This window comes from Merops nubicus, unplaced genomic scaffold (genome assembly GCF_000691845.1).
Source record: "Merops nubicus isolate BGI_N331 unplaced genomic scaffold, ASM69184v1 scaffold3296, whole genome shotgun sequence".
Lineage (NCBI taxonomy): Eukaryota > Metazoa > Chordata > Aves > Coraciiformes > Meropidae > Merops > Merops nubicus.
Genome location: NW_008616786.1, coordinates 1 through 56,465, shown reverse-complemented (window position 1 = coordinate 56,465; position 56,465 = coordinate 1). Strand labels below are relative to the sequence as shown.

Here is a 56,465-nt window from a genome sequence, read left to right as displayed (position 1 = left end):
GCAGATCATCCACCTGCTCACACCGGAGCATGTCTGACATGTTTTATGCCTCGCTTCACTTAAAAACTGTCTACTGCAAGACTACTTCTTTCTCCTGGAAGTAAATTTTAAGTACTGAAATGAGTCTACAACAACCTAAAAAAAGGCATGAATTGCATAATGAGAAACTGATCCCTTATTACAAATTGTTCTCACACATAAGTCTGTGTCCTAGAACCATAAATCTTCATTATACTGCTGCTGCTGCAACTAAATGTCAAATATTATGTGGTACATGCTGACAGATAATGCAGTTTTGAGCTACTTAATTAACCACTCAACTCCTGTGAATATCCTATCACAGCAAATGGTAAGCAGCAAGAAAGTACAACACGGATTTCTTCTCATCTGAAGCTTTAAAATAAATTCTTCGTCTGAAAGAAAATTATCTCAGCTCTAGCAAAGTTCCGACCATCTGGAGCCTAATTTATTACTTAAGAAAGTTAATGAGTCAAGCTGGGTCTCCAGGCACTTTCCTGCTCTGGAATTTCTTAGTAAGAAACTTTGTTAATTTTCTTCAATAAGTTATGAACTCATATAAAACTTTATGGGATGCTGCAAAAATTTCAAGGTAGAAGCAGTAGGTGTAATAGCAGGTATTTCAGATGTCAAGAATAATCCATGAAACTTCAGCTTTAGGGAGGTTTATACAGCAGGGAAAAAAAAAACAAAAACAAAAAAAAACCAAACAACCAAACAAACAAACAAAAAAAAAAAACAAAAACAAAAAAACAAAAAGGTGTTCACCTGCTTCCAAGAAAACAAAGTGTGGTGACAAACCACGCTGATGTGACCAGGACAGCAGGATACTCCAGTAACTCACTTTTGGTTCTAAACTGCTGTGGGAACTGCTGCTTCCATGTCAGGCAATCAAAAACTCCCAGCAGCAACGATGAACTGGAAGCAGTTTGAAACACACAGAGCATATGGATGGCACCAGAACTCTGGCATTCAGCCCTTAATGTTTTGCCAATGCTAGCACCTTTTCTGCTTACAAACCTGCATGTTCCCTCAAAACCAAGAATTTGAAGAACATGGAAAAAAAGATCATTTTATAAAAATATTACTTCATATTTTCAAATGGCCAAGTTCTTAGTCACCAAATGAATTTCATTTATAATTGTTTCAGCTTAACACTCTTAAACTGTAACTGTTTCTGGATTCCTCCATGAAAGCGAGAAAAGAGGAATCTGAGGTTCTTGCCAGAAACTTTCTACTTTAGGTAGTTACTCTAGAAACTTCTAGCAATTTCAAGAAAAGAGGCCTGAACTTTTCTTGCCTCAATATTCTGAGAAAGGAGCCATGAATACTAGTTAAAAAGACAGTGTAAACCAAGAGCCATTGGGTTAACCCAGTTTTCTCAGACTGAGAAAATCAAGTTTTATCCCCAAACACTTTTAGGGTACACATTCCCACCTGCATCCTCTTACTTCCTCCCTCATTTCAAGCAAGAGCCTACAGAAGCCAGGGAGCTTATCTGTATAGAGAAAGGCATAATGTAGGAAAAAAAAAAAAAAATTTGCAGAAGTGATGGACCCACACTAATTTCTGTAGTGACTCATTTTTCAAGAAGCCAGTTTCCAGTAAATGCTTTTGCAGCTCCATTATTTTGTAGAGACATCTTCAGATTCATAATCAAGAAAAAAAAAAAACTTAGGTTTCAATTTTCCCACTCAAATAAAATACAATTTCGTTTTCTATACAACTGCTTTCTTCCTAAATATTTTGATATCAGGTCCTTGGCATAACAGCGAAATCACAAATTGTGAAGTTCAGCTACATTAGCACATGATTTTATCTTTTGAAAAACTAATTGAGTCTCATGCCACAACAATCACTGAAAGAACTTCAGAATTAAAATTAGAGTCTCTTGTGAAAAAAGGCATTTCATAAAGACAGGAACAAAACATTTATGAAACATATTAGAAGTTTTAAAGTCTTAACATCTACCTGGAAAACTGATATAAACCAGATCAAAGTAAATGTACCCAAAAATTCAGAGTAATACAATTTCATTTATATATAGTTCTAGAAACAACTTTTAAAAAAAATTTGCCTGAGATATTAATAATAAATCTCAGGGGAGGAGGGAGATGAACATGGAAACACTCAAATATATGTTTCCATAAAATATTTCAAACTGCTTTCTAACAAAACAGGAAAGAAAAACACTTTTATCTAAAATTACTCTGAGCTCCCAACTGCAACTATCTGGGGGTGTCCCTCTGTAGGCATCTGTGAAGCTGACCTTGAGCTGCCAAGTCACAAACTAAGCTCCATAGTGTGTGAAACCAAATCAGGCCCTTAAAAACATCATCATCATGTAGCTTATATATTTTTATTTGTCAGCAATGGAAAGAGAAAGGAAAATAAGGGTAGACACAATTACATACATGGATATTGGACTAGGAAGAATTCCAACACAAGTTACAGAAGACTCAAATTTAAAACACCACCAAATAATCTCATGAAAAATTAGCTTCCTGCTCCTACACTACAGGTTCAGTTGATTCAAGTGATGCACCCCCAGAGGAGAGGCAACACAAGACCTCTTCCCCCCTGGATGCCAGATGCAGGATAAGCCACCTCACCACTAAGAGTTCTGTCCCATAACCCATACTGGGAACAAATTGACTTGATTTCCACCCACGTCAGAAACTCACATCCTAAAATCCAGCACACATTAGCTGATGGGAGGTGGTGAGTGTGCAGCAGCGGCAGCTCCCCCACCTCAGGCCAGCCCTTGCTGAGGAGCTGAGAGCACCGATGGTGCAGCACGTGGAAATGTGCCCTGCCACTGCCTGATACAATCTCACAGGGTATGAATTTCAAAGGACTGTCAATCTGGCACTTCTTGGCAGTGTTCAGTTCAAAGGAAAAAAAATCATAGAGCAATGAAATCTAGCTTGACAATGTCAGAATTACCACAGACACATCAATCCTACTGATACTACATAATCTCTGGATTTCAGAAAAAAAGTTCTCTGTGCCAATTTCTGAGCTCTTCTAAGGCAACACAATACTGCAATTAAAGCATGTGAACTTTAGACTTTCTTATTTCTTTTTAATTAGAAAACTGTTTGTTACACGAATCTTCATGGTTTCAAATTAATGCTAACAGCTTAAGACCTGATTCTGAGAACAGATTCAAGCCAGATTACTTTCATACACTGTTTATTTGTGCAAGTGTTTGCAAGAGTCAGCCCTGAAGTCTACAGATTTTATAACTACATTCCTTGTTTGTGAACACACTCACCTTTGAGCTCAGTAACATATTGTTCTGTCATGTGCCATCATATTCTCTTAAGTTCTGCAAAAACACATCTACACACATCAATCCATAGGCAAGTGAGTACGTCAAGATGAAGAGATGAAGAGTTGTTAGGAACCACAGCATCTATATGGCAACAGAGGAAATGTGCAGGGAAATGGACCACCACATGACCAGACACGGTTATCTTCAAGAGATAAATACAATAAACATTTCAGCTGTTTTCTACAAAATTATGTATTTCAATCAAGACCACTTTACACTTTTTAGCACTTAACACATAAGGATCTAGGAGTGCTTATCAAAGGTGTGTGTGTGAGGGGGAACATCTTCCACGTCAGGTGAGGTCAAGATTTCATCCTAAATAATAAGTCTGGGTGGAGGTGAAGAGGAGATTGCACTACACTTTTTGGAGAAAGTGAACAAGAAAGTGACAGCTGTTTCAAAGCAAATTCTACATGCCACTGAGGACAAAGAAAAGTATGTTGTCCAGGTAGGGCAACAACTGTAGTTTACACAGCCAAAAAGTAGCTTGAGTTCTCCAAGAACACTACAATTAACATTCTTTAAGCTTGTGTCAAGGGACCTGCTTTAAACGCTACCCAAGAAGTAGCAGGGCAAAGACTTTTTCAGTTCAATCCTAGGTGATCACAGGTGAGTACAGAGGCAAAGTCTGTGCATCGGAGTCGTACAAGAAGCACTTCACTACCTTCTGAATGCTTCTCATCAGGTGCTGCTTCTCAAAGAGCCCTTGTTAGCCTCATAAGAAAGCTTAGAAAAGCAGGGGGCACAAGCATATATATATGATTTGGAGACTTCAGCATCTATTAATATCAAACTAAGCAGGGGATTAGTAAAATTCCTAGACACCAAAAAAATGCACAGCTGACAAAAAAGTTGAACTGTTTGTTACATTATGACATACAGAAGTTGTTTGTAAATTCTCAAGAATCAAGAAGCAAACACCTCTTGCTCAGTTTCTGTTAATCACTAAACACAATAAATAGGAAGCATTTTCACTGAAAACATTTGTTTCTGTTTGTGTCCTGTAACTCAAGACAAGCAGGTTGCAATAACATCAGCAGGCCATACATCTGAAATTCATAAAAAGAAATATACTTTTATATCATCAGAAAGTTTGGAATTAACAGCCCCAAGATATTAAAACAGTTATAACAGACTCCCATCAAAGGTAGAAGTAACTGAAAAAACACCAGTATCTGTAGTTAAACTAGCCATATTAAAAACCCACCCACCTTCATCCTTCAGGCATACCCACTGAAAAACTCCCTTCTAATCAAAGGTCTGTTGCTGCTTTTTCCCCAAGACGGTTCCCAGACTAGTACCCATGTGTAGAAACATGGCGTGAGGACAATCAGTGAAGAACAATTTACAGCATACCTGGGATCTCCACTAAAGCACAGGCTGCCTAGACAAGGTTGGAGAGGAGAAAGGCTGCTTCTCACTCATTCACTGTTAATGCCCACAAACAGGCCTTGGGAAATGGCAAGAAAATGCATTTCTTGTGCTCTGCCTTCCTGCTTTGAGCTGTTCGTACACACTCCGGGTTCTTGGCAACAGATGTCATTTCAGGGGACTTCAGTCCTGAAATCCAGCCAGTTGTTTTTGTGAATAAAAAAATTACTAACATCCTCCATGGTATCTTCAGCTTTCATTCACTGGTTTCCATACTTTATGTTCACTGCAGGAAAACAAGTTCAACATGCCTGCATCCTTTCTTTTCATTTTGTTTCCACTCCTCTTTGTGTATAAGGAGACAGCCAGTAAAGAATCACCAGGTCAGCATTTACTACTTCAAAAGACGATTGCTAACAAAAGCCAAAACTCTACTATTTGCACTAAACTATCTTATTCCTTGGAAAGGTTTAGGTAACGTTCTAGGAAAAACTGACCCCACACAACCAGGAAAATACTAGTTCCATCACAGATTTCTATTTTTAAGCAAGCCCTCCTCTGTGATTGCTAGACAACATACGCAGCTTGAAATGAATTCAGAAATGAGAGGAAGGTGTGGGCGAGGAAGGTGTGGGCGAGGAAGGTGTGGGCGAGGAAGGTGTGGGCGAGGACACAGATTTCTATTTTTAAGCAAGCCCTCCTCTGTGATTGCTAGACAACATACGCAGCTTGAAATGAATTCAGAAATGAGAGGAAGGTGTGGGCGAGGAAGGTGTGGGCGAGGGCAGAAGTCGAGTGGCCGAATTTCAGCAGATGCAACTCCCAGCTGAGGCTTCAGTGAAGGCATTCCCCTGCTCTCCCCTCTCAGCACAGCTAAATGGCTGGAACAGCAGCCTGCCATCTCCCCAGCAGCACCTGCAGGCCCACGTGGCAACTATTGCTCTGGGGCCACGGGCCGGGGGAACACCCTCACCGTGCCATGTAAAGGGCCCCTAGCCAGGGGCAAGCGAGTCTGGGGAGCAGAAGAGGACAGCCCCATCAGCATGCCCCCTCCTCCTACCTGCTGGCAGAGGGGGCTCAGAGGGCACTGCTTACCAGCTAGCCCATCAGATAGCCCATCAGACAGCTTTCAGCTGCTGTCCTCCATCTCCAAACAGGACACCAGGGTGCTGCAGAGACGTCTGTGAGAGCCCACAGGCTGCTCCAGTGGGACTCCTCTGCACAGCACAGTGAAGCCCACAGCACCTCAAACCTGCAAACTCCTCAGCTGTTCGCACACAACATCTTGAACTGACTGCAACAGGTAAGAAGCAAAGGTTTGCAAGGGAAGGACTCTGAATCTTCACAAATGGGGCTATATGAAGTTTATTGCTCAAAGCACTTCGTAATCCTTGGATGAAATTGTTATGTGAGTGCAAAGTACTATTGTTAAGTCAAACTAAGATTTTTTTTTTAAAAAAAAAAAACACCTAGGAATATCTCAGCATTTCCTTGTTTACCTAGTTATTTATAAAAATAAATATTGGGAGGACAAAAAGGACAGTTCCTCCTCCACTATTTCAGCTAAAATCTGCAATATCTTTCAAAAAATATCAAAACCCATAAAACAAACTGAGGGTGCCTAAGAGTTGCTTATAACTCATCTAACTTTATTCCCATGACTAGGGTATCACCAAAACTTCTAAATTTCACAAATTTTTCTGAAACGCCATAGTATCAGAAACAGTATTTGGCAAAGACTTGGTGAAGACATTTTGTAATAGTCAGCAATAACCCTTACAATAAATTTAAGAGGAAAAGTTAGGGTTTTTTTTCTCTAATTTAAATCAGGTACCAGCTATGTTTTTTCCCTCCCATTACTATGATATTTCTAGTTTCAGGTATTTAAACCAATGACACTTTCAAAAAGCTGGTGTAGAACATCTTTATATACACTACAAATTCAGATTGCCAGACTATAGTCAGACATTGAATATATAAATAACTTTGCAAACTATTTACAGGTTTTAAACTGATCAGGTTCCAAGCAACCAACACTCTTAAGGCAAATTCATTTGTATGACTTGCTGTCTGGCCTTACAGCATTTCTCTGCCCTTCCCATCCCCACAAAAATAAGCAATAAGCATGAAATTGAACTAACCCTTGTCCCTGTATTGACAGAATTTCTTGTATGGAGAGAGGATTCAACTACTTAAAATCTTTCCTGAAAACAAGGAAAAACGTATAGAAATGCTTTTCTGTGTTTGCGTGTTTGAACATCATTAAAGTGCATACCAAAAAACTGAAGTCCCAATGACTTATGACAACATAGTTTTTGTATGCACTTGACAAATAGATTTGGGAATTTGGGGAAAGCATCAGTTTAAAGCTGCACAACCCTTTTTAGAACTATGCATTTATAAGCTCATGAGATGTAAGATCTGAAGAGCTCACAGGGATTTTCTGGAAGAGGTGACACTGTGCAGTATAAAATACAGCAGAGTGGATTTTCAAAGTGTACATTTAACTACATTAGAATTTTTCTCTTCTACCATATTGCTCTTCAAGGTACTATTCACCATTTAAATGGTTTTTGCACATATTGCCAATCCTTAAATCAGAATAAAAATTGGCCATTTCAAATAGTATCTTTTTGCTACCACGTTGTATTCTTAAGTGCAATCACAGCACAACCCCTTTTGTCAATGCCTGACTGAAGCAACCAAGCATTTTCTGGTGAAGTAGACGGGATTCACATACCAAACGTGCTTAGTGACTTCCTTTAAGTCCCAACCATCACTTTGTTCTGGGTATTTTTCAATGCCCTGATTAGGTCTTTGTTTGGAAATTATTAGTTATTGTGGTTTGAAGGATTTTGGAACAAAGCAAAGACTTTATACTGAATGCAGAGGTCATCTCCAACAGAGACAAAAGGTGGCAAACTATCGATTAGCTTTATATTTAGAAGCATCCCTTGGTTCACTGCTAGGATTGCTCCAGTCATCTGCTTCAGGTGTGGTCTTGTAGTGTCGCCATGCTGACTTATTAAAAACAGGAAGTCTTTCAAATGATTCACTTGAAAGGGCCTATGGAAAAACAAAAGCAATGGTAAGGTACAGGCAGAGATACCAAGAGCAACATGACACTCTGGGGAGTTGTAGTTACAACTTCTGTAGTGAACGAGTGTCTCAATTATCCAAGCATTACATGCCACAACACTATTTTGAAAATACTGGAGCTGTGACTACTCATTCTAGTCACAGTCAAAGTACTAGTCATAGTGAAAGTTAAAAGAAAATAATGTTTTGAAATATTTTCTGCTTTTTCCAGGGAGCGGTGTCTAGAAAGAGAAGAAAAAAAAAAAAAACACAAACAAAAAACCCCACATTTTGGTCAAAAATGTTTTAGACAGATCTGTTGTTGACAGGGACGAGGCAACTACTTTACTTGAACATCTCATTTCTCCAGCAAACTGGGAAGCTGTCAGCACACTGGTCTGTGAGGGCTGATGTAGTTCAGCCCATTAGTATGCCTCTTTCCTCTGGAACAGACCATACTTTTGTCCTACACACGTACACACAAAGGATCAAATCCATCAGAAGCTGAAGTTAGCACAGGACTCCCTCACTACATACAGCAAGTCAGACACCTCCACACCAGCTACACACTGTATTCTTTTAGCCCTGATGAAATGCAAATAGTCTCAATCTTAAGCACCTAAGTAGCCCACAGTCTCCTAAAAAATGATGACAGAATCAACAGTCTGTTGCACAAAGGTCAAGAACTGCACAGAAAAAAAAAAATGTACTAGTCAGAAGTTAATCAATAGTCATGTCAGTTTTGTTGTGGTTAAGAGCTTTAGAATGAAAAAATATTAACCAAAATTATCTCTCATCACACAGTTCTTTGAAAATTCAGCACTTATATTAACAAAATGGAAAGATCTAACACAGGGAAATGGAGGGAAAAAAAAGCAAAGCAAACTAACTAGGATTCGTGCTGAGTTAATAGTTAGAACCTTGTTTTTTAAGATTCTGTGGAACTGATTTAGATAAAATATAAAAAAGATAGCATTACAAATGAGAAAATAAGTTGCAGAGTAAAAAGAAAGTTCACTTATTCAGCTTGCTATAAAGGAAGTGCACTGCATTACTAGCTTATAAAAGGGTCAAATTCATACCTTCAAATAAATTACAGCATCTGAACCAACGCCTTCCATTGAGTAGAGTTTAAGGTCACCTTGAAAGTACCTAGCGTACAGACGAGAAATTGGTAAGCCATAGCCAAACCCAGCCTACAAAAAAAAGAAAACAAAAAGAAAAACATTATGGGAAGTTTAAAGAAAAAAAAAAAGGAAAGAAGATCAGTTCAATTATTTATAAAACAGAAGATACTTAAATACTAGGTTTACATCAAATTACTTTTCAAGCTTTCCTTTATTACTCAGCCTACATTTTAAGCTGGTATTCAGGCTTTTGAGCTGCCTCCTTTTTTTCCTAGGCATAATTTCATAATTTAAGTACAGAAAAGGGAAAAGTATCAGAGTCCTTTGTTAGGACTACCTTGTCCATTTTGCATTTTCTCAAAAAGGCAGGTAGGTGTAACACATAGTAATGCTGCCTCCAATCACTGAAGCAAACCAATACTCTCTACTGCTTTCTCACTATGATTACCATTGGTATAATATTCCACTCTTTCTTTGGTAGAAATCAGATTTTTGGCAATGGTTTTTCTCCTTCAAGTATGGGATTAGGCATCTCAAATGTCTTCACACTTAGGAGACTACACAAGAAAGCCAGAGACAACTTTGTTTACTTCATCTAGGTTGCACTATTAAACAATTGCTGATGCCACACTGCAACAGAGATCAGAAGACTACTGCAGGAGACTACCTAGTAAGCAATTTAAGGCTTTCATGTTTAGCCATCTAACAAAACATCGGGGTTCCACAGCACTGACTGATCTACTGAGGACTGACACCATGCATGGACAACAACTTTCAAAGCGTAACAGACTTGACAGGTACAAATTTTAAATTTACAACGCTAATACTTAAAACGACAGCTGCAACAAGGTCAAGACTTGGCACCTTTTCCAACTCACTCCTGTCAGAAAAAGTTAAGAAAACCCAGCCTCTCTCACTGCAGCCAGGGAGTACTAGGTGCCTGGGTACATGCTGACAATCACCATGGTTGATCATTCACATGAACCCTCCTGGATTTTTCAGGACTACCCAGAGCAAAAAAGGAAGGATTCCAGACACACAAGCATTTGAAAAGAAGGATATACAAGGCACTGGAGCAGTGCAACTTTTCTGTAAGGCTGGATTACAAGAAGTATGAGAAGGCTCAAGTTTTTGAAAACAAATAACTCATTCCACTATGCTATTTCTCACAGGCAACCTGATGGAGAACCATGCCCTGAATCTTAAAAACAAAGCCTGAAAATGATACAATGAAGAGAAGGCTAAGAAGGACTAGTGAGCATTTCACACAGCTAATACATGGTATCACTTCATAGGAAATCCCATGTGGGAGGGGTGAACATTAAAGAGCTTTGTACTACAGTATCCATCACAAATTCTCTTGCTGCCACCTGGCCTCTACAGGTCCCCTTTTGTCCCCTTTGCCTTGTTTTCACAGAAGTCTAAGTTTAGTGATCTTAAATTGGTTAGAGTTGCTTACTCAGCAGCTTCTTCTGAGAAAAATAAGAAACAGAATTGCCAACGATGCCCTTTACTACTCATACCACTTCTTATAGTTGCTAGTGCCCATTTCCACAGTGTCCTGGTTTCAGATGGAATAAAGTTAATTTTCTTCCTAGTAGCTGGTACAGTGCTATGGTTTGGATTTATGAGAATAATGTTGATAACACACCAATGGTCTAGTTGTCGCTTAGCAGTGTTTTTACTAAGTGAAGGCCTTTTCTGTTTCTCATACTGTCCTGACAGCAAGCAGGCTGGAGGTACACAAGAAGTTGAGAGGGACACAGCTGCCCTCAACTGACCAAAGGGATGTTCCATACCATGTGACATCACACTCAGCATATAGAGCCAGGGGAAGAAGGAGGAAGAAGAGGAGGTTTGGAGTGATTGCATTTGCCTTTGTCATGGTTACAGGGGCTGGGACCAATTTATCCTTATGTAAGTAGAACCAAAAACTGTGTATTCTATACCCTCTATGTCAGTGCTCATGGGCTGTTAAGAAAAATCATGGGTAGCAGCTGCCCAGGACAGACCTCACACCCCAGGCTATAACAGATAAGGAAAGAGGTCAGGGAGATGTTAACACCTTTCCCACCCAGCAGGAGGAGTCCTCCCTGTTAATGGGCCCATCCATGCCTCGCCCCATGACTCATACAGAACTCCCCCTAGGAGCTATTTCTGTTTAATGGACCATCAAGGACCCACTGCATGACTCATAGACTGATATCAACCCATTGTGAGATGCTCCACCCAGGGGGAGGAGCCAAGTGCTCCCACCTGGATATAAACTGGGGTTCAGGACAGCACAGGGGGCCTTACCCACTGGATTTCCAGAGGACAAGAGCTACCAGATCTTTTCTACGAGACCACTGTTTCATCTGGACTGCTACCACCACCCTAACTACAGAGTATCAGATTGTATTCTGACTCTGTCTGTGGTTTTCCTTTGTATTATTGCTTTTATTTTATTTCTTCCTATTAAATTGTATTTCTGACTTAGAGTCTCTCACTGGTTTGTTTTCAAACCATTACAGCCTTCCCAAGCCACCATTACACGTGATGGAGCCCAGGAGCCTGGCTTTCTAGGGGATGGCTGAACACCTGCATGACAATGGGAAGTGGAAAATGAATTCCCTCTTTTGCCTTGCTTGCACCTGTGGCTTTTGCTTTACCAGTTAAACTCTATCTTTACTGCAACCCACAAGTTCTCACTTCTACTGTCGTAACAGTTGCCTAGATGCATTTTTCCAACAACAGTATGCTTTAAAAACTAATTGACAAAGACTCCCATTAGAGACGTGTGCATCACTTTCAAACATCTAGTCTCAAAACTAGATGCATTTCTCTCAGCCTCTAACAAAATGGAAATTATGTGACTGTCTTAGAAAGAACTAAAAAAAACCAAATAACTCCAAAAGCTGACTTGCATCTTCTCTGGAGACCGGACAAATATATTACGGAAATTAAAAAGCCCAGCAAATGAAAGATAAGTTGTAGACAGTAGATGGCCCTAAGAACAGCACAAGTAAAGGGCAGTATCAAGCAACCCTGCATTATACTTTTCTCTCTCCAGAATTACACCTCCTTAAAACCCATGCCCAACTCCTGCTTCTTCCAGGAAAATCTTTTTATGCTCTGTGCTAGTCCACACAACATTTCATACTGCTCTCTTCAAAAAATTTCCTATCAGTCTCTCCTCTACATTGCCTTCAGTGTATTTTCCAAAACAGGCAATTTATAAATTATATGAAGACAACCGATCCCAGATGAGTACCTTAAGGCAAAAGACGATTAACAAGAAGAGATTGCTACATAGGTCTGTGCTTGACCTAGAGAACAGAATATAATCAGTGATGGCACATCTGCCTTCAGAAGGGAAAGCTTTCTAGAGCACATTTCTCATGAAATATTACTGTATGCATTATACAAATAGGAAATTATTAAATATGTGTTACTAGTGTCTACAGGTTTAATTAAACCTAATTTAAGGCATGTTTCTCCCACTGTGAACAAATCCTGACAGAGAATCATTACATTCTTTAAGGAAACCTAATCATCATTAAAGATCACTGTGTTTCTAACACATCCACTATGTGTATAGCAGCATAGATGAACACAAGACCTGCTAGAACCTGAATGCTGCCATGGTAACAAGGTTCCTCAGCAGTTTTTAAGCAACATCTGCCATGACGCAGAAAGAATTTTTACCAGTTAACAAAGATCCCACTCTTCCTCTCCCCAGGTCCATGAATGTTCCATAAACTAGACAGGGGATCATATAACAACGGGAAGGAATGTTAGAACAAGAGAAAAAAAGTTTATTTACACTGCACTGCAATTTAGTTTAAAATATTAAGTCAAGAATGACAGAAGCACAGAGCTGCCCACCTTCTGGGGCACCACACTTCTTAACTGGTTTGAGCTAAGCAGTAAAGAAACTCCTTCTCTGTGGATTTCCAAGAGGATTTATGTGGAACCTTTCCATTGAAGGATTTTTGTTTCTAGACTGACAAAGTATAGCATAATTGTTTTTATAACTGGATCTGGGCCATAATGCATTACATGTCAAGCTTCACTGCTATCGCCTTCTCCCACTCATTTGAAAGATATGCCCCATACTCCCAGTTGTAGACACGTTATTTTTTTCCTGGATGCACATATAACAACAGAGCTCATCATTCAGCCAGCATTCAGTCCTGTACAGACTCAAAAAAGCTGCCAGGTTCACAAGAGCATGGGACACTCTGCAGGTCTGACTATAGTGACAGACAGACTGAAAACAGGCCTTAAAATGGGGTACAGTAGAAGAATGCGAAGTATAAATGCCACAGAATCAAAAGAAATGGTCTTGAAGATGAGAAAATAAACAGGAATGCACTGCTAAAGAAGCACAAAAAAAAAAATGGTGTCAATCTTAAGATGAACACATTTTACAATCAGAAAGTCACAAAGGAAGAGGAAAAGACATTTTAATAGTGAATACAACTTGTAATCAAGGTATAAGTTTATAGTGAGAACAAATATCGGGAAATCCTTTTAGGCTGCTAAGAGTAAGTTGCTGATCAAAAGTGAGACAGAACAAAGGCAGATTATGATTCAAGAAAGATTCTACCATTCTTGACATAAAGAAAAAAGTTTATATTTGAATTAAAGCCCATTCCCCATCACATCCCATGCAAGACCTTCTATGAAGAAGCAGAAGTTTGAAACACATTACTGAGATGTGTTGTAGAGGTAGGAGCTGTGAAGGATTATTATCAAGTCAATGCAGAACTAGGATCCACAGTTACCGTGGTGGCATCAATCACTGGTGAAAACACTGCAATAATACACTCTTGTGCCATGGTGTTGTGAACTGTGGACTAAGACGGTCCCATAAAAAACTTTCTGATAAAAATCTAAAAAGAAATTTATTATCTCTGAACCACTCTTAAGTGATTTCACCCTTGGCTCACTGTTAATTATTTTCTATAGGAAATAGTCACATTTTCTCTGTGCAACACTTTACTAGCTGCCTGAAGGCACTTTAAGCACAGAAGTAACAGCATAAAAATGAATTCATTAGTAACTTGAGAACATTCTAGATGAGAGTGTTCCTACATGGGGAAAATAAATTTCTCAAAGAATCAACTTTTTCTCGACATGCTTGAAGATAAAGGGTTGCATCAGAAGCAACAGGGAACAAAGATGAGGAGATGCAAGAATACAATATCAGTATTAACCCACTTATTGAAAGAGTCAGATGGAACAGTAGCTATATTATCACAATGAGCCAATATGCAATTTAATAAAGTAATTTAGAAATAATTTATTTGTAACAATAGTTTTTAAAAATCATGCTTGCTAAAAGAATGTAGACATTCAACACTGAAATAATTCCCTGCTTAGAATAAATTATGGGGAAATTTTGTTTGTTTAGAATCTGATTCTGATACATGTCAGATGGGATGATCTTAAAGGTCTCTTCCAACCTAAAGGATTCTATGACTATGATTTTTAACTGAACAGCAATATACAAAAAAAAAAGTGTTCATATCACATGCAGATTTGGGAATTTGTTTTTTAAAAGTATGTTTTTACAGTCTATAACTTATATAAAGATAATTTTCAAAGTTCAATATTAAGCTTGTGCCTTACCAGCAGATGTTTCTTAAGTGCTGTAATTCTGAACAGCACTAAGTGTGGCTCACCTTTTCAATATATTTATTATAGGAAATATATATAAACAGTAATTTACAGACCAAGCAGGAGCTCATTAGATTATCCACCTCCTCAGTAATACAGCCCTAAAAATCCTGTCCATTAACCTGTGAAAATATTGTGCTTGTTTCCATGAAAATAACATCAAGACAAAAAAAAAAAAAAATTCTATTCCAAAGACTAAGTGATGATAATAGAACCCATTTTCTCCTGTTATCTTCTGCATGCATGGAATTACTAATGATAAACAATTTCTTCAATGAAAAACGAGATACAGTAGATTGCAGTGCAGGGAAATGTACAACCAGAGTAGTGCAGAGGGACAGTTAAATACATATTGCAACCGCTTACCAAAGGCACAGCTCTTGAGGGCTCCAAGCTAGGCCTGGGTGCTGTTGAGTACATGTAGTTAAACAATCTGTCTATTTTTCTTAAGGGTACGCCTCCACCTTGATCACTTATCTAAAGAATGAAAAGTTAAGAGTTTTAAACATCATATTCTGAAAAAAAAACCTGCAAAACTCAAGCAGCATTATCTAAATGACTTGAGAAATATTGAAGGTGCAGCTGAGGACCTTGAGTTTGTCTAGTTTGGAAAAAAACGAGGCTGAGGGGTGGCCTCATTGCTTTCTACAGCTTCCTGAGGAGGAAAAGTGGAGAGGAAGGTGCTGAGCTCTTCTCCGTGGTATCCAGTGATAGGACACATGGGAATGGCTCAAAGCTGTGTCAGGGGAGGTTCAGACTAGACATTAGGAAGCATTTCTTCACGAAGAGGGTGGTCAAACACTGGAACAGGCTTGCTAGAGAGCTGGTCTATGCCCCAAGCCTGTCAGTGTTTAAGAGGTATTTGGACAGTGCCCTTAACAACATGCTTTAACTTGGTCAGCCCCAAAGTGGTCAGGCAGTGGGACTAGATGACTGTTGTAGGTCACTTCCAACTGAAAATACTCTGTTCTAACCAGTATGAAGCAAGTGTCAAAAATGATACAGTAATGAACTTGCCTATTCAAATTACTAGTAATACTATTCTGAACACAGCAGGTTTATAAGCTGCATATTATTTTTAGGCATTTACCTTAATAGATAGATCTTCTTTTCCCAAAGTGACTAAGGTTTTGATAGATGGATAGCTTTCTCTTTTACCTTCATGCAATTCCACTGTAGCTCTCATTGAATTCTGAAGATAAAAGGAAAACCAGTGTCTTTCATACATATAACTTTACCATAAATGCTTTTTCCAACAACTTAGAACTTGCATTTATTTTGTTCAATCTAGATACTTTGTGCCACATTTGTACATGTGACAGAAAAGAGAGCATTTAACACAATTTCAATAAGTGCTTCCAAGTCAATGAATTGTCCAGTTAAATTTTTGCATCAGAACTGTGCTCTACATACTTTTAATCTATTTGATGCAGAGTCAGAAAACAAAGCAAATTTGTTTTTCCCACTTGTGTGAACGTTCACCATTACTTAGAGCTACAACTTACTGGTTTCATACTCTTTCATGAGTTGTACCAAAATGTACCTACAAGCAGTGTACAAATTCTCACCTGTTCTTGCCTAGAATTAAATGTTACAAATGGCAAAATAGGGAATTAAATGAATATACTCAAACATCAGAAATCAACCTCAAAATACTGTTATTTAGGAACAGTTTCTCTCTCAGCAAATGTATTTTTCCCCCTGTATTTCTAGTGTTCAATTGCACCACCTAGAGACCATCTATCTTACTTGAAAGCAGGCAATAGCTCTCACATGTTCCATTTTCACTGCTGTTCCAATTACTCAGAAAATCGAATAAACCAAAAGAAAACATGTTATTTACGCTATTCTAAGATATATGGGCTATTTTCACAATAAACAAAAAGACTCTGATCCTAACCAGTCCTCAAATACACAATGAAGAAGCAAGATTATGAAAACTGTAACATAATTAATATATTGTCAGTGCAAATATGGATTAAGTGTTCTAAGTTAATGAGCTTCAAAAACACAAAAGGAGAAGTGGGAAAACAGAACTTGTTTTTAAGTACATAAAGGCATGAGAGGTCTGTAAGCCTAGCTTTTAACAGTCTCAAACCCTCTTTACTTGTTTCAGAATAAGCTTAAGAAAGAAAACTGAAATAACACTTAAGAGACATAAAAAAATCAGAATCTCAATTTCCACAGTAATGTAAGTACACAAAACTCTTCCAAGTATTAACAAGTGCAACCTACCTTGAATAATTCAAATAGCATATGAAACAAATGAGAAGGTACATAGACTACTTGAATAGGCTTGTTTGGAGCTTTAGCTATAAAAATAAAAATTACAAATTATTTTCTTTTTCCAAGACAGTATTTTGCAGCATTTCTATTTACAGAAATAAAACAAAATTGTAGGCAAAGACAAATACGCAAGCATGTTCTAATTTTCCAAGTGCAAGATTAACTCCGTGAAGTCAAAACATCAATTTCAGTTACATCTATCACCTGAAGTTACACATTTTAGAGATGATTTTCTAAGACATCTATGTCAGTCAACTTTGTTTAGATACTAAGGATAGCATTTAGATACTCACTTTTGGAAAGGGGAAGGTTGGTTCCTTTGGTTTTGGGAGTGGGGCAAGTAGTAATGTAATGCTGTTGACAATGTCACTTTGTGCAGAGAAGCATTTCTACAACCAACATACATTCCCTTATATCAATCTCTCCACTTTGAGTGTTACCCATTTCTGAGACTTTTGCAACTCTTCTGCTGAGGTTTAGAAACACCTTAGTCTTATATTTGGACAGCTGTCCAAAATCTGTGAGAGGGCCACTCAAGACATCAATGTTTTGTCAACAGAAATGATGACAAAAATCAGTCAATACACGGACAAGGACAGTCTCATCAGTTTCATAGCATCCAGCTACCATCTTTGCAATAAACTTTTGACATGAAAATCTGTTTCAAGTTAATGATAGGACTTAAAGCATTAACTATGTAAAAAAAATAAATCTAATTTGCCATCTTACACACAAGAGTTCACCACTGATGCAGATATTGCCACTGGATTTTATAAACGTACTTCACAATGAAACAAATTTCAGCTCTATTAAAAGATTAATTTGAAGGCAGCCATGTTTCCTTCCCAGTTAATGAGGATTCTTCACCACTTTATTTTCCTTAAGGCTATAGCAAATTCAGCAGGTAGCACTCTGCATTCAGCACCAAGAAGTAAACATGCCAGGATGATAAACTATAATTCAGGTGCTCACGTAGACACCTTAGAAGAAAAGTAACTTGGCTACAGGACTGCAGAGTTCAAATTGCAACTTACAATTAATAAACCAAACTAGGAATCACAGATATTAGACATGTTTTTTCTTACATACATCACTTAAATTAATTTCACAATTACCATTGAATTCTTCAACTTCCAGATCAGGTGCCACTGCATAGTACTGTTCACATAACATCTTAGCTGTTTCATAAGCATCTACAAAGCAACAGAACAGAACATTGATTTATCAGATCATCTAGAGACAGTCAGCAAAGTTTATCCTGTATGTGAAACACCTCAAGCAAAACACTCATTTTAGTAACTAGTTTGGAAGCATGGAACTGGTATCCATTCCAATTGCTCCTTCTCTGTATGTTTATAGCTCATTTCTCAAGAAAGGGCAAATTCTATTTAAAGCTCTACAAACAAAAGCAGATTAATAGAGACAAGCTATTTTTCATCTTTGTTCAGGGCTTGAAAACCAGGGGTTTTGTCAAAATAGAGCAGGAAAGTTTAAGTCGTCTTTTGTCTGAAAGATTTCTTTAGTGGTTCTAAATAAAACTGGTACCCCATTTGCAAACATTTTAGAAACAACCAGGAAGTGTTAGCTTAGAGAGAAACTACAAACTCACACATGTTTTAACTACATTGCTTAAGCTACCTTAACAAAAGTGGCTTCCTCCTAGTGAGCATGGGCTAAGAACAAGCACATGAACAGAGGGGCAGTTCTGCAGAGAGAAATTTGCTAAGATAACATAAAAATTCTGTTTGACTTTGCCCTACATCTACCACCTTCTTCCTATCCAAAGTTACACTACAAAAGAAAATAGTCACCACCAAGACCCAGAGCTACGTGACAAGCACAAAAAAAGTAAACTCACTATTACACAGAAAGGGCTGGTTAGCTATAATTGTTCTCCTTCAAGATATCTACAGATATGATCTATAATGGGCCCTGTTATCTGAAAAAAACAAACAAACAAACAAACAAACAAAACAAACCACCAAAAAAAACCCAACCCTCTATCAGTTGTTCTGACACCTGCAAGGCAGATGTTCTGACATCTCCAAGGATGGTCATATCACAAGGCTGACAAATGCTGCTTGAAGTCTAGTAAAATGGAGCTAATCAACACTGGAAATGTTCTTGATCAGGGCTCGGGAACATCTCACAAAATCAGCTATTCAGTAGGAATCTTTTTTTGTCAAGATGGTCAGCTTCGAAGACTTTCTAAAAGGGCACTGTTATTAACAGAACAAAAGGTGTCCTGGTAAAAAGATCAAAATCCCATTTAATATCCAGAGATACAGAGAAACCCCAGCCTGGGATACGCATAACTTTGGAAAAAAGATGCAGGAATACCTACACTTCCATGATATTCTAAGATCATCTCAGAACTTCTCATGGCATTGGGGGTAATCCTGTGCTCTAGGAAAAAAGGGGCATTAAGAAGCACAGCCACAATTGTCACTCAACCATCAAAATCTGAAGATAGCAAGGTAGCTTGTATGACTATAAGGCCATCTACATGGAGCAAGGAATATGTTAGCACATTTCAAAGGGCTTCCATATTGTAGACATGAAAATTAGATATGGATCAAGGGAGCAGGATTTGGATGCTTATTGCAGAGAAAAACTTCAAGGGCTCTAAAAAGCATGTGGAGCAGACAAAGCCACTATGCAAACTTTGAGAAAACAAAGAGGCTCTGAATACATCCATTTAGCCTCTAAGTTTAATATAGAACTCCCATCCACTTTCAAAAAGCAGCCACCTTATCACCTTTGAGATGAACAGGAAGGCACTGTCACCTCATGGCCCAGTAAAATATCCAGCCCCCAAGCAAACATGTGTCAAACAGAGTCCAAGTGCAGCCTTACATCTCCTTTCTAAAAGCCATCTCTTTTGCACACTCCTAAGACTGTAACCGGGAGTGCTAAGTTCAAAGCACACTTCATGGTGTGGCTGGAGGTAAGTGGAAACAAGAATGAAGGATCTACCAATACATCTAAAATCCCAGCTCCAGGAACAAGCCAGGGTGTGCTGTCAGCTCAGAAATATTATTGCAGGACAGTCAGTGAGATACAGAGACCCACGTCAGGCATTTAGACACACAGCAATTGATGGAGGCGCTTGAGTAAGAAGTGGCTGTTTAAATTATTTCCTCAATATTTGAAGGGCATACAGAGCTTGTAGCTGCCACACACAGTGCCAAAATCAACATATTAACTCTGACAAATTGCTCAGAACACTGCCTGTGAGCCAGAACATTTTGGAGCTAGCACAGTACACGGATGTGAATTAACCTCTCCATCAATTCTACAAGGAAATGGCCTCAATCACCTTGACTCTAGACAGGCTCTATCTTTAAGGACATCTTGTTTCTTTGAAAGACAACACTGGATAATGTTCATGATGCCCTTGTTTTGTTAGGGATTTTTTCCTTCAGATATGGAAGATCTATTTCAGCTACTGGCTCAAAAACCGGACTGAGCACCTTCTTATACTGTGCACTCCTCTGTCCAAGGCAGTAACTATGAATTTGATGATCAAAATAGATTCAAAGATTGCTATTAGAAAGAATATCTAAACAACGTGATTGTGACATATACAATGCTGAGGTCAAAGTGGAGTAAGATCAATCAAAACCAAGAAGCCGCCTTCATAATAGTAAAAGAAGCATCTACACTATAAAACAAGCTATCATGCAGGTCAAAGTCTGACAGAAGGTTTCCCTCTTACTTCAAAGGCTGAGAGAAAATGAAGGGAAGAAACACATTCTTCCCTTCTTGCAGCTGCATAAATAGCAGTGAAGGACAGAGGGTGGAATTCACTCCTGCAGCAAGACCTGCACTTGTAAAGATACACCCAGAGCATGAACCTTCAACAAACAAGTTCTTGCAGCAGACAGTGCTGCCTCATGCCTGCTTACTAACATCCTGAAAGCACATGAGTGTTCACAACATCAGGCAAACAGAATCTCTAATGCAACTGTGCCTGATCAGTCAGGTACAACCATCTTACACACGTCTTCAGGCTGTGACATGCTCAGATACACAAAGTAAGGGGGAGTTTCACTGGAACATCCATACACCTGAGGACATTTTACTGAAGGGCCTAACGAAACAAACAGGAAAATCTCAATTTTCTTTAGTACCAGCATTGGATAAAAAAAAGCAGTACATGAGGACGTGCTTCTAAGTATTTTAGGGAAGACCACATCTAAAGTTTAAAAAAATACGTAAATACTTAATCTGATACTTAAAAGTACAGATAGAAGCTATTGTATTTTTTTTTCTTAGTTCTGTTTATGCACCAGCGTTTTCTCCATTCTCAATAATGAAGATATTAGGAAGTCTAGATAAGCTCATGGCTTTATTGTGAGCAATGGCAGAACTTCCATTTCTTCTTTTTTAATTTTTATTAAATGAATTTAAATCCCCTTCAAGTTTCTTGTATCACAATAACATATTTCTACCTGTAAGATGTGGTGTTTTTTTTAAATCAACAAAAATACTAGACTTGTCTTACCTTTAACCACCTCTGCCACATTACAATTAGGATCAATACTTCCAATATGTTTGGGATGAGCAGGATTAATATCTCCGCCAAAAAGGAGTGCTAAAATGAAAAAGAAAGGGCAGTAAATCATCTCTCACACTTGAGGCAGCCCAGAATGTTTAAATCTAATAGTATGTGAAACTTAGTGAATAGTGCATCATTTTTTAAAAAGATACTCTAGCAAATGATCAGAATCCTTGTTTAGGAAGAGTACTTGCCTCCCCCCTTGTTTTTAAATTTAATTTTTTCCCCTTTTTCATTTTTTGTAGCTAAGACTAGTTAAAACAGAAATAGCGGCGTGGGAGGGTTAAGGTAAAAACCCACATTTCAAAGTGGCCTATCAAAAATCAGATCAAACTAAATTGTGAAATGCTTCATTCCTACCTCATTATGTCAGAACAGAAGCACTCACAACAATGAAAGCATTATAGTAAAAAGGAGTGAGGAACTCTAAGACAGCATTAAAAGCCTCTTACACTCACCTAAGCTGCAATTTCACAACTGGCACAGAGGTCTCTCTCACTCAACTTTATCCCTGACTCCCAGCAGCATTTTCCCCACTCCCTCCTTTGCACAAGTGTCTGACACTCACCAGATCCTTCACCAAGAGTTTAGCTCTCAGAGAAGTAGAAAGGTTTCACACTTTTTTTCAGAAGTGATTTTCTGCTATTTGAGCAAGTTCGTCAGCTCTGATATTGAACAGATGCAGTATGAGGTGAGTAAAAAACCAAGATCTGAAAGCTTTTCCTATCCCTGCCATGGTGAGCTATTACACTGGCACACTGCACCTTGCAGAACTGCACTGTAAGAAGCAGTCTGCAAATAATGTACAAAACAGAAGTGTAAAGCTACATAAAAACCTGTTTCTGCATTCTTTTTTCTAATTGTCTTTTTCATCAGTGCTTCAAGATTAACACTTGCCATCACAGAGGGATCACTAACATTGCTTAACATAGAAAAGTTGTACAAGGTTAAGTAATCTTCAAGTGTCTTAGAAGTGGTTTTAAGTTTCAACCAGTTAAATAATAATGTCCATAGGAAAAGCCATTTTGGTTCAATGAAATAAGTTTAATATTTTAGAACTACCACAAACGATGCTAGCACTTGACCCAAGCATTCTATTAGGCCAAACTTTTTACTTATTACTAGAACTCTATGAGAGTCTTTTAACTTAACTTGATTTTATGTCTGTCATTTGTCTCCCCAGGTAAGAATAAGCTGCACATTTATCTCACTTTGTACACTTTGCCACATTAAAGTTATTTGTATGCACACAGCAAGGGATTTGTTAGTCACATAAAAGGTTACTGGAAAGATACACAATTTCTAGTAAAATACCTTACACTACAGTACTCGAGTATCCACATTATCTATTACACTAGATAATGTAGATGTAGTGTACTACAGTTTCTAAGAGCTCATAAAAGCAGATTACTGGGCAGAGAATGAAGCTCTAGAGCTAAAAGGCACAAGCTACACTAAAGTCACAAGACCATCCTTAGCTTGAAAGAAATTACTTTTTGCATGGTTGCATACACTGGTTAATAGGAGCTGTGCAAGTAACTCCTTTAACTCTGTAACATGAATATAAAAAGTAAATTTATTAGTAACAACAAATGAAACATAACCTAAAGACAAAAGATGACTATTTCTGGCATTTACTCATAAACAGGGAATAGAAATTAGAGAGAGTCAAGGGATACAATTTAAAACTTAAGTTAGAAATCCTCAACCTCATTAGAAGGCAAGAAAGTCTAGATAAATCCCTGAAGAAAAAAAAAAAATTATAGTGCATAATCCATTCAAAACCTATGGCATCCTTGAATTTCATTACAAAGTAAATATCAGCTCTACAAACCACACTGAGAGATTTGTGAGCAAAAAGCAGCTACTCTGCTACTATCTAAAAATACTTCATGTACCACTATGCAAGCTGCCTCTGCCAATCAGATTAAAAAGTGACAGCCATGACGACAAAGACTGACAGTTTTGAAAGGAGCATACTGGTGGTTCGAATGCATTTCTGATAACTGCAAAGTACCAAATTAACTAGTTGCCAGTATATCTTTTACACAATTAGCATAGAATATTAAGAATTAGTCATGAGCATGAAAAAATCCCCCAACCAAACCCAGAGCTATGGCTTTGTGTTTACAAGCAATAACTAATGAGTTCTCAAAAGATTAAAAAACAATTACTTACTGTGTTGGTTAATAAGCATACGGAAAGAGATGCGATTCATGTAGAATCTGTCTAGAAAATACTGGATGTTACTGCTAACAAATGGATCAAAGCCATATTTTTCCTTGTATTCAATCACCCCTTGCGCCATTGTTGGAACCACATCATTGTGTCTGTTCCTGACTTTAATTAAAACATCTAAAAAGCTAAAGGAAACAAAATTAGAAACAGATTGTTAGAAGTATAATTGAATTCAATCTCTCACTTCTGTTTTGAAGTCCCCACAGGATAACCATTTTATCTGTTTACTATCCCTCCCAGTCAACAAAAAAATTATCAGAGGGAGAAGATTACAAATAAAGCAGTACCTAAAGAAACCTATTTAAAGAGAAATATTTGGTCAATCTCTCACTCACAAAATATGTGCAGTATTTAGGCTCTCAAATTACATTATTCCTCCCCAAAACATTCCTTTAAATTAAATGTCTCTTCACCAGTAAAAGAGAACAAATTATTTTGTTTTATTGAAGTTGTCTGCACCAAGGTAAGTTTTTCTCTGCAACCAATAGCAGCTGGGAGATCGGAAAGGGGACTTGGGGAAAACGACTGCCCTTCCTCATTTCCTGAGCAGTTTTAAATTTCAGTACTTACTTCCCAACACCTAAACCCGTGCAGCATAACTTCTGAGTGCATTTCCTTTACTTATTTTTTACTTATTCCTCTATTTATCTGTTCAAGTAAGCTTGAGTAAGAATATAGGTAATTATCACCAGTGTGACTTCAGTTTCCCTTTACACCACTGGATGGCAGGGCGCATACAACGGTGCTCTCCCAGGCTCCTCCCTGCAGTAGCTCAGCAAGTTTTAGGACATCACCTCCCTTGTTTTCAACAAGCAGCTGTTCGCAAGCACGTACGCACTTTGAAACGTTTTGGAGGATTTTTATTTCTCCTGCCAAGGCAGCTAAACACTTATGATCTTCAAAGCGCTCGTCTTTTTTCCCCCCCAAGTGAAAACTCATACATACTTGAAATATTAATTATGAATAGCTTTCAAAAGCTATTTTTTTTCCAACAACAAAACATTCTCAGCAGATTTATAATGAACACTGAAAATAAACGTATTAGTTATTACTACCTAAAGTAGAACACACCAACTAATGAAGGAATCATAGAATCACAGAATAGTTTGGGTTAGAAGGGACCTTTAAAGGTCATGTAGCCCAAGCCCCCTGCAGTGAGCCGGGGAAAGAACACTAAGACAACCCAAACTGAAAAAGACTACCTATTAGTCACATTTAAAGCAGATGCTTCCCTCCTTTTCGCAACCACTTAGCCAAGACAATCATTTGACAGAACACCACACCCATTCCTAACAAGCAATACAGTTTTAAAATTATTTCTCCCACTATACACAGTCAGCTCTAAAGGAATGTAGGGTTCATTTTTAATGGTGTCACCCTCAGTCTTACCAACAGCTTTTGCCTGAGTGTTAATAAACAGTTCAGTAGTCTTTCAACACTACTCTGTTGCACAGGAAAGGGGAAGTTTTAACTGCTCGGTTCCCCCTTCTAAATACTATCACACTAGAGAATGGTTGTTCTCTTACTTGCAGATCTTGCTGACTGGACATTTTATATACTTATAAGCACTGTAGACTGTTCTTATGTTTATTAAATCTTGATTCTGTGTGATCTGTAACCACTGAGATCTGGTGTCAGTTTTCAAGACAAGACTTAGTGCCTGGCTGTACTGATGCTGCTCCTGTGTTTCAGAGCAACAAGACAAAAAATCAAGAGACTGAAAGCAGAGCTGAGAAGCAACTCTTACAACTGCATCTGAAAGACACCTGACAACACTTTCTCTAACTCCTATTTGCTGACAGCTTTGCTGTTTATTTTTTAAATACCTCTACTATCCACAATATATACAACCTGATGCCTACGTGCTCCATGAGGTCAAACTGTTCACTGACACCTCACTACCAAAGAGCTTATCTGTGCAAAGCGTGCTGAAGGGCAAGAAAAGAAGGGCTTGGAGGTTTATGCGTGACAGACCAGTGTCCAATTACACAAAATAAAGGAATTCTTCATTATTGCAGGATATGACAAACCTCTGGTTCCACCTTCAAAGATAACTGAGTTCACTCAAGTGTTTCCACCAAGCAGATGCTTTTAAAGGACCAAACACACGAAGTATAACAGACATATTTCAATGCAGCAGGGCAGAAATCAAAACACAGTTCCTTGATCTTACCACCCTCTCCCCGGGAAAGACATAAGGCTTTCACAGTACTCAAACTCTGGGAGACCACATCAAGGAATTTTTAAAATCCTCATGGGATTAGCCAGAATGGCAGGGATGCTTCAGAATAGCTCAGTAATGCGTCAGAATAGCTCTGCAGATTTTACTTAGCAAGGTTTGTTTCATTTTTGATGTGTTTTGTTTGTTTTCTTTTTTTTTTGTTTCCCTCAAAATTCTTTGTATCCTATTTTCAAAACCACAATGACTAAATAATGCAGTTGGTTTGACAGATCAGAAATAATTAGTATGAAGCTATTTTAGTCAAGTGAACTTCAGTGGCTTCTGTATTAATAAAAGAAAATTTAAGGGGTTACCATTGCTGTTAAATAAATTAAGCCTACAGACAATGAGTGTCCCAACACAAGTTATTATTTAACACCTTAATGAATATGTATACTATTCTGTTTTGATCTATCACCACAGTGCAAGAAAAGAAGTAATAAGAAAGTCAGTATAAACAAAGGGAATTTTTGCTATGTCTCTTTTATGGACAGCGTTACCTTAAAGATTAAAGACAAGAAAGTGATTAGCAGTCAAAAAAATCCTTTTAAATGGAACAGACATGGAGTGGGGGCTTTTTTTGATTGGCTGCGCTTTTTTAAAGTACCTAGCTGGTACCTGAGGATCACAAGGCAAGTACAAGTTCATACTCCGCAAGATTTCCCTACTAGAAAGTGTAGCTACTTTTGAAGTGCAAAACTAACTGAAGTAACATTTTACATTATTTGAAAGTAACAAAAAGGCACCTTCTTAATCAAGTCTACTCCAATGTTTACTTATTTGAAATGACTAACAGAATCACTATTTTAATCTTAGTGCTGCAGAAAGGATAGTTACTTCTTGTTTACTACATTTCTTGTGTCTGTCATCTCTAGACATACTGGCTGCTTACTATGTCATTTCTTCTCAGTTCCAAGACACCCCCACACACCCTCCCACTGGAGTGCCACAAAGCGAAAAATTAGCACAGAAAGTCATGAGTATAGGGGGTAGACTTCAGTGTTCTTAAAAAGTACATGTGAACAGCACATTTTATAAGCCCTCCAGTTTTTGAAAAACAACTTCTGCCTCTATGTGTTTATCCAGATATTATATTGATGCCACAGGAAATTTCCAACACTTCTGCCTCTTAGAGCCTCTACCAATTGTGGACACCTTAACTTAACACTCCTGCAATCACTGTTTGACAGAACTGTGGAAAGACTTCCACCTGACCACTCTGCAGCTTGAGGAAAGATATTTGCGCTATCAAAAAGGCAAAAGTAGCCTGACCTTTTGGCAGATGCCCATACTGCTGTCAGGGACAGTAGTGAGACAATGTTGTAGCAAGTCTTCGTAAGGTCTGCTAACCAACAGAATGTAATGAAGAAACCGAAGCACCTCTGAACCTCCTCATTACACAGATGCTGAGACAAAAAAAATCCCTTTCAGGGATTTTGTCTGATGGTCATAAAAGGTAACTTGCATGAACATACATCTGTCCTCAAATGCATACAGCAAGAACAGAGATAAGTTGGGCCACTCTGAAAAACATCAGCTTTAGTTTAGCATCTGCACTCATTCCTAACCATTCACCTTCAATATTGCATTGGTACTACTGTCTTTGTAGGCCACACAGCGTAACAGTTTGGGGACCACAGTGGGGTATTTTTCCACTAGATCAATTTCCCAATTCACTTCCCTGCATGGCTTCATAGATAGCTGTGCCAGGTAGCATCTATAATCCTGTAACACTGATACATAAAATGGTTTCTTCAGAACAAGAGCTCACATTCTGAGAATACCAGAGCAGGCTCCAGAGACAAGCCAAGAGAGAACACAAATACTCAAGGAACAGTGTTATGTTCAACTGATCACATCATTTCACCATTTTAGCAAGTATTAACTGAAGAACTACTGCCAATAGCGACAGAGTCCATCTGTGGAATTTTACCTCTTTGACAGATCATTTTAGCCTCCCTTCTCTCCTGTGCTAGTTACCTTGATTAGCCATAACAAAAACAGAAGTCCTCCTCAGCTGACAAAAAGACCTCTCATTCAAGGCACTCGTTCAACTTCTAAAAATCAACTGCTCTGTAAGTCTTCATGTTTTTTGAGTGCTTGAGGTGGACACCACATTCACTTCCTACCAAAAGCTGCTGGGGTCGTACTGGGGTAGAAGTACTTCCATCCAGGCAAGTATCACATCTTGTGACACTAGCTGATCTAAAGGAAGAAGAGATGGGGCCCATCATGAAACATGTAAGTCATCTGATACCACACAGGGCACTAACAAGGATGGGCACTATAGTGACCACAGGATGCAAGGTTGTGTCTTCTATAATATGAAGTATATAATACATAATATGTAATATGCACGCTTCTACTGTGTGCTCAATGCAGAAACAGAACAGCTGAGAGGAACCAAGAAATGAAGCTTGCTCCAAATCCCTCTTTATATGCTACTCTATGCAAAGTACTTCTCCCCTGACCATAAGGCATAAAACAGCGTAGGGCTAGACAGCAGCAATATGGAACACCAGTAGACGAGTTAGAGAAATGTTACATTTATCTATAGGTTATTACAAGATAAATCTGGATGTAGTTGAGTATTTCTGAAAGGCAGTTTGCAAAGAATATTAAAATAGCAGCTAATTACAGCTCAATATGCAGGTAGATGACATAGCCCACAGAAAGTTAGGAAAAGATGGCATCTAAAGAGCAGAAAAGTAAATCTGTACCTAATTACATATAATGCAATAATTGCAAGGCTTCAGAGATTTTAACAAACAGTTATACTGAATGAGTAAATATTTGGTATATCAAATATTTGGTATACCATAGTAACATGGAGTACTTCAAACTATTTCAAAATGCCATTAAACAGTATCAAGAATGCATGCTATCCATATGGCAGAAGCAGATAATTCATTTATTATGAACAGACTGAAAAAAAAAATTAATCTCCAAGAAAACTGTTCATCAACTTTTTAGAAAAAAAAAATATTTATACACAGAGTGGTGTACCTACCTTGCACCTCTGAAGTCCAGAAAAAGCTGCTGAAATTCAGTTACCTGGATACAGAATATCTAAGATGGTACCAGAAGCTACAGAACCACCTTGCCTTTAAGTGCACACCCAGGACGTTACTGGCACAATAGGACTTCTGTTACATTTACCAGGCTCACTAACCTGTCTAGGACAGCTTGTGCCATCTCAAAAGGCAACAGACACTTCAATTTTGGTAATTTAATCCCACTCAAAATGTTCTTCTAAATTAAACAACAGGAAAACTTATTGCTGAACTAGCCACAAACAAATTCTTTCTCAATCAGCAAACAGGCTGCAAATACATAATCACAAAATGTAACAGCTAAAGGAAGTCAAAAAGTTCATCTAATTTACCCACTAAAAAAACTTTTTTTTTTGAGACAGATTATTTTTAAATGAATCATCACAAGAAAACAAATCACTTACTCATCCAGAACATGAGGATCCTCAGGACTTTTGTTTTCATATTCTAAAAGCTCAAGGAAACTCTGCATGTACCTGAAATAAGCAAAAAGTTTTTAAAAGTTAAAATACTTAAATCTAAATTACTTTTTAAATTTTTTTTAATCTTACATCTACAACTTCATCTGAAACTACAGAAGTTAACAGCAGCAAAACCTCTCTTCAGATAGGTCTGTAATTTCAGGTAACTCTCCCATGATCTTGATTCCCTGGTCATCCACTCTGTATGGATGTTAATTTGCTCCCATGTTCCTCAGACAACAACTCAACCTTCCTTCCAAAACAAAGCTCAAGGGAGCCCTCCCCAAAAGTCATGCTAACAAGGCTGCACCAAGCTGGTCCTCCCACAGTACTCCAGAGGAGTACACCCCTTCACACTCTCCCATGTCTCCTCACATTGTACCTCGGGCCATGTGACGCCACCCTCAGTTTCACAAAAGCACCACTCTTACACAACACAGCTCTCTCTGCTTCACACATTTGGCACACAGGAGACATTCGCTGAGGCTTAGAGCCACAAAAGTGCCACAGAGAACCCAAAGAAGATTTAAGGCAAAGTACCACTCAACAGGAACATGGCCAGCCAGCTCTGTAGGAAAACAGCCCAACACCAGTATAAATGCCACTGCCTCACACCGCTGGGCCTGAGGACCAGGTACCACCCTTGAGGCAGGTGCATTTAGCAGTATAGATGTACCTTTAAAGATTACAGAACTGGTATCTTTCTTGAAGTAAATCATGCAAGGCATCAATCGAACATAGTGGCAGGGTTTCAGTGTTTCCAGAAGGAGCTGCAGTTCCTGCCCCTGTTGCCCTCCCTTGGCTCCTGGTTGAGCTCTGCCACTCACACCATGGTAACATTAATGCCAACAGCTGTAACTCCCTGCAATGGCCAAACAGCCAGATACATTTGTTTGGGGTTTTTAATCCTTCTCACATATGAAAACAACTGACAAAAAGGTCTAACTGGCTAAAGCTAGCACATGAGAGAAAAGATAAGCATGAAGCCTCTAATAAGGAAACAGCAAAACAAGTGACGAAGCCTTTCCTCTTTCAGTAGCAGCCCTTTAGAGCAGCTCAACAGAGTGGTGCACACACAAGCTCAGTGCCTACAAGACTGAGCCCAGTCACTGAAGCTTGGACAACTACACATTATAACAGCTCCTCTTTTGGTAGCAGTTATATATGAAGAACAGCTTAAGTAGGCTATGAAACTTTACCTTACACCTTCAAGTTATAGCAAAGCTCAAGACAGCACCACTGTCTACATGACTCCCTCCAGAACCACATGTTGCTGCTCCACCCCCCATTTCAGTTACAGCCATCACAAGTTCACTGTGACATTTCTCCACAGAGACTGACATTTTCAACATTGTCAGCACAGTAATGCTAGCTCCTGTCCCTCTGTGGCTTTGCCCTCTTGCAACCATCACAAATCTCCAAAATGTTTGGCAGTAACAAGTTCACAATGTAGCTTACGCCTCTAGTACTGCTTATTTTAAAACATTTCTTTTACTCTGCTAAGAGGTAGGCACCAGTTTAGAACAAACATCATACCACACTCCCAGGAATTCAAGAAATTGCCTATGGTCACTTCAGGGAACAAGGCAGTAACTTAAGGAGCCATAGCTCACTATCCACTGATGATGAGTTCCTTAAAAGTGCAACATTTAATCAAGGTCAATCAAGTTAATCATGGGTACAGGATAGGAAAAAGGGTACCATTATTACAGTGAGCAAAACAATCAGCAAAGGAACTCCAAAATGAAAGATGGGAAAGTGGTGAACAAGGCACTGAGGCAATTCAGGGCATCATCAGTTAAGCACTATGCAGGCAGACAGATGAGCTTCTGCCTTCCTGCCAAACCAGGCAGAGTCATGCAGAAGCAGTGCACAAGTTCCCCTCCTGTGCCCAATTCTGCTCTGCCTCTAGTGAATACATGACGCTCCAAAACCAGTCTTTGCTAGCTCCTTCTCCATTTCCTTGATGGGTGATGAGAACAAATCTAAATAATTCAATCCATAATTGTGTCAGAGAGGAAACTGACATTCTGGACTTTTTCTGTGAACAGAGAAAAGGGGGATTGTTCATGTGGCATTCTTTTTATAGTAAATACACTTAGGAATTAAAAAAGCCATGTAATTCAACTTCAGACCATCAGCATTGTCAGACCGGACTAGTTCCCTCATGCTGTGGGTTTTACTACAACAAGCTAACTAAGACCTGCCTTTGTAATTAAATATTTGCTGTCTTCAATTTGTTTCTGTGGTAAAAGGAAATCAGGCAAAATAAATATTTTGTTATACAGAGAAAATCCATCTAGTCAAAAAACACCTGCATGATTTCTCTGAAGGAGTCTTATTCTAGTCCTCAAACACAAGCTGATCTCTTGCCACTCAATGACTACATCCACATTTGCATTTTTATTTCCAAATCTAAATCTGCAGTACAGTTTTGAAAAGAATTCCCCAATCTTTACTTAATCCATGCTGCTTATATTTGGAAAGTGGTTTCAGCACTTCTGAGAAGATCAGGAACAAACCAAGCTGGAAGCTGCTGTAGATAGATGGGCTTCACACACTTGATGCACAAGGCAGACATCATGACCTGAACCAATAAGTGAGCCAAAATGCTATGATTTCTCCAGTCCAGACAATACCTGGTGGTGGAGTCTGTCACAAGTACCCTCCACTCTGTAAAATGTTTCTTATATTACATAAGACCAAATGCTGTAGGTGTCAGGAAGTTTGCCAATAACCACCCCTCTACTCTTTATGCTTCTCTCCCGCTTCCTTTCAAACATTCCCCCCAGTTTGAAATCCTTTCCTTTTCTACTTGAACTCTTGTTGCCACTCTCCCTGTTTTGTGGAGGCCTCTTTGTTTACTGCCTTCTCTTTGGTCTTCCCCACACCTCCACTCCACTCTTCTACAGCCATTTTCACAAAGGCAACAATAGCCATTTCTGCCTTTCGGAACACCCAGGGCTGCAAGCCAGCTATCAAGAGAATTCAGAATCACAGAATCATTTAGGTTGGAAGAGATTTCCTAAAATCATACAGTTGAACCTCCCTGCTCAAACAGAATCAGCTAGAGTAAGCTGTCCACAGCCATGTCTAGTTGAGTTTCGAATATCTCCACAGCCTCTCTGGGCAACAGTCTTGCGTCGTTTGTTCATCCTCACTTGTAAAAAAGATTTTTCTTTTGTTCAGAAGGAATTTCTTGTGCTTTAATTTGCATTCACTGCATGTTATCCTGCCACTGAGCACTACTGAAAAAAGTGGCTCCCTCTTTTTCATTCTCTCCCATTAGGTATATACACACACTGATAACATACACACACACCCCCTACACCACCTGTCACCCACCCAAGACTTCTCTTCTTCAGGTTGAACAGTCCAGATGGCTTGCTCAGTATCTCCAAAGAGATATTTAGCTCTCAGCTTCTTCCCACATGAAAGATGCTTCAGTAAATCTGTGTCATGAAAAAAGTGACAGCTTGTCTTGTGGCAAAGTCGGGAGAGGTTATTAGGAAGCTGCTGACCCCCCTCGGTTGTCATAAAATACTATGAAAGTCACGATTCTGAAGATCCAGGACAATCACCACACTTGAGAAGCAACACAGCAGGTGCTCTTTACTACAGAACTCCTACCAGAAATGTCACACCTCAGCAATCCTGTGGTGATGCTGAGGATAAAGCAACAACAGGTATTTCTGGTACTGAATGTAACTGATCCTTGATTTTTGTGCTGTGTGCACATTTGATTGATTGCCTGTCATTATTGATATGCTGTATTGAGATTTGCATTCTTTGTCAGCTCATCAGGACATTGGTCCTAAGACTGCAGCCCCTGGAAAAAAAAAAAACAAACAAAAAAACCCCCACAAACTATTCCTGTGTTGAAGGCTCAGCACTTTTACTAAAGTATCAGGCAGAGGCAAACCAGGTGTTTCTCTCACCTAATGCATGAAGTAATTGTGGAGAAAACCATCTCAGTCAGAAAAAAGACCAAAGCAGGTCTCAACCAGAAAGAAGCCACCAAACGTGGTCACCCATCTTCATTCAGCAGAACCAGCAGGGAGAACAGCTTCCGAGGTCATTACGCTGCAGGCTCAACATAGCACCAATGAGGAACTGAGAGTTTGCGAAACAAAGGAAAACTACACATATTAAATGCTCTAAGGAAACTTATAAATGTGCTGAAGTAATTTCTCTTCAATCTCTGTGGTGGTAGAGAAACTATGGAAACAGGCAATGCTTTTCCATTAGATAGCAAACAACATTTAGATGTCACTTTCTTATTCTAAAGTACATTGGTATTACTTTAGAAGTCAAGGTCATTACCAGAAGCCCTGTAACCTGCAAGTTAGGGGGACTAGCTCAGAGAAAAGCTGCTTAAGTTCAAATCTAAGTTACTCAATTTTTTTCCATCACTTTCACTATTATTTCCAATCCCTTGTCTAAATGAAACTAGAAAAATGTAACCCTACATCAAACAAATCTAGCCCACTGTCCAATGCCTACCACTGTATGTCACCCAACCTGGGATGTTGGAATACTCTGTATATTACTCCAGGTCTCTAAATAAAAACTCAGAGCTGCAAATGCTGTACATCTTTCTTTTACCAGCTATGATTTCCAGTTTTTACATAAAATTTATCCCCCTGCACTCCCAGCTCAAAAGGTAAGAAATTAAGTAAAAACTTTTTTAAAAGCAAATTTGTAACTCCAGTTAGCTGTAATAAATTCACAACATTGTCTTCACCACCACCACGACAATCTGCCTAACAGTGAGCAGTCAACAATGCAGTGCACTCCTGTAACAGCCAGTTTGTGAAAAAAAAAAAAAAAAAAGAATTATTCCCCATTCCTACAATTCGACTATTTCCTTCAGTTTTCTTCTGATTTGAACTGTGGGTGCAGATATGGATAAATGAGGGTGGTAACTACAGCATTTATCAAGCACTGGAAAGCAAGACTTGGCAATGTTTTAAATATCCTTCACATACAATTACCATCCAGCAAGAATAAAGAAGAAAAGTACCAGAATAATGGATGACTTGCTACATTATTAGTAAATGAATGTAACTATACAAGACACAAATCTACCAAAAAAAACCCACCAAACAGCATAGACAAAAAAAGGGAATGTCAGTTATGTTTTGTTATCTTTGGTGAGTCATCAAAAGCAGAAAGCAAAGCCTATGGCCTTCAAACCTGTTGTCTTTCTGGTGTTTAGTTCTTTATCATAACACACCACAAACCACTGGGCAACCTCTTTGGTTTCAAGCACTCTTTAGCCTTGTTCTTTTGGTAATTCTTGCTAGTCTGCCAAATGTAATAATTCTAAAATGGCATATTTCATATAAGAAACCACTGCAAATGTCCATAACATCAACCCTAGGGTTTTGAGGGGTCTTTTTTTTTTTTTTTTAAAAAAAAAAAACCTCATGCAAGATACCTTTGCTTTTTACCTATGTGCATTTCACTAAGATATTCCTTGAGAATCTCTCTAACACGAAAGTACCGAAAAGATAAAACGTATCTCCATGGTACCAATCTTGTTAGCATAGCTGAATCTAAAAAATAGAGGAAAACCCACAATTAATCCCCAAGCTGTATGGATTTTGCTAACGGATCTTTTCCAAGGAGATAAACCAAAATATATAGCCTTTTCCAGGGAAAAGACTAAAGAAGAGAGATTTGGTCAGGGTTAATTAAAATATTAATTTTAAATATGGCTGAGTAGCATATTGTGCAAACTTCACACTCGCTTTAGATATTTTAAAAGCTCTGACCTTACCTATTACAAGGTTTTACTGTAACTATTTTCCCTTATCCCATCACACTGATGAAGCAATGATACCCTTTATTGTGCAGTTCTGCCACCTGTCCAATAGCCTACCTGCAATGCAGTTAAGCTAGACAGTGCCCTCTCAGAGCTGACCTAAAAAAGCCCCACTTCTTTGGAACTAGGAAGTTGTCCATTTAATTTTGAAAAACTGAAAATAAGTTGCTCATCTCTAGCAGGCTGGATACTGATCTGTTATTTGGAATGACAACAGTTCACACTCAGAACATAGTAACTGTGTTATTATTTTGATTCACTTTATCCCTTCCCTTGCTACTCCACACACAAAATTACAAACTCAAACTGGGACAGATCTAAACGCAAAATTTTGTTGTTGTTCCTACTTCAGTCTGTGAGTAATGCCAGGTTTATTCAGCAAAGTGTAGCCGAGTAGCTCAAAGGAAGGACAGCTGCCTTGCCTGTCCTCAATGTTGCACACATCAGACTAAGGAACCCAAAAGGAAGGAGCTAAAAACAAAAGCAAGCACCTTTCCTGAGAGCAATCAAGCAATCCATTGTAAAATCTGTTGGGCAGCACAGCACAGTCCAGGAGCGTGGTACAGGAAGCAAAGTGCGTACAGCACGACCATGAAGATGAATTAGAGAACCCAGAAGAGAAGAGGGCTTGCCTGCAGCAGGGAGTGTACTCTCAGAAGTGAGAAAATTAGGTTCCTTCCCAAGGGACCTATAAAAGACTGGGAAATTCATGCAATCCAGAATGTCACTGCCTGGTTGAACAGAGAACTGACAGAAAAGGACCCATGCTGTACAGTAAGGCAGGGTTCTTTTTTTTTTTTTTCCTCCTTACTCCAAATCTAAGTTCTATCTATTTAAAGTAGGTTTTATGGAACTTTTTATTAGGATAAGGTGGTTCTGTAAAGACAGGTCCTTCTATTTTTTGGCATGCTGGCCTTAAGGATAGACTGGGAACTCAAATTTTAAAGCTCCAGCTAATCTGGAGCCTCACCAAAAGCACAAAAACACATAGGCTTCTAGGGCAAAGTGGTAGGGTAAATAAATCATAAATATGCCAGTGACTACATAAATCACCAAAAATTAGCAAATAAGCAGCTTGAGGTGAATAATGCATTAAGTTATGTCTTCGCTCACTTGTGGTAAATGTACATCAGATTTTTTGCTTGTACATTAATAAACTGTCAAGCTTCCTTGACTTACGGCATAGTAAAAGTAAAGGATCATGAAACCTGATCTGGAAAAAATTCTTTCTTGAAATATCAAATAAGTACATCAAGAAGAGGTTTTTTCATTTTACAAGTTCACAAGACAGCTGAACAGCTTAATTTATATACATTCTACTGCATAAAAATCAGGAATCTCCTTCTAGATGTGTCTGAACTTTAAGTTCAGATGTTACAAATACACTTCAAAACCTTCCATCACCACAGCTGCAAAATGCTCAAGGTCACTCACACTGAAGTTAATAAACTGTTTTGTTTTGGTCTTTTTACAAGCTGATGTAGTAAATTTTGCCCAAGGTTCACCACCACTATATATCACTAGGACTTATATTTACTTACAGGTAAATGCTGCAAAAAGCAATTAAAAATCTGTAACAGAAAAATAAAAAATAAGCTCTTTAAAGTATATATCTATACTCAGGAAAACAGTGTGCTACAGTTACTTTTGTCACTTCTGAATAAGATCATAAAAAATATTCTTTTGTAGTCTCAGTGAAGATATTTCCTTCCACAAAAACTGTTAACCAAGGATCAAAATTGGGAGAACACTACAACAAACACTTTGATTTCAAACTTCCATCGCTAGGCTGATCATCCACTTGAACTTCTTCATTGTGTTGAAGTCTGGTAGCTTGGCCAATTTAACAAACTATCAGTCTACAGTGGTGATAGTGCAAATCACATCATCGTATCAAATATACAACTTGGACAAGTATCTTACAGTCATTATATATGCTAATATACTTAAGACTTTTTTTTTTTTTTTTTTTAAATCAGTAGTATCTATTGTAGCTCTACAAGTCACCCCATGGGTCCTTAAAATTTTAAGCAAAAATTCTAAAGGAGGCATCCGCTCTAAACACTCACTCAATTCCTTTGCCAGAAGGGATCCCAGTGTTGCTTGACTCTGTATTGGGAGGGCAGAAGCATACCCCACAGGACATATATTTGGACTAGAAGAATTATGCTGTAGAGTCACTACAGAAAAACTATTTCATTTTCTTCACTCACCTGTCTGTCCACATTTCACTAAAGACAACTTCACAATTCATCTGGATTAGAAAATCCTAAAAGGCCTAAATATTATCCACTCCTTCCTATTTGGCATAACAGGTTTCAGTAACATCAGACAGATGATAGAAGCCTTCAAACCTCAAAAGCTGCCACTTAACCACAAAGTGATTGTTACTGAGTAGCTCCACAGCATTTACATTTATTTGAACCACTTAATCACTATGTTGAAGTGGTGATCAAGGCAGCTAGTATTATCTTTCATAGACAAACATTTAAACAGAAGTACACAATATCACATATCCTAATTTATAGTTTCTAAGTCTGAACCTTGATAAATATGAGGCCAAACCCAGTAGTCAATGTAAAGTCAACATGGAATATCTTGGCTCAAGGGCTATGACTGAACTTAACAGAAGCCTACAACATTAGTTGCTGTAACAGATAAGCTGTCATTCACAAAGGGAAATTTGCTGTATACTGCAAAGATATCTTTACGTAAATTCTTTGGATCCTTATTGCAGGTACAGCTCCAATAATAACCCATGAACAACATTTTAGAGCTTAATACATACAAGGCAGTAGTGTCCAAACCTCACTGAACGTGCAAGCAGGCTAGAAATTAATTACTGTGGAAAAGATGGCAGGACTTTGAATCATTTTGGATGTACAGTAGTTATTACAACAGAGAATGCTACTTACTGGGCAACACCAGGTTTTTGTCCTGCTCCATAACTGCTGCTGAATATCAGGTTATGTTTTTAAAGATTCAGCAAGAAGAACAGTTGATGTTCACATTTTCTTTCAGTATTTTTGACAAAGGAAGAATAAGGAGAAAGAACACCTATTTCAATAAGTCATGGGTGCAGAACAGCAAGGAATATTTTACAAGTTCATTCTCAGAAGTTATCGACCCATTCTAATTATCTGAGAGACTTCACATTATTTAACATTAGAAGAAAATGAAACTTAATTTGACAAGAAACACATGTTATAAACAATTCAATGCAGAAAACAGACTTCAAGGCAGTTCAAGATGAGTTACAAGTCAAGCAACATGTATAGGGTTAGTATTACACTCATTTTTTCAATACACTTTTGTAAACTTACCAACTCTGTACTAGCCCAACAGAAGGCCTGTTAAGTAAATTATCAGGCAACAAGTTGACTTCTCTCATGGTGTTCGCTAGTCGCACAGGAAGTTCTTTCCTCAGGAACATGTATGAGGTCTTCTCACATGCATTGTCACGACCTGTTGGAAGGAAAAAAAAGATGTCCATTGCACCAGATCAAATTTTAGACTTCCCAGTGCTAGAAGATTTTAAAAAAACCCTACACACTTGTGGAAATAAAAAGTTTAAAAACAATTTTTCAATACCCACATTTGCTTTCCTCTTATTCCCAAGATATACATTATACTTTTACCTCCCTACAGCCTAATCCCTTTTTATCTAATATTGTTCCTCATTTCACATAATTTTATTCTACTATAAATAAAAATCCTACACATAAAAAATCTCATCTTATAAATAAAAATCATGAAAAAGCAAAGACTTGATATTAGCTGGGAATAAGACCCCAGAATACTAGATTTTATGAGTATGACTTCTCTACTAAAGTGAGTTTCTAAAAAGCACATGCCACACACATAATCAAGGGTAAGGAGTGAAAACAAACAGACAAACCAGAATGGCAACAGCTGGCTGACTTTTCATGTCCCAAGCTCTTTAAACCTACTAAGTACTTAAACATTTCAGCAGCACCTAGAAGGACCAGCAAAACTCATCACCCCTCCTAGGACTAGCCTACAAGATACTCACTAGCCACCTGGAAGGAAAATGCAGTGCTGGGTATCACATTACCATTTGGAAAAGTTTCAGATTTTTATCCAGCACAATGTTTTGGAAATAAAATAAAAAATAATAAAGATTAAAAAAAAAGAAAGAAAAAAAAAAAAAACACACCACACCCACAAACCACAAAACAGTCAGAAAGTAAACAAAAAGGGATACAGAAAAATAACAATACTTCGCTGTGGACCTAGTTAGAATAGTGATAATTCTTCAGAGCCCCCCTACACAAACCAGAAGACAGACATGACTAATAGCATTCTTAAACTAAACTAGTTACTGGAGATATCTATAAAACTTTTAACAAAAGTATTTCAGACTGTATGTTAAGACCCTTGCTCAAATAGTTCAGGTGGAGGATCAGACCTGACTTGACATACTTGTCTTTGGCAGCATTTCATAAGTGGGGGAGCTCCCAATCATACCTAACTTCTAAAGAGTCCAGGCAAATTAAAACTTTTTAAAAAAGCCGTTTTTTACTTGTAATGGACAGTCTGTATTCTATTTCATCTAGAAAGATAGCAAATGTCTTTTGTGATGATAACCAGTAAAATCACCTGCAAAATTTGTGAGTGAAGGCATAATACAAGAGCTATAAATTATGTTCAAGCAAACCAGAAAGTGTTAAAAGTACTGCTAGGCACATAATCACTGGGATTAGCAATTTGAAAGACTCAGGTACAATGCAACCAGCACAATCAAGGTGCTACTTTTTAAGACAGTCCCATTATAATCAGCTGAACAGCAGAGTTTTCACCTGCTTTGCATAGGTAACATACATGAATGGATTAGTTCCCAAACCATAACACCAGCTTGGGGGAATATGCAGGAAGGATCCGTGTTTTCCTTTTTTCTTGCTCATTTAGATATCACCAATCAGTGGATCATTAAATTCTGTTAGTATCAGCAATTCTATTATTGCTCTTCCAGTAAACATTTGGACCTATTTTACTTACTTTCATTTTCATATCTTCTATCACAAATACACACATCTTGTCAAAATCAGACCAAGGCAACAAGACATTCCACTATTGTTTTCTCTGAAGCACTGTAATGATTTCAGAGTTCAATTCTTCAAAATTAAGTTAGATACCAATTCACCTACAATAGAGGATAGACACTTGTTTGTTCACAATTGATTGTGTACAGTAGGTCCTCAGGAAAACTGTCTGGAGAGCAGGAAAAACCTTCAGACTAGCACACCCTACACCTTCTGGGCTGGAATATCCTGCAGAAATAAAGATATAACTGCTTCTTCCCAAGAGTGACTGAGAGCAAGTTGAGTTATCTTCTCGGCAATAAAAAGCAAAAGGAATGAAGCACAGGTCAGGTAGAGAATGATGAAACGGTGAACAAGAACCTACAGCCTGTGGGAGTCCGTACAAGGGCATGAAGGACCTTCACAGACATAGCCCCCCAGGTTGTGCAACACAGACAACAAAGGCTGCTAGACTGGAAAGCAGGACTGGCAGAAGAGACCCACTTCTAGTCAACTCCTTCCACAAGCAACAGCACATCTTGATCTGTCTCACCCCAGCAGTTCTAACCTGTTTTTAAGGAGTTGCCTTGCTCTAATGGACAGCTGCGTTTTAGGCACAAAGCCCTTTGGGGTCCCTTTGCATGCTCAATGCAGGAAAAAGAAGTTATGTCTCAAACTTGCCCAGGCTGAAAGGCTTCACCATAACCTCAGTACATCTTTTTGGTTTGAGGCATGTGGTCAGAACACGTGTTGCCTAGCTGTACACAGTTTATCAGAGACCTTCCACAGAGCTGCTTCAGCAACAGTTAGATATCCTCCAGCTTTCAAAGCAACATGCATACTGGGTCCTAACAGTTTTTTCTTGGCTGCTATTCCTCACAGCAACACCTGTAAAATCACATTCACAAATGGGGGACATCCTACTAAGTACAAAAAATAAAATCTGAGTCTACAAATTAAATATTTTCTTAATCTTTATCCATTTTCTTTTTCACCAGTTCCTGAGCATCTTCTAGAAGGATAGATGGACCAAGCAGAAATCCAGATGACCACAACGGTAGAACAGCCTGTGACAGAAGAATGAATGAATCTGACTGGATTTACCTAAGAAGAAATAAAGAATACAGCAGCACTTTTCAAAGTCTTACAGTCCACTATGGAGAACGCAGCAATAACCTCATCCATCAAGGACTAAACAAATATTAGACTCAAATTGCAGAAGATTCAAGTCATAATTTGACAGAAACTTCCTGATGGTAAACACTGAAAGAGACAGGAACCTGCTCTGCTTTTTTTGCCATCTCATTTACTAGCAAAGTTAGACAACTGCCCAAAATCACATCAAGATCCAGTCTCTGAACTGGGGATTAGACTCAACACTGCCTAGCATTCTTTGTACCCCTAATTCTCTCACAACTCAACACGAAGGAAGTGATCACCATGCACCTTGTCAATCACCTGCAAAAAGAAAACAGTGCAATTTTGCACAGAAGAGAAACAACAAAAATGTGAGAACTCTGAAGCAAGTCAGAGTTAGTAAAAACACAGCAGAGACTGCATAAATTAAGTTACACAATACAAGTTATTTTGACAGAAAAATGGCAATAAAGAGTAAGGTATTTGTGAAGGAAGTAATTTTCAAATTATTTCAAAATTATTACTACTGCATGCATACCTAGCTCAAAAATGGAAAGAAATGTCAAGTTTCACCACAGTAGGTCTTTAAAAAGGAGGCTGTTTAATAAAAATTGTACTATCTTCTGAACAACCTTACCTCTCTGGGCTAGTCAGTTACCTTACACAAAAGTCATATAAATAGCACATTCATAGCCTCCTCTCTGCTACCTCCAAATCTTCAGTTCAAAACTTGCACCAAAGAGATCGTGCTGGCTATTCTGAGACTCTTTTTTAAAGAAAAAGTCAATGTAACAGACTGACAGCCAACACAGCCTTCAACACAGTGAAAATTAGAAGATACATCAGTCAAACAAGGATCTAAGCAGCAGTCTCCTGGACTGTGCATCAAACTAAGGTCTGTGAAGAATATTCTATGGACAACTTTCCACATAACAACCTTTCACATGATAGAAACATGCCAGGATTTGTAACAATGCAGTGGGAATGGTACCTATGCAACCACTGCGGCATGGGGAATGGTCCCCATCCACGAGAGTCTCTAAATGACCATGGAGTTGCTTATGCAGTGAAGTATGACACACCTGAGGAACTGACTTGACTGTCCTAGCCCAAGTTTAAATTGATAATATAGGTAAACCTTTTTAAATAAGACAGTAACACATTAAAGTTTCATAAAAGGTTCACTGATAAGGTTGCATATAAGAAAGGAGAAAAAAAAAAGGTAAGAAAACATATCTGAAACAATCTGGAAGCTTTGAGGTAATGCAGGCCACAAAAGAAGGCTTGAACTTATTAGGTCTTCTAAATGCAATACTATCAGATGGGAAAAGATTAGAAGTGGAGCGCTTTGGGTTTATACACCAATATTATCACAGGTGGACCTTCAATCCAAAGGTAATTCAGGAAGCAAAGTTCTACTTCTAGACAGTTTTCTCTACTAACCTATTTTCCCTTCTGAGATTCAACTCTTCTCTAATCATTTACTCACCTCTTCCCTGTTTTTGCTCTTTCTCCTTTTGGCCCATAGCAGTAAGAAATGGAGAACAAATGTGAGGCTGATAACAAGACCCACTCAGGCTCTAGGGATCACACGCAGGGGGAAAAGAGAACTATTTTTCGATTGGAAGGAATGAACGTTCACCACAGCACTCCCTCTGAACCTGTAACTTTTCAGTGCCTCCCACTGCAGTGATGGAATTAGACAAGTGTTGCAAAGCTGGACCTAGAGAAAACTTTTGTTCTGGGTCTTGCAACAAGAAGCACAGAGAATGTAGAGGCTATTCCTACATGCAGCAGACCCTGAATGATTTCTGGGAAATTCTACAAATTCCCAGAGCAATGCTATGCTGTCCAAGATTCAGATTAAAAAAGGATTAGTTCCATACAGAAGGCTGTACACAAACCTTGATTTTGCTGCAGGAAAAAGCAGAAACTCAGCATGAAACCATGAACTCTGGTTTCTTCAGAACACTATCAAATGCTCTCAGTTCAGCTGCCAGATTCCCACATTTATGGAATACCCATCTGAGAACAGACTATTGTAGTAGTCCTTCACAAATGATGATCAAAGTCACCTACTTCGAAAACCTAACACAGATGTCACACCCCTAGCAGGTACTGAACTGTCAGGGTCACATCATAAAAGCATCAGTAGTTTCTGAGTCTTACACTTTTCTGTCAGAGGAGATAGGAAAAGAAGAAACTAAGTGCTCTTTTTAGTCATTTCACTGCACTCAGAGGTCTAGTTTTCTCCATCAACTGTCCATCCAGCACCAAGCTGAGGAATTAGATACCACACTATTTTAATACTCAAAAGCAGAAAAAGTCCTATCCGTCGCATGTCTGAGGAGGGACTCTATGCAAAATCCATAAAAACAATATCAAAAGCCCTTTACAACCTATCCCTGTGAAACTACTACTGTTGCTTTTATCTGGTGCAAAATAAAGGAAGAAGGATGAGAAGGCAGAAGTTAACAACAATATCTGCTCTCTTGAGCTTCCAGAATACTTTTTTCTCCTATATAGAAGAAAAAAAAAAAAAAAAAAAAAAAAAAAACACCACCAAACAAAGATGAAGCAGAGGGATAAGAAATCTTCAAAGGAATATGCAAAAAGATCAGGGAATCAGAGCAGAATGTGGAAGGCCTAAAACTAGTACCTTGCTGCTGAAGCTAGGAAAAAAACTAGAGAAAGGTCAGTGAATTCCACTGATTATACATCATTTCAGAAGCATGGGCTATATATTAAAAGACAAACAAGCCATGCTTGCACAGCCCCAGTAAACATGGCTAAAACAAAACCCAATGACCAATAAAAAACAAATTAAAAAAAAAAAACAAACACAGAACTCCTCCACCTCCACAAGCATTCCTATGCCTCCAAAGGAAAAAAATAAAAAATATATTTTCAGCATACTCTCTAGGTATTTATCTCACCAACCACTAAAAACATAAATGCCACAAAAAGCATCCAGGCTTTGTTTGTTTGATTAAAGACAGGACTTTGTAAAAAAAGCAAAGGGAACAAGAACACACCCAATATAAGCAGAGACGCTGACTCCTCTGGCCTCACTGCCTACCAGAGTCTGCCTCTGAGAAAGCTGCAGGCTGAAACTGGCTTCCCTGTTCTGTTCCCACCTACCACGTTGTGCTGCAGGGCAGCAATCACAGCCTGTACAGCTGTCCCAGCACAGGCAGCCAGCAGACGGCCCAGTGTCAGGATCTGGCCCACACAAACTTTAGGTCTTCAGTGTGGTTTTAGACATCTCAGATGTGAGCATCAGCCTGAGGTCCGGCACTGCTGTCTAAGGCTAATTCCACCAACACCTCCACTTTTCTCATTAAAGCAGCCTGTTCTAGGACATCTTCTCACTTGACACATATGAACAGGATATTAAGAGACAGATTCTATGTCAGTAACAAAACTGGAGGAACTCTAAGGTTTCAAAAAATGAAACTTGAAAAACTGAGGACGGCAAAATATTTGTAGAGCTTATTGAACTATAATAAATGTATCACTCTTATGAAGTCTGAGCATTTTGTTTTGTTAAACAGCTATTGCCAGAAAAACAGCTAAAGCCAGCGGAATTAAAGTCTGCAAGTAAGCTTTCCACATAACTGGTTTCTGTTCTTCAGTCCCATTCCCACCGCTAGCTGCACCTCTGCAGTCTAAGGAAAAGCACACCAGTAGAGGTGTAGCACTTGCTTTCTATACCAAGGGAAAATATCAGGATATCATTCACTAGTGAGAACACACGAGCCTATATTCTTGGCTAAATGATCAGTCCAAATCCCACTTACAATCAACGGTCTAGACTTCAACTTAAGGTCAAAATTAAATAAGCACAACCACTCTTCAGTTTGTATACAGAAAAAATATCCTTATCTCCGCTTACTTCCAACATCTCTAAAAGCGTTAGCTTGTTTATGTCTTGTGGTTAGTAATTACTGTGGCCATAGGGATGAATACTAGTGGTGCCAAGAGAAAGTCAGTTCACATTTCCATGTAAATGCAAGTCAAGGGCAAAATGTCAGACCGTTGTCATTAGCACAACAGGACAGCTCAACATGCACAAAAGTATTACATTTATTATTACATCAGCTATGAACTAGTGTAATAATAAATATCACCATAATAATGTAATAAGTTATGACACATAACTTGGGAACTCCAGTAAGCCTGTTTCAAGTAAATGGTCCTCCAAATGGAACTGTGCTGGAAAACAGCTTCACCTATTAATTAACTGGAACAGATAAACAGAAGGTATTAACAGATGTACAACACACTGCAGATCTATCAAAGTCTTAGTCAACCTGAAATTGTTAATTTTAACTCTTAAAGCCACCAGCCTTCCTGTCTTACTGAAGCCTCATGGGAAGACATCTCTCTTTCAAGAGGAATGGATTACCAGGAAATCACTTCTAAAAGCTGCAAACCAGTAGCATGTATCATATAGAACTAAAAATAAAACTAAAATAAAAATTTTTAAAATAAGCTTCCCTGATTTAAAACTTGTGTTTGACTGCTTACCACTTAGGTTCTAACGAAATAACTTTTGGAGTGTTTTAAAGCGTTTGCAAAGAGAAGGCACAGTAATCCAAAGGACCTATGAAGTTTAACACAGAGGCGCTCAAGCAATTACCCACAGGCTGTACTGTTTTTCAGACACACAAGCTCAAGGTTGTCCTTTCTTGGGGCAATTTGGGAGTAGGCTGAAAGTCAGATGAATAATGTTGGCAAATAAGTTTCTCCTGCCTGTATCACAGGCACTCCCCGCAGTAATGATAGGCAAAGAGCCAAAACGTTCCTAGGAGAAACCATGGCCCAGATCAGGTTCCTGATCCTAGAGCTATCCATGCAATCCAAAGACTCCTTCCCTAACCAAGCACAAGGAGCCTACAAAAAGAAAAGTGGCTCTCCAGACTACATCAGCTCCTTGCCCACTAACACTCCTGACATCTAAGCACAGAGCAGTCCTAGAGCAGGAAAGAGATGCTCATACTGTGCAGCACATCAACCTTGGCCTACACTGTGTAGTGCTCTGTGGCTTTCAAACAGGAGATTCTGGACAAAAACAAATTTAGTGTTTTGTTCTGATGAGACTTGAATTATTTTTTTTTTTTAATGTAGATGGAGCTTAAAACACCAAGCCAAAGAAACTTTATTTCCCGTTTGTTGCTCTCTGATCAGATTTTGTTACAATAAACTGACCAGAAAAGACTGAATGTTGCTCCTTTGAGTTTATAATCACATATTTCTCCCATAAAAGGTAGAGATCTGTTTCACATTGAGGGTTATAATTAGATATTCCGAATTTTTAACACTCTCCCTAAGCTCTCACAGCTTTGACAAACAGCTCCCTAACCTTTATAGAAAGCTACCATAATTCCCACTAAGTGTTCCAGAAAAATATAAATCTCTGTTTTATCCTTTAGTACCTGTCAACATGCCAAAGGGAAGGTTATTCCAAATCTCCAGGATAAATAAAATTAACATGCACGAGCAGAGACTCAGACAGTTAATACTGATTACATAAAAGCACTGCCATTACCCCATGGTCCAGTTTCCCTATGGAGTCTGTGAGGTGAAATGAATTAGATTGTCAAACACCTTGTTAGAAAATGCTTTTGATAATTAACAAGCCAGATTGCAAAAAGGAAGATTAGAGGATTCCTCTATGCCACTGCTAGTTAACAAGGTTCAAATATATCTACCCAGTTTATAAAATACTTAAGAAAAGCAAGAACAAGGACTAAAACAAAAAAGAAGCAGTCAAAATGTAATTTTCTATTTTTTTTTTTTTTTTTAGCAAAAAATAATTTTGGAACTTTTAAAGCTTGCCTGTCTGTTTACATTCTTAAACCTAACTTTGAAAAACACAGACTAAAATTTGCCCAAGTGTACTATTTTAAGGAATCAAGTCAGTGAAAGTATTCATCATACTGTGTTACTTATTTTACATTGACTACAAACAAATGTGCTGGCTTAAATATATAGACATTCACAGTAAGAGTAGCCTCTTCCCAGGCAAAGAAAAGAATTTAAGCAAATGGCAAAGAAACATGTAAGAGAACATCACATTTACATACAAAGGTTCAGAGGAAAAGAGAGTCAACATAAGTCTCTTATAACACACAAAGCATAAAAAGGAGAAAAACTGTCTCTCAGTCACAGTTCAGTGCTCTAATCCATCCTTTCAACCTACTCTTCCAAGAAGAAAAATTACATTTAGCTGACTCCAGGACAAAATCAAACAGACAAACACAGACAAAATCAAACATAATTTTAGAAAGATAAGTGGCAGCCTGTAAAATATTTTAGCAATTCTGGGGAAAAGGTGGCTTTTAGAAACCACTAATATTGTAAGGATAACTGGCATCAAGAAAAGCTGCTTTGATATATCAACTATGGAATTGCATAATTCCTAAAGCTATGCCTAACTCTGTCAGGGATTACATTGCTTTGGGCCACGGGGAACTGGAGAAACGCTGCTGCCTCTCCACAGAAGGGCACAGAAGATCAGCGACTGCCAGTGAAACGTGGAGCATTAATGGCACGTTCTTCACAAACACGCACCGAGTCTGGCGGGGCTGGAGCTGGCATTCCCCACAGCAGCCCACAGTGAGGTGCTGTGCTTTGGATTTGTGACTACAAGTGTTGCTGACACACCCCTGTTTTGGCTGGTGCTGAACAGCGCTTGTACCACACGATGGCTTTCCCTCTTCCTCCTGCACTCAGCCCCTACCCCAGCAAGCAGGCTTGGGGGTGGGTAGGGAGCTGGGAGGGGACAGAGCCGGGACAGCTGACCCAAGCTGGACGTAAAGATGTCCTACAGTACAAGATGTGTAATCCCAGTGACACAGAACTGGCTGGCTGGATCCCCAAGACACCCACTATGCCAGTCTGCCTGTGGGAGGTGGCGAGTGACAGTCTTTGCACCGCTTGTTTCTCTTCCTCTTTCCTTATTAAACAGCCTTTATCTCAACAAGTTTTCTCACTTTTGCTCTTCCTATTCACTGCTCCCTGCTAATGGGGGGAGGGAGAAGGGGAGCAAGGACCTGCACGGCTGCTCAGCTGCTGGACGGGGTCAACCCACCAGAATGTTGCACACCTACTATAAAGCAGTATCATCTTGGCTATTCCATAGTTTTGTTGTGGCCTGGGTTTTTTTAATGAAGAATTTCAAATAGGATTGTGCCAAAACTTCATAAAAAGCCTAGTATAGCATCTACTGCTACAATGACTTTCAAAGTAACTTGGAAATCAGACTGCCTCCACACAATTTATTATCTTTTCACTCTTATTATCTTAGTGCTTGTCTATGTATTACTTCATTATTAGCCCTATAATTTTTTCAGGTACTTCAGTCAGCCTGACTTACTGTAATGTCCTCCCTTCCTCTTCTTTGAAAGCTGAGTTGTGTTTTCCCACTTCCACAGCCCTGGGGGCATCACCACTAGTTATCTCCCACCAGCTGTGGTGCCCCAGGCCGCTCACATTTGCGGAGTGAAGTGTTCAGCTACTCAGAGCACTGGCTTACTTCTGCTGGCACCCCCTAAGCCACAAGGATCTAGCTGTATTTCAGCTTATGTAAAATTTGCATCAGGGATGTGAGGGAGTTATTTCCTTCCAGTTTCTGGATACAATTTATCTTTTTCTGAAGATCAAATCAAAGACAAATTCATCAGTCTTTATAATTATGTACTTACTTCTTTCAAATAAATGCCACACTTCAGCATTCTCCCCAACTACTATAAATTATCTCAGCATCTCTTTCTCTGCTCTTTTACTCCATGACTTTTCACCTGAGCTGTTATTTGTACTGCAACATTAAATATATGTCCTTGCTTCCAGTTTTCATAATTTTCTCTTTTAAATGAACAGTATTTCTGGAATTCCTAACACTGTACTACTCTATTATCTTTAGCCTGCATCAGAATTTCTCGTTCAGAAGTTAACAGACCATCTTATATTCATTATGTCTTACAAGAAGCTCTATCTGCCTGCTTCCTTAGCCTGTAAAAGTTAGAATCACTAGCTGTCCTTTCTTCCATTCCCCATGGGAGGGAATGCTATTGATTCCTTATAATTTTTATAAAAATTTAATTAAGTTTTAGATTTTCCTTATTCATCCAAAACTAGTCTAAAGCAGATGATTTAATAACTTCTAGCAGTTCCTGGAAGAAAAAGGTGCCCCAAACCTTCTTAGATCGTCAGGAACTACAATCCTATCCTTCTGTCCTTCCAGAAAGTAGTTTTGCCACACTGTTGATTTCTGTCAAGTCGTACTCTCTATCACTTCTGGTATTTGAAAAACAAACACCCCAACACCCAAGCACTGGCACTGTTTACTGCATCATGGGGATGAGGCATTCTTGTGCCATACAGGCTTGAGCACACAGCATGACATCGTCCCCCTTTCACAACACCCAAGGGCAGGGGACTGCAGCAGCACCTTTGGGCAGTCCCAAAACAAACAGACTTAAGAAATTTTCCGCTCTTCAGGGAAACAAGACACAAGCAATTTCATCTGTTGGAGGCTGCTCAATTGCAGGCTACTAGCCTGTGCTTACAGGCAAGAAGTGGCCTGTCAAATCACCTACTGAAGGCAGAATTTCCAATGTTTGGTCTTTATAAGAGAAAAAAAAAAAAATCCACTGCCATGGTGATTCAGTCTGATCATCCACAGTGAATTATGGAATTTGTACTATAACTATACTAAAATAGTGAATTAGAATATATGAAGTCTCAGTCACTCGTAGAAATTAAGCGTTCCTTTATTGCATTATCAAAATAGCTAAAAATTTAAACCAAAGCTAACGTTTTTCCTGAGAACTTTGCAGAACTGCACCAATGATGATTTAACTAGCAGCATAATATTCAAAACCAAATCTTTTTCTGGAAAAAAAACGTGACTATCACATAAGCATACTTAATGCCTGAAACAGCCTCCAAAAGTGACTGATACAGATAATTGTGTAAATGCCATGTACCATTATGTAATATTACATAGCAGTCCCCTCCCCCAAATATCTCTGTCGTATCACAGCTCAATAGTGACTGCTGTTACCTAACCACAATGACTCTTCCAGACCTTCACAACAATCAATACAGGCCTTAAAAAACCCTTCAGTATCATATATAGTGCTGGAATATCAGTGCCTGCCAGAGACTGGCAGAGTCATAAATAGTAACAGGTTATAAATAACAACATTTGCATCAAACAAAGACTTCCAGCTACTTGCTGTGCTACAGGCCATCCAAAGAAAACCCTTTTTTATATTACAATATGCAAACTTTATCCATGCTACGATACAGGGAACGAAGGACTGAATACAGAAAAGTAATAACCCTAAAGTAATTCAGGAACATGAGCAGAAGACAATCCAGCTTGCGCATCCGGCTTGCACTGTGACAAAGGGCTAGCCTCTCAAGGTAAAAACAAAACAGCAGTAAAATGATTCTATTCCAGTTGTTAGGCAGAACTCCTATTGGGATTCTATTTAAAGCTCTAAAAGATCTGTTTCAAGAATAATACTGAAAAACATGCAAAAGCCCGAAAAGATAATTCCATGTTATTTTCATAAGGCTTGAAATAACTCATTTAATGAAGGTATTTAGCTTTACAAAATCGAGACAGAATACTCCATCACAATGTACAAATACCTCATAGTGAAAAAATTCCAGCCGTCAAAGGATCCCAGCCTACCAGTGAAAGCTGTAACAAAATTGCTGGTTGGAAGCTGAAGCCAGCCAGATGAAAATAAAAGACAGTAATGTCTGACTAGCATTCATCTTTCTGATCCAGTTCAGTGGTTAGCATACCAATGGTTAACATTCATGTTAAGAGGAAAATTTTTCTGAAGATGCATTTAAATCAAGCGTAAGGTTTTAAGGTCAATGCACAGACAGCTGTAGAGAGAACACAGCTGCAGGCAAGAAATGGCAGAGTAATTATTTCACAGTATCTTTTAGCCCTAAACTTTGCAAGCATCTTAGTTACAGTCTCTCTACTGACACTGTGCTAAAGAAAAAAGTACATGAAATGTCTAGTAGTTTTTGTGTAAAAAAAAAAAAATCTTCTAATTTTCTAGTGGACATAAGGCTGCCTTTGACCTCTACTTTCCTACCCCAATATCTTGCTGCTCAAATTGCTGGCTGCCTTTTCCAACAGCACGTTTTCAGTCTGAGTACTGATGCATGCCTGCTGCCAGCAGGACAGCCCACAGTGTAAACACTCTTGCAGAAACCTGATCTAACGCCACACACACACAACTGACGGCAAGGCCAAAACCTGGCTTATTCTGTATCAGTTTTGGAATAGGCCTACAAGTTTCCTCAAGACAGGTTAAGTTTAATAGACACCACATAAACTAAACAATTTCACACCGAAATCTGTATTTAAAAAGAGGGAGGATCCATTGCTTGTCTTTTCCTCCAGATGTGCCCCAGGACACAAGTTTCCAAACTGCACATACTCACTGTGATTATCTGCTGCGTGCCCAGCTGTCCACAGTACAGTAAGATTACTAAATTACAACCTCTGTGATATTTTTCAATGCCAGTAGCTGTAGCAGTCACCACAGATATTTTGATTATAACCTAAAAAAGCAGGATCTCCTTAGCCACACTGCACAACAAGAATTCACTATGATTCACTGCTTTTTATCTTAAGCATATACATGACTTTTTTGTTCAAACTCATTAGTACCCATGTGATACATGAACATTAACATATGATAAATAAGGAAGGGTAAAGTGCCATTTTGTTAGGTTTTACCGATACGTAGAAAGAGCTAACAAAAAGCAAAGTTGAAATCCATAGCTACAAAACTAACCAAAACATTTGGTTTGGGACTTAAACCAGAAAAGGCTAGAATATAGCCAAGTACAACTAACTGACCAAGATAGCTTTAGCAGCAAACAAGCTCCAAAAGCACATGGTACATGTTTCTGACAAAACGATCCTCAGACTCATGAAACATCTTAGGCACTTTGGCAGTTGAGCAGTAGCAATGAGAGCATTACATAAGTGCAGTATGCTGATGTACATTCACAATATAGCACCAGCACAACTTCAAAGGATTGAACTGTGTCTTTATTTGTGCTTAATTATTTCATATGTAACCTTTCCAGTACAATCATCCATCGATGCCCGTGCTGTCAGCTGAGGTGCCCTGACACGATGTGAATCAAGCGGTGGCGTGGAGCATGCTAGCTCCAGCACAGCCCAGCACCAGCACGGCCCCTGGGGGCTTGGCTCGCTCCCAGCCCTATCTCAAGCCAGGCTGTAGCATGGGCAGAACAAGCTCAAGTCTCTTCGTGTGTTTTCTAAAATGCTGAGACACTCCTAGACTTAGAAACTCTGCTTTCCTCAATCAGACCTGTGTGATGGGTTTTTTACTTTCCCCAGGCATACCTGACCGATTGGTTACCCACGTACGTAGTTGCTGATGAAGATTATTGAACATTTTGGATTAACCTGTCATCCTCTAAGGCTCACCTTACATGCAGAAGCACATCCAAATTGAGATGCTATAATGATATGGATCACTAGTAAGGGCACTTCTTTCCTCAAACAGTCTAGCCTTCAAAGCGTACAAAGATTCACACACCTGAACATTAAACTACATCTCTACTTACAAGTTCATTTCAGAAAATGTATTTTAGTAATTATATCAGACTGGGTCATTTGGGAATGCCCGCACTTGGAATTCCACCAAAATAACTCTGAGAAACTACCTAGTTGGGAAGCACACAGCTGCATCAAATTGGTTGGTTGTGGTTTGTTTTCCAGACCAGAACAACTATGGAGGGCTGGATAAACCTGCAGTGACACACTGACATTAAACAAGGTCACAACTTGTTTATATTAAAACACACTTACAGAAGGTCACCCTTTTGCAAAGGAACGAGATTGCACAAGAATCTTGGGAAATACACTTTGTAAGAAAGAAAATGAACGAGCAGTATCTAAGAAGAGTGCAAACAGAAAGCAATACAAAAAAAAAGAAAAAAAGCAGCACGGACACTCTGAGCACTCTACGTTGTGACACAGAGGTCCCAAGCCCGTGACACAGTGACCTCTCACACAGTGACGGCAACTACAAAGACAGCTGCAAGCTGGGCAGAAAGTACATCACGTATGGCAGAACGTGGCAGGTCGACATAAACAGGACTTGGCTCTGCAAGCCAGCTGAGAACCTCTCCTTTAAGAACTGCCTTCTGGTTTGTTTCACAGGTTTTGCAGTACTTGAGTCAGCTTAAACAGCCAAACTGTCTTTCATAGTGGTTTAATTAATTGAATTACGCTACCTGAGAAAGTTCTACACCAAACATCAACTGCTGTCATTGAAGAGGAATACTCCCCTACATACACAAACATAATCCACACGACCCATTGTTATTCAATAATAAAAAAGAAGCTCCAGCTGTATGTCAGTATACACTGCCACCCACCAACTGTGTTTGAAGAGACTCTTCAGCCCACCAGAAATGTTTCTCTGCCCCTGCCCACAAGTATTTTGCACAGACAAATTTCAAAGCCAGTTTAGCCTAAACCAATATAATGAATACAAAAAAAAAAAAATACAAAGACCATATTGTAGTTTCACTGTTGTCAGAAATGAAACCAAAAATCCTTCTCCAAATAAATCTGAATTACAATAAGCACAATTTATTTTTTTTTTGTTAATACAAGAAACACATACATCAGACAACAAAACCACAGACTGCCACAAGAGGATCATTCACACATTTCCTTTGGGCTTATTCTTCTTTAACACTTGTTGAAAATTGTCATGTTTTTGTAACACAAGCACTACATTTATGTAACTCAACAAAAAGACTATTTTTAAGTGAGACATTAAGTAGCCTTAAGAAGCTGACTACAAAACAGAGTGTCTTCTTTCCATCAAACATTCAGTCTAGGTAAACAAAATTGAACTGTAGCTTGAGTATCATACTCCCTACGCTTGGCGCATTTGCTCTCTCCAATACTTGTGCCCTGGACCTTCAGCAAACTCATTTTTGGGTAATTCAGGTATAAGTAACATAGTTGCCTGATACCGTGCATATTGTCCAGGCTTTGACTGGTTAAAACTTACACCAACCTCTTATATTTTGTTGCAAATTTCTCCTCTAGGCCTCTGCAATCACCAACAGAATTTGAAATTACCCAAAGCCATCAACATCTAGATCACGCAGGTTAAGTAACTACAACGTTTTTAATCTATTTGATTAAACTGATGTAATCTTCCTATTTGAAGTTTCCTAAGTAAATACAGGCACTAAACAGAAAGTGAAGTTGTTAAGTGGCCCATGAGGCTTACCAAGATCAAGCTGATAGTTTTAGCAAGGCTGATGTGACATAAGACTACTGACCTTAGAAACTCCTGGTGATTTTAGAAGCCTACACAATAGGTGGTTTTTTTTCTTCAGATGTAAACAGCCACACAGTTTCCTGTCAGTCTTAAGACATGAGTACACTTAAATACATAGCCTATGCACACACAAGATTCCACAGACACATGCAACGACAACAGACTGGAGCACATCCAAACAACAGGGCTGGCCAGGCTGTAACATACCGTTCTCACCCTGGTCATTTCCACTAACACAAACCGGGCTTAAAAACATAAAAGACTACTTCTTCCTGAAGAATCATGAGACACTTTTCAAACCATAGAGTAATACAGATACTACAATGTTAAAAAAATAGCATTATTAAAAGTCTACCACAGAAGAGATGTCCAGAAGCAAGTAGTAAGGCAGGAGCAACCTAGAACATTAGAAATCATTACCAAAAAGCAAAGTTTTTACAGACCATCCAAGTCATTAAAGCAAAGACTGAAACCTTTACACCTCTCTAGGCACAACTGAAAAGCCTCACAAACATTCCATACTTCCCCAGCAACACTTTACAAGACAAATTTTCAAACAGACAACAGTGAAATTATCTGTTTAGTGTCAGAGCTAAAAAAAAAGTTTTCTGAGTTTCAGGCCACTGGTCTTGCCAGTACGGAAAGACATGGCATAATGATCATAGAATGGCTTGGGTTGGAAAGGTTCCTAGAGATCACCCATCCAAACTCCCTGCCATGGGCAGGGATGCCTCTCAACTAGACGAGGTTGCACAAGGCTTCACAAATGCTGGAGAAAGGAAGCACAGGAGCAAAGGAAGAGGTGGGGAAACGAGAAAAAAACTCATGTGAGTGGAGACCAGAGAAGGAAAACATGGGTTCTAGTCAGGGTCTTCTTTTCATGGGACACGGAACAAGCTGTGATTTTTTTTTTTTTTTTAAATGGTAGAAAACTCTGTCTCACTGAGATATGGTAGCAAGCCTAGCACTAGCTCTTTATACTTAGTACATTACTTTTGCTAATATCACTGCCATTAATGTGCAATTCTTTCCACTTGTAATCACTTTCTGGCTTAACATCAATGGCTCATTTTTGTCTCCCTGTATGTTTAGTATACTAGTGGAATGAAGGAACACTTTATTAAGCGCCATGGAGTGACAAATGGCCTTTAACTTTCTTTACCAGCAACATCCATAGGATAATAAAATCTAAGCAACTTGTGTCAGAAAGCAAAAGCCAAACAACCTCTGATACAGATATGAGAAGTTTATCGTTATCTGGAGTGAAACGACAGTTTTCTAACAGCAACACAACCCATTCCTGGATTTCAGTCCCGTGCTTCTGAAAAGAAAAATGTTATTTATTCATCAGCAGTGCTACCTGAGATGCATTAATTTTCCATGCACAGGTCTCCTACACAAGTACTATCAAGAGTTCATGCTTGAGGTTTAAGTAAGCCAACGCTTGCATGGCAGATTAAAGTTTTCTCACTGGAGGCCGGTAACTTGCTCTCACCTTCAGTCACTAAGTTCACACAATTTCAGGTCGGAAGCCCTTACTGTGGCCCTCCTCCTCACAGAGCTTTCTGCCTTGGAACCAGAAGAGCAGCGACCAGCCCGTCTCTCCCGGCACCTCACCCCAGGAGGCCTAGGTGCCCGTGCCGCGCACCGGCGGCGTTTACA

At 38.8% G+C, this 56,465-nt stretch overlaps 1 protein-coding gene across 1 annotated transcript; it reads right to left on the bottom strand.

Annotated features, from left to right (window-relative positions):
- Nucleotides 1–6,585: 6,585 nt before the first annotated feature.
- Nucleotides 6,586–38,702, bottom strand: LOC103775468 ([Pyruvate dehydrogenase (acetyl-transferring)] kinase isozyme 3, mitochondrial). The gene is made up of 10 exons (XM_008942923.1): nucleotides 38,566–38,702; nucleotides 29,359–29,430; nucleotides 23,621–23,805; nucleotides 21,389–21,478; nucleotides 17,997–18,074; nucleotides 16,831–16,907; nucleotides 15,686–15,787; nucleotides 14,962–15,072; nucleotides 8,887–9,000; nucleotides 6,586–7,792 (listed from the first exon to the last, which is right to left on the bottom strand). Exons 1-10 carry the CDS (start codon nucleotides 38,673–38,675, stop codon nucleotides 7,649–7,651), a joined length of 1,083 nt encoding a protein of 360 aa, XP_008941171.1. The 5' UTR covers nucleotides 38,676–38,702; the 3' UTR covers nucleotides 6,586–7,648.
- Between the last annotated feature and the right edge of the window lie 17,763 nt (nucleotides 38,703–56,465).

Bases quoted from the DNA above. Each gene is read 5' to 3' on its own strand.
- LOC103775468 (XM_008942923.1), bottom strand. From the start codon at position 38,675: ATGTTCCTGAGGAAAGAACTTCCTGTGCGACTAGCGAACACCATGAGA. The intron at 29,431-38,565 runs GTAAGTTTACAA...TGCTTATTTCAG, and splicing joins GTTGGGCTAGTACAGAGTTG to GTACATGCAGAGTTTCCTTG. The intron at 23,806-29,358 runs GTAAGTGATTTG...TGTTTCCTTTAG, and splicing joins GATCCTCATGTTCTGGATGA to CTTTTTAGATGTTTTAATTA.